This window comes from Strigops habroptila, chromosome W (genome assembly GCF_004027225.2).
Source record: "Strigops habroptila isolate Jane chromosome W, bStrHab1.2.pri, whole genome shotgun sequence".
NCBI classification, from domain to species: Eukaryota; Metazoa; Chordata; class Aves; order Psittaciformes; family Psittacidae; genus Strigops; species Strigops habroptila.
The window spans coordinates 5,146,826-5,208,814 of record NC_044301.2 but is presented as its reverse complement, the minus strand read 5'-3'; the positions used below and the strand labels follow the sequence as shown (position 1 = coordinate 5,208,814).

At 45.3% G+C, this 61,989-nt stretch overlaps 1 protein-coding gene across 2 annotated transcripts; it reads left to right on the top strand.

Moving 5' to 3' along the window:
• Positions 1-2,562: 2,562 nt before the first annotated feature.
• LOC115619158 (zinc finger protein 131-like) lies at positions 2,563-35,414 on the top strand. 2 transcript variants are annotated; one of them, XM_030511207.1, is made up of 5 exons: positions 2,563-2,849; positions 4,912-5,272; positions 5,375-5,597; positions 10,371-10,501; positions 34,294-35,414. In XM_030511207.1, the coding sequence occupies exons 1-5, from the start codon at positions 2,716-2,718 to the stop codon at positions 34,954-34,956; spliced, it is 1,512 nt and encodes a 503-aa protein (XP_030367067.1). In that variant the 5' UTR covers positions 2,563-2,715; the 3' UTR covers positions 34,957-35,414. The 2 variants fall into 2 exon arrangements, with proteins under 2 accessions (XP_030367067.1, XP_030367068.1); XM_030511208.1 differs by lacking the exon at positions 2,563-2,849 and having other exon boundaries at positions 5,065-5,150.
• The last annotated feature ends 26,575 nt before the right edge of the window (positions 35,415-61,989 follow it).

The following is a 61,989-nucleotide window of genomic DNA, read 5'->3' as shown; positions in this document are numbered from 1 at the left end:
GCAGAGCAACTGGCAACGCAGAAGTAAACCCATCTGGGCTGCTGCATTGTAGCAAGCTATCACTGCTCGGGTGCAGAACCTGGTGGTGAAGGTATGCCACGTAGATGCTCATGTACCCAAGAGTCGGGCCACTGAGGAACATCAGAACAACCAGCAATTGGATCAAGCTGTTAAGATTGAAGTGGCTAAGTGGTTTGAGACCTCACTTGGAGTACTGTTGAGACCTCACTTGGAGTACTGCGTACAGTTCTGGTGTCCTCAACATAAAAAGGACATGGAGCTGTTGGAGCGAGTCCAGAGGAGGGCCACGAGGATGATAAGGGGGCTGGAGCACCTCCCGTATGAAGACAGGCTGAGAAAGTTGGGGCTGTTCAGCCTGGAGAAGAGAAGGCTGCGTGGAGACCTCATAGCAGCCTTCCAGTATCTGAAGGGGGCCTACAAGGATGCTGGAGAGGGACTCTTCATTAGGGACTGTAGTGGTAGGACAAGGGGTAATGGCTTCAAACTTAAACAGGGGAAGTTTAGATTAGATATAAGGAAGAAGTTCTTTACAGTGAGGGTGGTGAAGCTCTGGAACAAGTTGCCCAGGGAGGTTGTGGATGCTCCATCCCTGGCGGTATTCAAGGCCAGGTTGGACAGAGCCTTTAGCCACGTGGTTTAGTGCGAGGTGTCCCTGCCCATGGCAGGGGGGTTGGAACTAGATGATCTTAAGGTCCTTTCCAACCCTTACTATTCTATGATTCTATGATTCTAAGATGGATTTAGAATAATATCATAAGGGTGAATTATTTTTAGCCCGGTGGGCCCATGACACCTCAGGCCATCAAGGCAGAGATGCAACATATAGATGGGCTCGTGATCGAGGGGTGGACTTAACAATGGACACTGTCGCCCTGGTTACTCATTAATGTGAAACATGTGCTGCAATTAAGCAAGCCAAGCAGTTAAAGCCTCTCTGGTATGGAGGACCATGGCTGAAGTACAAGTATGGGGAGGCCTGGCAGATTGACTATATCACACTCCCACCAACCTGCCTAGACAAGAGGCATGTAGTTACCATGGTGGAAGCAACCACCGGATGGCTGGAAACATACGCTGTGCCCCACGCCACTGCCCGGAACACTATCCTGGATCTTGAGAAACAAGTCTTGTGGTGATACGGCACCCCAGAGAGAATTGAGTCAGACAATGGGACTCATTTCCGGAACAATCTCATAGACACTTGGGCCAAAGAGTATGGCATCGAGTGGGTGTATCACATCCCCTACCATGCACCAGCCTCTGGGAAAATCGAGCGGTACACTCGTGGGGTTGCTTTTGCTCAGGGACCTGGATATACTTGGTGGGTAATGAGGGAAGATGGGGAAGTCCAATGTGTACCTGAAGGGGATTTAATTTTGGGGGAAAACAGCCAATGAACTCAATTGTATGCTGTTGCCTGCTCTATAACACTTTTATAGCCTATCACCTAGATGTCCGTCTCCACCACTCTGGGCTTTGAAGGTATGTGCTGTTATGATCATCACTGGAGAATAAAATCATGGGAAAAGAAGGCAGCAGCAGCAGAACTGTTCTCCGGTCAGCATCGACTGACCCTGACTTCTCTCTGATCATCACCCCAACAAAGAATGAATGTTGACAAAACCAGACGAGCTCAGCAGTGACCAGACGAGTTCGGCAGTGTCATCAGCAGGCAACAAACCAACACTACACACTGTTCCTCCTGCCCTGAAAGACTGTTACAAGAGATGGAGCTGATATCATGGACTGATGAATTCAGCAACTTTATAGGGATTGGTCCATGGACTAAGGAATATCTCTCTTTTTGTGTGTCTATATATGTGTGTATATATATATGAGAGAAAAAGCGATGGTACATTTTAAAATGTGGGATCTGAGCATGATGTGAATGGTATGGAATAAGGGGTGGATACTGTCCTGGGTTCAGCTGCAGCAGTCATTTTTCTCCTTCTTAGTAGCTGGTGCAGTGCTGTGTTTTCAACTTTCAGCCTGGGAACAATGATGATAACACACCGATGTTTTCAGTTGTTGCCAAGTAATGTTTACTCTGATCAAGGACTTTCTCAGTCTTATACTCTGCCAGCGAGGAGGGGCACAAGAAACTGGGAGGAGGCAGAGACAGGACACCTGATCCAAACTAGCCGAAGGGGTATTCCATACCACAGCACGTCATGCCCAGTATATAAACTGGGGGGAGTTACCTGGAAGGCCTAGATCGCTGCTCGGGTCGGGCTGGGTATCGGTTGGCGGGTGGTGAGCAATCGTATCCTCTCCCCTTGTTATTTCACTAATCATTATTATTATTGGTGGTAGCAGTAGTGGTTTTGTATTATACCTTAGTTTCTGGACTGTTCTTATCTCAGCCCATGGGTTTTACATTCTTTCGTTTCTCCTCCCCATTCCTCCAGGAGCAGGGGGAGGAAGAATGGGTGGGAATGAGTGAGTGAGCGGCTGCGTGGTTCTGAGTTACCAGCTGGGATTAATCCACGACAGTGTGACATGACCCTGTAGTTGTTCCAGTTTCACACGTTTCTATAGTAGACTTTTTATTCCAACCTGAGCCTTTTAAGAGCGTCATCTTCATGAAACTGGCTGTCAAAGTACTGTGAGCAAAATGGTAAGTAGGCAGGTGTGCAAGATGAAGTAATTGGTGAAAGAGGCTGTTTTTCTTGCTTGTAAATAGGTGTAAGTAACATGGCATTTCGTCACCTAATTGAGTTCACCTATACAGCAAAACTAATGGTCCAAGGTGAGGAAGAAGCAAATGACGTTTGGAAAGCAGCTGAGTATCTACAGATGTTAGAAGCAATGAAAGCACTTGAAATCAGGTAAACACATAAGCCTCTTTTTTTCCCAACATTGAAATCTAGAGTCTTAAGAATCCTTTTATGAGAGCTGGCTGCCACTATTTTGCAATGCTGTTCCTTATCTTGGAACCTCCTAAACTTGTGTGGGACCATATACTCTTTGACTGTAAAGTATGGATCAGAATTATAAAGGCTTATAAGTGAATGTCACATTCTTTGGGCTGGAACTTGATGACAAGTGACATGGCTGGTAAATGTTGCAGACATTGTAGGGCTGTGACTTTGTGTTAACTAATACCAGGTCTCTGTGCTGACTGCCCACACCTGATTGATAGTTGGGTGTACAGTGACAATTTTCCTCAGGTAATTAGACCACATTAACAAATTTGTGCTGGTGTTTTGATTTCATGTAGCTTTCTGCTTTCAAGAGAATAGGCAGTGATTTAAAAACTTGGTACAAAGTTAATCTCTTGAACAAATGTAATTGTTATCAGCTTTATATGGGATCAGTACTTAATCAAATGTTGCTGTGGCACCTTTTATCCAGTACAAGGAACTGTACTCCATTTCCAAACTCTAACCTGAGAAAAGCAGGTACATTCCCATCATGTTGTCTTTCTTCCCCTTCCTTCCCTTTCACAAATTGCTGCCATGTTTTCATTCATTCTGTATGCTGCTTTGTTCTATCAAGAATTGCAATACAGTGCCTCTGTCTGAGCTTTGACTGAAAGGGGTAAGCTTCAGAAATTTTAGCTAGAGATTATTATAGAACTAACCATTTGTGTAATGCATCAGTGTTCCACATCACATAATCTAGACTAGAAAGAAAACAACTAGCTGTTATTCCTTGAGGTACAGTGTGTTGTATGTGTGTATCCCCATCCAAACTTTCACACCTGAGCCACACAATGTGCTCAGGGATGGTAGTCTATCTCCTCTTTGCCAAGCAGATTATTATTTTGGTACGTGATCCTGGAGCTCCTTGCAGTAATGTGCAAAGTAACTGTCACCACCTAGACATCAGAAATCCAGGCTAGATGAAACTATAAGTTTAGGTGCTCTGTCTTTCTGTATCTGAATATTTAATAAGCAATTTAATAAGCTGTATCCTGTATTAGGTCATTAGCCACATATCTCTGCCATATGACATACAGATACTCTAGAAAAACCTTATCTCTCCTATTACTAGAAAACCTGAAAGTGGATAGAGAGTAGGTTACATAAAAGGATTCATCAGGCTGTAAAGGAAGGTAAAAGCCCAAATTACTCTTGTCAGTTTGATTTGAGGGGAAGATAGCCATTCATTTTTTCGAAACTGATACACAGCTGTCTGTGTTTAAGATGGCAATGCTCTCCCTGACATCTTGGAGGAAGGGGGTTGTGTGTTTATGGTGCAAGAAGAGGAGCAGAGCTGGGGGTTGTGTTTAAGGCCAGAAAATTAAACTAGAATACTCTATCCACATCCCAGTGGCTGCTTTAAAAAAAAAAAAAAATCCAAACAAACACACCCCCCCCAACAAAAAAACCTAACAAAACCCTTAGCTGTGTGCTTTCCTGAAGTATGAGATGTTATAATAATCACTGTGTGAAGTCACAGCTGTAGTGTTTTCTAACAATCTCTAAGTACTGCAGACAATTGCATTCACTACAGAGCTTAAGAGGTGAACAGCATAGGAAGGACTTGAATCTTATTTCTGAGTAGGCAGGCCAAAGAACTCCTTCCTTCAGGCAAGTTTTCTTACCAAGTACAGAATTTCGCACATTTCTTAGATAAACTTATGTCATTAGGCTAATTGGCCTTTCTTCTTGATAGGTAGTATGTATTGTTCAAGTGGAGCTATTTAAAACACTTCAATAACCTTATGTCAAAGTTTCCACAGCTTTAACCATGCTATTCTATAGCTCTAAGGAATATAGATTAAGGACAAGTTAGCTTCCAAAATGCATGCAGGTTATGTGGTAGTTCATCATTCAGCTGCTTTGAGAAGCAGCTAGTGAGTGTTTAATGTAGAAGCTCACTATTAGGCAGGAATTTTTATGTAAGTGCTTATGGATCTTAACTGTTTATGCAAATGCTTTGCAGGAACAAAGAAATTTCATCACCCTTAGAATCAAATCAAACACAAGGTAAAAATAAACCAAAGAAGAGGAAGATAGCTGAAACCTCTAATGTTATCACAGAAACACTGCCATCTGCAGAATCAGAGCCTGTTGAAATTGAGGTTGAGATTGCTGAAGGGATGATTGAAGTGGAAGATGACAGCATCGAAACACTTGAAGTAGCTTCTGCAGAGCAATCCATAAAGTACATACAGACAACAGGTACATCAGATGAATCTGCTTTGGCTCTTTTAGCAGATATCACCAGCAAGTATCGTCAGGGAGAGGGAAAATGCCAGATCCAGGAAGAAGATGATAGTGCATCTGATACCTTGTGCAAACAGGTAGAAGGTATTGAAATTGTGGAACTTCAGCTGTCACACATGAAGAATTTATTCTGCTGTGAGAAATGTAACCGTTCATTTAAATTGTTTTACCATTTTAAGGAACACATGAAAACACACTCTACTGAGAGGTACAAGTGTGACATATGCAATAAAAGGTACCTACGAGAGACTGCTTTGAAACAGCACCTCACCTGTTACCACCTTGATGAAGGTGGTGCCAGCAAGAAGCAAAGACCTGGCAAAAAACTACATATATGCCAGTACTGTGATAAGCAGTTTGACCATGTTGGACATTTTAAAGAGCACCTTCGGAAGCACACAGGTAAGAGCATTGTTATAGTTCTGTCCTTGTGGCCTTAGCTCTAACATTTTGGGGTTTTGCATGTTTTGGGGAAATAGAGAATATGCTGAAGAGAACATGTGAGTCCTGAGTGCTAGAAACACTTGGCTTCTAGTTACAACTAAAATGCTGATTTGGTTGGGGGGTGGGGTGGGGTGTTGTGTCTTGGTTTTCTTTGTTTGTTTTGCTATTTGTCCTGGTTTCAGCTGTAACAGTTTTTTGTTTGAGTTATTTTTTTTGTGTGTGTGTGGTGGTGTTTGTTTGTTTGTGTGTTTGGTTTGGGGGGTTTTTTTGTTCTTGTGTTTTTTGGTTTGGGTTTTGGTTGTGGGTTTGTTTGGTTTTTTTTTTTTTTTCCCCTTAGTAGCTGGTGCAGTGCTGTGTTTCGGCTTTAGTCCGAGAACAATGATGATAACAGACAGATGTTTTAGTTGTTGTTAAGTAGCACTTACCCTGATCAAGGACTTCTCAGTCTCTCATGCTCTGCCAGTGAGGATGGGCACAGGAAGCCAGGAGGGAGCAGAGACAGGACACGTGACGCAAAGTAGCCAAAGGGGTATTCCATACTACAGCACGTCATGCCCAGTATATAAACCAGGGGGAGTTACCTGGAGGGGACCAATTGCTGCTTGGGTCAGGCTGGGTATCAGTCAGCGGGTGGCGAGCAATTGTATTGTGCATCACTTGTGTTTATTGTTTTTTTTCCCTTTCCACTTTAAGCTTTATATTCTCTTCCCTTGTTATTTCACTTATTATTATTAATAATAATATAATATTATACCTTAGTTACTGGACTGTTCTTATCTCAACCCGTGGGATTTACATTCTCTTGATTCTCCTCCCCATCCTGCCCAGGGAGGGGAAGGGGGGGTGTGAGTGAACAGTTGCGTGGTGCTGAGTTACCAGCTGGGTCTAAACCATGACACTATTGATATAAGCTCTGAGGGAATGAGGTGGTTAAAAATAGGCACCTGAAACCAGAAAGCACTAATGAAGCTTCTCTCTCAAGTCTGTTAGATCTTAAAGGTTTTTTCAGAATCATTTCTTAAAGCATATTTTCTTCTCCAAAAGTATCAAACTGAGGAGCTACTCATTTTCACAATTCTACCAGTAGATGTTTCTGTTGAAATATGATCTGAACTGTGAGCTTCAGTGGAATACACAGTTTAAAGAAACCTTTTAACTAATAGAACTTCTGAACAAATGCCTATTAATGAATTAGGTGTAAAATAGCCCCTAACAACTCTCTTGTACCATCTTGTTTGAGTTTCATCATTGCTCTTGACATCTCACCTATGATTTAATTTTCTTTGTTAGTTAACACAGCAAATCATTTCTAGTGACTCTAACAAAAAAGTCTACTACTGTAAAATATGCCTCTGAAATCTGGATAGCATCTTTTGAGTACAAAATGACTTGTGCTCCTTTTATATAATATGGGAGGTTAAGATGCTACTTCATCTTACTGAAAAGTCTGTACTATCTGAATAGGTACTGAGCATTATATAGATATTTCTGAATGTAAAATATATGTTGTCCTGATATTTCAGATGTTTTTGTTTAATATGTCAGTCATGAGTCATCAGCAAGAATTTAATGGAGAGTAGCAGTCCTACTTCTTTCTCAGCTTGTTGTTGTTGCTAAAGCCTTTTAATTGGAACTTCTTTGTATCTGTGTATGGGACTGTTGAGTGTTGATATTGGGCAGTGTATGATTGGCCTAGGAAGGCCAATGTTATTCCTATCTACAAAAAGGGCAAGAAGGAGGACCCGGGAAACTGCCAGCCAGTCAGCCTCACCTCCATCCCTGGAAAGGTGATGGAACAGGTCATTCTGGAGGTCATCAAAAAGCATGTAGAAGAGAAGAAGGTCACCAAGAGTAGTCAGCATGGATTCAACAAGGGTAAATCTTGCTTGACCAATCTTATAGCCTTTGATGATGACATGGCAAAATGGGTCTATGAGGGGAGAGCAGTGGATGTTATCTACCTTGACTTCAGCAAGGCTATTGACACTGTCTCCCTCATAACATCCTCGTAGGTAAGCTTAGGAAATGGGAGTTAGATGAATGGGCAATGAGGTGGATCAAAAACTGGCTGAATGGCAGAGTTCAGAGGGTTGTCATCAGCAGAGTAGAATCCAGTTGGAGGCCTGTAGTCAGTGGTGTTCCCCAGGGATTAATACTGGGTTTGGTCTTATTCAACTTGTTTATCAGTGACCTGGGTGAAGGTCTAGAGTGTACCCTCAGCAAGTTTGCTGATGATATGAAGCTGTGGGGAGTGACTGATACACATGAAGGCTCTGCTGCCATTCAGCAGGCTGGAGAATTGGGGTGAGAAAAACCTAATGAGGTTCAACAAGGGCAAGTGTAGGGTACTGCACCTGGGGAGGAAGAACCTTAAGTACCAGTACAGGTTGGAGGCTGATCTACTAGAGAGCAGTTCAGCTGAGAAGGACCTGGGAGTATTGGTGCATTCTATGTTGATTATGAGCCAGCAGTGTGCCCTTGTGGCTAGGAGGGCCAATAGTATCCTGGAGTGCATCGGGAGGAGTGGGGCCAGCAGGTCGAGGGAGGTGATCCTCCCCCTCTACTTGACCCTGGTGAGGCCACATGTGGAGCACTGTGTCCAGTTCTGGGCTCCTCAGTACAAGACAAGGAGCTACTGGAGAGGGTCCTGCAGAGGGCCACAAGGATGATTGGGGTCTGGAGCATCTCTCTTATGAGGGGAGATTTTGGAGCTGGGCCTGTTTAGTCTAAAGAGAAGACTGAGAGAGGTGGGTGCCAGGAGGATGGTGCCAGACTCTTTTCAGTGGTGCCCAGTGACAGGACAAGGAGCAATGGCCAGAAAGTAAAACACAAGAATGCTGCCTTTGCGTTTGGGAGGGGGGGAATAGGCTTGCTCTTTCTCTCTAAGCCTAATCTAAATAATGATACAGCAGCTTTATTGTTATGGTTGAATTCCCTGGTAATTCTTACATATTATGCAAATAAGTCACTGTGTTGTTATGAATGTCTTTGGGTTAAGAAATATTTATTTTGGGCAGTCTCCTTCCTGTGGCTGTAGGATTATAAAGGACCAGCACAAAATTGGACTATTTTAGGTCAGAATTTCTGTCCTGTGAGTTACTTATGATTGGCAAGTGAAATCTCACCCATTCTCATAAATGGAAAAAAGATCAGGCCAGAACCCTGCCTCTTTCTAAAATCTCACTTAGATCAGACTAAATTCATAGTTGGATGACACCTGGGGATAGAGAAGCAGAACTCCACCTTTAGTGGAGTTTATCCCCCCAGCTTGACAGTGTGTTTCTCAAGCTAGAGGTAGGCTGACATGCTCTCCATCACTACTGTGACTGGTGCAGTAGAGGTCACAGTGTTGATTTGCACTATGCAAGAAGTCACACAATGTCTTTTGGCCTCTGGATATCACCATTGTTGTCTTTGAATTGTCACTTTCAGATACTTTTGGCAGAACACATTGAAGATGATTGAAGAATTTGAGCAAAAATAGAATAAACCTGTCCTTAACTGGGTGGTGCTTTGCTCCAAGTAACTCTTTAAATGTGACCAAATTGTAGGGCAGGCGAAGGTCTGTAGTGTGAGTTTTGTTCTGTAGTATCCTCTTGGCTCACCAATGTATTTAGTTGCTTGTGAAAAGTCTGTTATTTTTGATCTACAAGACTGATGGCAGTTCAGCATCCTCTGCATTACCTGTACAACACTCCTCGAAAACATAGCGTTTTGTAACCATTAAGGGGAATGTTCCCACCACTTAACGTTTTTCTGTGGCCTTTAGGTGTATAAGCGAGAATTATATGCTACTTGCGGATTTCTTTTAAAAGCTAGTTAGGCACTTCTGAATATTCTTATTTCTGAAAATACAGGTTTATTGGCTTTCTATCTCAGTAGTCAATAACTACTGCATTCCTGAAAAGGCTTTTAAACTTAATCTAGCTAGAATAGATTCTGATGTTACTCACTGAAATGTCTTGTCTTCTTTTGGAGTTCATTAAGTAGTTTTCTTTCAGTAGTTATGTTGGTATCGGTACCTCCACAGAAAAATAATTAGACTTTCAGAAGAAACACACTGTTTCTAATTTTTTGCTCTTTAATTTCCTTGAATTTCATTACATTTGTGTACGATGACATTAGTAAACAGGGACACCAGTTGTTCTTTGTTACTACTTGATGATGATAATATACTACTTTGGATGAAAGTTTTGGGGGTTTTGTTTGTTTTAATACTGATGCATTGTTACTTCATGGTCATTTTGTGCCAACTTCTTTTTCTGGAGCTCAGTTTCAGCTCTCGAGCATAAGCTGTTCTTGAAAATAAAACTTTTTCTTATTTAAATACTTCCTTCTTTAATGTGTCAGTATATACTAATGTCAAGTCTTTAACTGTTAATATTATCAGGTGAAAAGAGATAAATAGCTGCTATTTCTTTAAGATATTTCATCAGAATAGTAATCTAACTTCCATAAAAACCTAAATGCACCTTAAATGGCACTGGGAATCATGCTACGTTGTTGGTTTGGGTTTTGTTTGTTTGTTTGATAAATGAAAGTTATGAGTCCACCTTAGGTTTTTGCCCTTTTATGTACATAGAATGTCTTCTGTAGAATAATCCAGTTGGCCATGTCTTCACAGCATATTTATCAATCTACACAAATGGGAGAGGGGAAGAAGGGAAGGGAGAGCTGACCAAAAACTGTCTGGTTTTATACGCTTACAAATCCCTGTGTCTGTCTTAACAGGTGAAAAACCATTTGAATGTCCAAACTGCCATGAACGTTTTGCTAGGAATAGCACGCTCAAATGTCACCTCACAGCCTGTCAGTCTGGAGCTGGAGCTAAAAAGGGAAGAAAGAAGCTGTATGAATGTCAGGTGGGTAACAGAAGTAGCAGAGTCTGAGGCTAGATATTCCTTCCCATGCTGAGGGAGTGTGGGACTACTGAGCAGGAAACACGACGAGAGTGGGCTTACGTCTCCAAGAACTAATTTTAGTAAAGTAAAATATAAAGATGGCATTCAACCACAACATGAAGGTAAATTCTTATATCTAAGTAGTTCCATTTTAAAATATGGAATTAGTGATATGGAGCTTCATAATACTTTGTTAATCAGGGAGATTTTTGTGGATAGGTAAGTGTTAATCTGCATCTTACTGATCTTTCTGCTTCCTTTTCAAGGTTCTTGATGCACTGACCTAGGCCTTTCCTGCTTGTGAGCATGTTTCACTATAGTCCAAAATACAAATCATAGAATAGGTTAGGGTTGGAAAGGACCTTAAGATCATCTATTTCCAACCCCCCTGCCATGGGCAGGGACACCTCGCACTAAACCATGTCGCCCAAGACTCCTTCCAACCTGGCCTTGAACACTGCCAGGGATGGAGGATTCACAACTTCCTTGGGCAACCTTTTCCAGTGCCTCACCACCCTCACGGTAAAGAACTTCTTCCTTATATCCAACCTAAACTTCCCCTGGTTAAGTTTGAACCCATTACCCCTTGTCCTACCACTATAGTCCCTAAGGAAGAGTCCCTCCCCAGCATCCTTGTAAGCCCCCTTCAGATACTGGAAGGCTGCTATGAGGTCTCCATGCAGCCTTCTCTTCTCCAGGCTGAACAGCCCCAACTTTCTCAGTCTGTCTTCATACGGGAGGTGCTCCAGCCCTCTTATCATCCTCGTGGCCCTCCTCTGGACTTGCTCCAATGGTTCCATGTCCTTTTTATGTTGAGGACACCAGAACTGTACGCAGTACTCCAAGTGAGGTCTCACAAGAGCAGAGTAGAGGGGCAGGATCACCTCCTTCGACCTGCTGGTCACGCTTCATCTGTCGTAAGTCTTTCAGGGCAGGAGAGAAGGTGTGTAGTGTTGGATTGTTGCCTGCTGATGATGCCACTGATCTTGTCTGGTCTCATTAAAGTCGATTCTTTGTTGGGGTGATGATCGGAGTGAAGTCAGGTTCAGTCAATGGTGACCTGAGGACAGTACTGGGAGACTCCTGCTGCTGCTGACTTTATTCTCTGCTGACAATCATTGCAGCATATATTTTCTTTTCACAGCCCAGAGCGGCAGAGATGGGCATTTAACTGATGGGCTATGGGAGTGTTACATAGAAGGCAACAGAATATAATTGAGTTCACTGGCTGTTTTCACCCCAAATTAAATTCCACTGAGGTACACACCGGACTTCCCCATCTTCCCTCATTACCCACCAAGTACATCGAGGTCCCTGAGCAAAAGCTATCCCATGAGTGGGTTTGCCTTTACCTGAAGCAGGAATAACTCAGACTGTCTTCCCCAGTAAACTCTTTATGTGTACCACAGGAACTTTATCCCCCTCTACAGTACATAAAAGTTCTGTTTGGGCTGGGCCAGCCCTGTTGCCAGACCCCTAGTGTTGACTAACCAGGTGGCTTTTGCTAAATATGTATCCCAGTGTTTCAAAGTCCCACCACCCATTGCTCTCAGCATGGTCTTCACCAGTCCATTTTACTGTTTGATTTTCCCAGAAGCTGCTGCATGGTAGGGGATGTGATATTCTTGCTCTATGCTGTGCTCTTTGGCCCAAGTGTCTATGAGGTTGTTCTGGAAATGAGTCCTGTTGTCTGACTCCATTCTTTCTGGGGTGCTGAGTCACCACAAGATTTGAGTAACCAGGGTGATAGTGTCCATTGTTAAGTCCAGCCCTTGATCATGAGCCGATCTATATGTTTCATTTCTACCTTGATGGCCTGAGGTGTCATGGGCCAACAGGGCTAAAAACAATTCACCCTTATGATGTTAATCTAAATCCACCTGAGCCACTTCAATCTTAGCAGCTTGATCCACCTGTTGGTTGTTCTGATGTTCCTCAGTGGCCTGACTCTTGGGTACATGAGCATCTACGTGGCGTACCTTCACCACCAGGTTCTGCACCCGGGCAGTGATATCTTGCCACAATGCAGCAGCCCAGATGGGTTTACTTCTGCGTTGCCAGTTGCTCTGCTTCCATTGCTGCAACCACCCCCACAGGGCATTTGCCACCATCCATGAGTCAGTATAGAGATAAAGCACTGGCCATTTTTCTCGTTCAGCAATGTCCAAGGCCAGCTGGATGGATTTCACCTCTGCAAACTGACTCCATTCACCCTCTCCTTCAGCAGTTTCTGCAACTTGTCACAGGGGACTCCACACAGCTGCCTTCGATCTCCAATGCTTTCCCACAATAGGGCAGGACCCATCAGTAAACAAGGCATATTGCTTCTCACTCTCTGACAGTTCATTATATGGTGGGGCCTCTTCAGCATGCATCACCTCCTCTTCTGGTGACATCCCAAAATCTTTGCCCTCTGGCCAGTCCATGATGACTTCTAGGTTTCCTGGATGACTGGGATTTCCAATTCGAGCTCGTTGTGTGATTAGTGCAGCCCACTTACTCCATATTGTTGAAGAAACAATCCAGGAGGTTCTTAGAGGGTGTGGAAGATAACTTCCTGACCCAGCTGGTGAGTGAGCCTACTAGGGGAGATGCCCAGCTAGATTCACCATTCGCAAATAGAAAAGGGCTGGTGGGTGATGTGATGGTTGGAGGCCATCTTGGGTAAAGTGATCATGAAATGATTGAATTTTCGATCCTTGGAAAAGTCAGGAAGGTGATCAGAAAAACCACCATCTTAGACTTCCGGAGGGCTGACTTTGGCCTCTTTAGTACGCTAGTTGGGAGAATCCCTTTGGATACATTACTGAAGGACAAAGAGATCCAGGAGGGCTGGACACCCTTCAAGAATGAAATCCTTAAGGTGCAGGAGAAGGCGGTCCCTATGTGCCAAAAATGAAACCGGCGGGGAATAAGACCAGCCTGGCTGAACCGGGAGATACTGCTTGAACTCAGGAAAAAAAAAAAAGAGTTTATCACCTGTGGAAGAAGGGACAGTTATCCCATGGAAAGTATAAAGATCTTGTTAGCTTATATAGAAAGTTAGAAAGGCAAAGGCACAGATGGAACGAAATCTGGCCACTGCCATAAAAGATAATAAAAAGTACTTTTTCAAATATATTAGCAATAAAAGGAGGCCAAGGAGAACCTCCATCCTCTGCTGGATACTAGGGGAAACCTAGTGACCGAGGATGAGGAAAAGGCTGAGGTACTTAATGCTGCTTTTGCCTCAGTCCCTGAGTTGGATGGCAGAAATGGGGAGCTGATTCAAGTCCCCATAAACCAAGAAGAAATGCTTAGAGACCTGCTGCTCCACTTAGACATATACAAGTGTATAGGGCCGGATGGGTTACACCCAAGAGCGCTGAAGGAGCTGCCATCTATCTTGGAGTGTTGATCTGCTGAAACGCAGGAAGGCTCTGCAGAGGCATCTGGACAGGCTAGATCGATGAGTAGTGGCCAATGGTATGAGGTTCAACAAGGCAAAGTGCTGGGTCCTGCATTTGGGTCACAACAACCCCATGCAGCTCTACAGGCTTGGGGAATAGTAGCTGGAAAGCTGCTCAGCAGGAAAGGACCTGGGGGTGCTGATTGACGGATGGTTGAACATGAGCCTGCAGTGTGCCCAGGCAGCCAAGAAGGCCAATGGCATCCTGGCCTGTATCAGAAATAGCATAGTCAGCAGGGCCAGGGAAGTGAACATCCCCCTGTACTGGGCACTGGTGAGGCCGCACCTCGAGTACTGTGTTCAGTTCTGGGCCCCTCACTACAAGAAAAGCATTGAGGTGCTGGAGCGGGTCCAGAAAAGGGCAACAAAGCTGGTGAAGGGTCTGGAGAATAAATCTTAAGAGGAACGGCCGAGGGAACTGGGGGTGTGTAGATGTGTAGTCTGGAGAAGAGAAGGCTCGAGGGGGACCTTATTGCTCTCTACAACTACCTGAGAGGAGGTTGTAGTGAGGTAGGGGGTTGGTCTCTTCTCCCAAGTAACAAGTGATAGGACAAGAGGTAATGACCTCAAGCTGCACCAGGGGAGGTTTAGACTGAATATTAGGAAAAAATTCTTCACCGAGAGGGTGATGAGGTATTGGAACAGGCTTCCCAGGGAAGTGGTGGAATCAACATCCCTGGAAGTGTTCAAAAATCCTGTGGATGAGGCCCTTAGTGACATGATTTAGTGGTGGTCTTGGCAGCCCTGGGGTAATGGTTGGACTTGATGATCTTAAAGGTCTTTTCCAACCTAGTTCATTCTATGATTCTATAATTCCATGTAGCATCAGTTGCATGATGTGTAGAGGAGAACTTCCCTTTGAACATCCAGCCCAGCATGGGTAACCGGGATGCCAGCAGCAGCTGTTCTTCAGTGCCAATCATTTCTGAAGCAGCTCGAACCCCTTCATAGGCTGCCAGTATCTCTTTTTCAGTGGGAGTATAGCTGGCTTCAGATCCTCTGAATCCCTGACTCCAAAAGCCATGGGGTTGACCTCAAGTCTCCTCTGGAGCTTTCTGCCGAAGGCTCCAGGTAGGACCATTCTCCCCAGCTGTGGTGTAAAGCACATTTTTCACCTCTGGCCCGGTCTGGACTGGTCCAGGGGTTCCTGCATGAACTATCTCTTGTTTAATTTGTTCAAATACTTCCTGTTGCTCAGGGCCCCATTTGATATCATTCTGGAGGCAGGCCCCTCTAATAGCGATCATAAGATTCTCCACTTCTTGTACAAAGGGATTAGAATTCCTTTTCCTAGGAGTCGGAGTAAGATCAGCTCTTCCACTCAGTCTGGCAAATGGCTCACCAGAGACTGGAGCAGCAACTTTCTTGGGACGATCACCATTGACCATTGTTTTCCTTTTCAGTTCACATACCTGTTCCTCCAGAAGTGAGGTGGGTTTTCCATCCCATTTTCTCATGTCGTCTTCATGATCCCGCAGGTAAAACCATAGGGTGCCCCGTCGCGTGTACCTCCTATATCTTCCCTCTTGAGCAATAGGGCACCTTCTGTTAGTAGCTGACATGTGGGTCTGTACTCATGGGGAGCTGCATAGATCATCTCTCAGTTGTTTGAACTCCTGGGACACTTTTTCCACAGCTGAAATGATGGAAGGGGTGAGATTGTCTTCAAACTCTCAGACATGATGAGTCAGTTCATCCACTGTTGGTGCTGCTGCATCCCTCCTGCTCATTTATGCCAATGAGTGGGCATATGATGATGGCGCACTCCATGTAAATTTCCACCACATGGGTCGTGTACATTTGACTTCATCTGGATTTACAGGTGCATTCCCAGCATCTGGCTTACGATAGATCACCTCTGAAATGGCTAATTCCCTCAGGTACTGGAGGCCTTTCTCTGTCGTGGTCCACTTGCCTGGGTGACATAGAACATCATCTTTGTAGGGATACCTTTCCTTCACACCTGCCAAGATCCAACTCCAGAGGCTGAGGACCCGTTTCTCTTTCACAATTGCTTTGTCAATTCCCCCTTCCCTAGCAAGTGGTCCCAGCTGCTTTGCTTTCCTACCCTCTAGTTCATGACTGTCGGCCCCATTGTCCCAGCATCGGAGCATCCAGGTGATGATGAAATCTTTTTGCGTATTCCACAGCTCATTCAAGGACAGGGATTGAGAAGTTACTTCTTCCTCTGTTTCTTGTACCAGTTCCTCTCGTTCAGATGTCATCCCCTCTAATTCGTGCATTGAGTTTTCATTTTCTTCGCTACACGAGTTGCTTTTCATGCTTTTCCTTTGCTTTTCCTCTTGCTTATACTGGCTAATGATATTGGCACAGATTGGCCCTTTGGTTCAGCTGCAGTGCCTGCTACTGGGATTGGAGTGGCTGCAGTGTCTTTCCCTGGAGTTGGAGTGGTTGCTGTGCTCCTTGCTGGGGATGGAGCAGTCACGTTGTCTGTTGCTTTGCCATCAGATCCAGAGACATCTTTTTCCTGCTTCTTGCAGAACAGGGCTCTGTAGGCGTAGGCCAAACCCCAGCATGTTGTGGTGATTTGTCCCTCTCTGGTATTGCCAGGACGACAGCTCACCCTGCCTGAGAGTTCTGCTAATTTTTCTGGATTTTGCACTTGTTCAGGTGTGAAGTTCCAAAGCACTGGAGGGGCCCACTGGCCTAGGTACTTGCCCATACTATCCCACACACCCTGCCACTCATGACTGTCCAGTCTCGGGGAAGATCTCTTGGTGGTATTTTTAGACAGTTGTTTAACCTTAGACAAGACCCGAGGCTGATCCTGCTTTGCTTCCGAGATCAGCCAATATCGGGCGTTCTCGGGGTGGTATGGCCGTAGGTAAAATGTATGCAGTATATGCAGCAACATGCAGATTCCTAGCAAAAGGAGCAGGCTCGTTTCAAGGGCATTCAAAGGATATTTAAAATCTTTAAAATTCTCAAATGCTACTGTAAATAGCCTGGTGGGGGAGCGGAAGGTGCGGGAGGATGTATCCTTCATAGGTTGGCCCTCCAAGGGGGGGAAAAAAGAGGTGTAATTGTTAACAATTCCCATTACATGCCTCTAAAAGTATAGAGGTGATGGCCACACTGAGAACACATACCAGATTGGTTTTACAATAATTCTATTGTATTACAAGCCATTATCATAAAATACAACAAAACAAGAACCTTAGCCCAGGCCCCAAAACTGATAAACACTAAACCAGCAAATATTGGCTGCAAGTAAGGTGTGACATAATGAAACTCTGAGCCCAAGCACAACAATTCCAAGAGCAAATAAATCAATATTGTGATGAGTGACTATTTAATCCAAAACAATGAATGCTTATCACAAATATGTTTTGACACACTCTGGTCAGATCTGTTGTTATCTTAACCTTTTGTGTCTCAGCTTGGCTGCCACAATGGACTGTCATGGTTTAAGCCCAGACGGTAACTCAGAACCACGCAGCTTGCTTGCTCCCCCCCCTCCCCTTCTCCTCCCCTGCTCCTGGCAGGATGGGGAGGAGTATCAGAAAAAATGTAAATCCCACAGGTTGAGATAAGAACAGTCCAATAACTAAAGTATAATACAAAACTACTACTACTACCGCTAATAATAATAATGATAAGGGAAATAACGGGAGAGAGAATATAAAATGAAAAAGGGAAGGGAAAAAAACAATGAACACAAATGATTCACAATACAATTGTTCACCACCTGCCGACTGATACCCAGCCTGACCGGAGCAGTGATCTGGGTGTTCCGGGTAACTCCCCCCAGTTTATATACTGGGCATGATATGCTATGGTATGGAATACCCCTTCGGCTAGTTTGGGTCAGCTGTCCTGTGTCTGCTTCCTCCCAGCTTCTTGTGCCCCTTCCTCACTGGTAGAGCATGAGAGACTGAGAAGTCCTTGATCAGGGTAAGCATTATTTAGCAACAACTAAAACATCGGTGTGTTATCAGCATTGTTCTCAGACTAAAGCCGAAACACAGCACTGCACCAGCTAGTAAGAAGAAGAAAAATAACTGTTACAGCTGAACCCAGGACAGACCCCACCTGGAGTGTTGCATTCAGCTCTGGGGCCCCCAACACAAGAGGGGTGTAGACGCAGTTGAGCAAATCTGGAGGAGGACCACAAAAAAGATCAGAGGGCTGGTGCACCTCTCCTATGAAGACAGGCTGAGAGAGTTTGGCTTGTTCAGCCTGGAGAAGAGAAGGCTCTGGAGTGACCTTATAGCAGTCTTCCAGTACCTAAAGGGGGTCTACAAGGTATCTGGACTTTTTACAAGGGCATGTAGTGATAGAACAAGGAGGAATGGTTTTAAACTGAGTGTAGACTTAGATTAGATATTGGGGAGAAATTCTTTAGTACGAGAGTGAGGCACTGGCATAGGTTGCCCAGAGAAGTTGTGGCTGTGCCCCATCCCTGGAAGTGTTCATGGCTAGGTTGGATGGGGCTTTGAGCAACCTGGTCTACTGGAAGGTGTCCCTGTTCATGGGAGGGGGGAACTAGATGATCTTTAAGGTCCCTTCCAGCCCAAACCATTCTATGATCTTGTGTTTAAGTAGAAGTTTCACTAGTTCAGTTGCATCATTTATTCAGCCTGCAGCAACTACAGCAATTCTTGGATAAATTTTTCTTCTTTTTTTTTTTTCCTCTTTAGAAATATACATCAATAGCTTTCAATAAATAAAATACTGACTCACTGAAAGAACAGGATAAAACAAAATTGTGCTTCCTTGATGAGCACTTTTGGTGCTCTTCATTCTATGCCTTGATACCGAATTAGGCTCCACATGGCAAGAGCAGTAGTTATGTCCTTGGGCATTACTGATGGTCATAACATTTATGTATGACTGTTATCATGCAGCCACTTGCTCACTCCTTCTTCCCCCCACCCCAGGATGAGAGGAGAATTGAGGAAAAAAAAAAAGTTAAAACCCGGGGGTTAAGATGAGAATATTTAAGAGTATATAATAAGTTTAATAATTGAAATAAAGTAATATGAAATAATAATGGGAATTAGAGGAATAAAACAAACAAAAGAAACTTTGAAGTGATGCACAGTACAGTTGTCCACCACCTGCTGGTCTATGCCCAGCCCATCCCTGAGTAGTGATCCTTCCCTTCTGGCCAACTCCTCCCCAGTTTATATACTGAACATGATGTTCTATCTGTTGTGGTTTAAACCCAGCCGGTAACTATCACACAGATGCTTGCTCACACCCCCCCCTTCCCCCTCCCCAGGCAGGATGGGGAGGAGAATATAAAGAACGTAAAACCTGTGGGTTGAGATAAGAACAGTTTAATAACTAAAGTACAATATAATACTACTACTATTACTAAGGGAAATAACAAGGGGAAAACCAAAGCAAAACAAACAAGATCCTATGGTATTAGTATTGGAAAAAGATAATAAGAATTTGCTTTAAAAAATGATCATGACACTTGGAAAAAAATGTAAACTGTTAGATTCTGATTCAAACGTAATGATGACGATGGAAGATACAGATTTGCACTGTTGTTCAGCATGTAGTATTGGGAAAAGGTGTTTGATATTAAATGATGACAAGATCAGATGTTGGTAGCTCCAGATAGTGGGAATAGTCATAAAAATAACTACAGAGGGAGTGATAATTTTAGTCCTATAGCAGAGAGAACCCCAGCACAACAACATCCTGTAGTAGTGGCTCCTTTCTGGCAGGCTGTAAGTCCAGGAGGAAAGCCTGTATTTGTTAGAGTGCCTTTTAATACTTCTGACTTAATGAATTGGAAGGAATCAGCTGGATCATATAGAGAAAACCCAGAGAAAATGTACAGCTCTTTCAAGATAGTCATTGAAAATCATAATCCAGATTGGAACGATATACAGGTTTTATTAAGTCATTTGTTTAAACCAGAAGAAAAAAGAATGGTAATGGAAATACGATAAGACCCCTAGGAATCAATCAATGTGTCTTTTGCAAAGAGCAAGGACAGTGGAAAAATGAGTGCCCCCCCCAAAAATAAAGCATTAGCCAGCCTCAGGAAATACCTCCTGAAGCTGATTTACTTATAATGGGAACTGAATCTGAATGAAAGCTGGAGAATGTTTTTAGTAGATACAGGAGCAAAATGTTCTGTTATAAATACTTGTAAAGGACCCTTGAGTCAATTTTCTATTGTTGGAGCCAGAGGAAAGCAAGAAGTTAAGTCATTCTTAAAACCATTGAAATGTAAAATTGGAGGATTTTTTTTTGTACTTACTGGAGTGCCCAATGCCTCTTCTAGGATGGGATTTATTAAATAAACTAGGAGCACAAATTAACTTTGAAAATGGAAAGGTCCAAGTTCATTTACCTAAAGCTAATGCTTGGCAAGCTCAAGTATATTTGTTAGATGGAGACAGAAAACAAAGAAAAGGAATTTGAAAACATTCCAGAGGAAATCAAGAATGCAGTTACTCCTTTTGTATGGGCAACTGAAAACCTGGAAAAGTGAAAAATACTGAACTGGTGAAAATTGAACTGAAATCAGGAGTTTGCCTGGTAAGAAAGAAACAGTACCCTATCAGTAGGGAAGACAGAAAAGGTTTGGAGGCAATAGTGAATAATTTCCTTAAATATGGACTTTTGAGAGAATGTCAATCTGAATAGAATACTCCCATTCTTCCAGTGAAAAAGCATATACATTCTTAACAACTGTTCTTTTGCATGCCTTTGGAAGAAAACAGCTAAAAAAATTTTTGCCTTTGAATGGGAGGACCCACTGACTGGGAAGAGAACTTAGCTCTTCTGGTTTGTGTTACCACAAGGATTCAAAAATAGCCCAACCATCTTTAAACAATCCTGGCCAAGAAATTGGAGTAGTGGCCAGGTAAGGAAAGCCAAATAACCCTTCTTCAGTATGTGGATATTTTATTGAGGGCAGATACTGCTGAGATCTGTAAAGAAAAGACTGTTCTCCTAAATTTCTTAGGAAGGGCTGGGTATCGAGTATCAGAAAAGAAAGTACAAATTGTAAACCAGACTGTTGCGGATTTGAGATTTCCCAGAGACAATGAAAATTGGGAAATGACAGAAAAGAAGCCATTTGTAGAATGTGCCATCCTCCCCCCCGCAATCTAAAAGAAAAAAAATAAGTGATTCTAATCATGACTGCTTGCAAATTATTGAACAGGTATACGCTAGTAGGCCAAATTTGAAAGATGTTCCTCTTGAAGCTCCAGGCGAAGAACTATACACTGATGGAAGCAACTTTCTTGTGAGATGAGAGAGGAAGGCTGGCTATGCTGCAGTAACCCTAACTGAAGATTGAGAAATTAAAGCATTCAGAAATAATTGCCTTAACCAGAGCTCTAGAAGTGACTGATGGAAAAAGAGTTAATCATGACCATGGAGCTATTTGGAAAGAACAAGGGCTTGTATTGCCAGCGGTACACCTATAAAATATGGGACAGAGATCTTAAACTTATTAAAAACAATACAAAAACCAAAGGAAGTTGCTATAATCCATTGCAAGGCCCACCAGAAATGAAATTCTAATGTAATTTAAGGAAACCAGAGAGCAGATGAGGCTGAAAAACATATGGCACTGAGTGCCACAATTTATGTTCTAATTCCATCAAAAGAAATAGAACCCCTGGAATGTAAGGAAAAAGAAGATAAATTGGCCAATCTACTACAGTGCAAAAAGGACGATAAAGGATGGTGGATCACATCACATGGACAATCTATACTGACTGCTGAAATGATGAGAAAATGATGATTAAAACTCATGATGAGATGCTGTCATTTAAACCCAGCGGCAACTAAGTAACACGCAGCTGCTTGCTCACCCCCCCCTTCCTGGGTGGGACAGGGAGGATAATCAGAAGAATGTAAAAACCACAGGTTCAGATAAGAACATTTTAATAACTAAAATTAAGTACAGTATAATACTATTACTACTACTACTAATAATAATAATAGGGGAATAACAAGGAAAGAGATATAAAACTAAAAGGGGAAAGGGAAAAAAACCAACAATGATAACCAATAACAGTGATGCATAATACAATTACCACCTGCTGACCGATACCCAGTCCGACCTGAGCAGCGATCAGTCCCTTCTGGGTGACTCCCCCCAGTTTATATACTGGGCATGACATGCTGTGGTAAGGAATACTCCTTTGGCTAGTTTGGGTCAGGTGTCCTGTCTCTGCTCCCTCCTGGCTTCTTGTGCCCCTCCTCACTGGCAGAGCATGAGAAACTGAGAAGTCCTTGGTCGGGGTAAGTGCTAGTTAGCAAAAAATAAAACAATTGTGTGTTATCAGTATTATTCTCAGGCTAAAGCCAAAACACAGTACGGTACCAGCTACTAGGAAGAAAACTGGGACTCTATCCCAGCTGAAACCAGGACAGTATCCACCCCTTATTCCATACCATTCACGTCATGCCAGGTCTCACACTTCCCACCATCACCTTTCCTGTCTTTCGATAGAAAGATATATATATACACGAACACACAAATATCATTCCCTTAGTTTATGGAACATCCCTAGAAAATTTCGTTAAGTTAATTCAGTCCATGACTTGGGGCTCCATCTGTCATAGCAGTCTCTCAGGGCAGGAAAGATGAATGGTGTGTGGTGTTAGATTGTAGCATGTTGAAGCCAGTTGAGGTTGCATCATCTGCTGCACTTGTCCAGTTTTATGAAAATTCATTAATGTGGTGATCAAAAGGGACTCAGGTTCAGATCCTCAAATCCAGAGCGGAGGGGACAGGTGCCCCGAGGCGTCGAATGCAGTGATGGGTGTATAGCCTCCATGGAAGTTATCATATTCAATATTCTACAGCATCATACAGTTTAATTCATTGATTATTTTCACCCAAAAATCAAATCTATCTGTTGTGGTTTAAACCCAGCTGGTAACTAAGAACCACACAGATGCTTGCTCACACCCCCCTTCCCCCTCCCCAGGTGGGACAGGGAGGAGAATATAAAGAATGTGAAACCTGTGGGTTGAGATAAGAACAGTTTAATAACTAAAGTACAATATAATACTACTACTAATAATAAGGGAAATAACAAGGGGAGAGAATATTAAACTGAAAGTAGAAAGGGGAAAACCAAAACAAACCAACCAAACAAAAAACAACAAACATAAGCGATGCACAATAGAGTTGCTCACCACCCGCTGACTGATACCCAGCCCGACCTGAGCAGCGATTGGTCCTTTCTGGGTAACTCCCCCCAGTTTATATGCTGGGCATGACGTGCTGTGGTATGGAATATCCCTTTGGCTAGTTTGGGTCAAGTGTTCTGGCTCTGCTCCCTTCTGGCTTCTTGTGCCCCTCCTCACTGGCAGAGCATGAGAGATTGCAAATTCCTTGATCAGGGAAGGTTCTACTTAACACACTAATGTTTCAGTTGTTGCTATCAGCATTATTCCCAGACTAAAGCCACAATACAGCACTATACCAGCTACTAGAAAGAAAATTAACTCAATCTCAACTGAAACCAGGACACTATGGTATGGAATATCCATATGGAGTGTGGAGCTCTGCCTGGGGATGGACGAGGACCCAACTGAGAGCTTATAGGTCAGGATTAAAGGGAGGGTAGGGACAGGGGACATTACAGTGGGGGTCTGCTACAGGCCACCTGACCAGGAAGAATGAGTAGATCATGCCCTCTATAGGCAGATAGGTGCGGCCTCACGTTCACAAGCCCTGGGGCTCATGGGGGGGACTTCAACCACCCCTATATCTGTTGGAGGGACAACACAGCAGGGCACAAGCAATCCGGGAGGTTCCTGGAATGCATTGATAATAACCTCCTTCTCCAAATGATGGAGGAACCAACAAGGACAGGGGCTATGCTGGACCTTGTTCTCACCAATGAGGAGGGGCCGGTGGGGAATGTGCCCATTGCTTTCAGTGTAGTTTTTAACAGCCCGTTGTACTGTTGGATTTTCCCAGAGCCATGTGCATGGTAGGGCACCATGGTAGGTTGTTCCGGAAATGAGTCCCATTGTCTGACTCAATTCTCTCTGGGGTGCCGTGTCGCCACAAGACTTGTTTCTCAAGGCCAAGCATAGTGTTCCGGGCAGTGGCGTGGGGCACAGCGTATGTTTCCAGCCATCCGGTGGTTGTTTCCACCATGGTAAGCACATAGCGCTTGCCTTGGCGGGTCGGTGGGAGTGTGATATAGTCAATCTGCCAGGCCTCCCCATATTTATACTTCAGCCATCATCCTCCATACCAGAGAGGCTTTAACCACTTGGCTTGCTTAATTGCAGCGTGTCTCACATTCATGAATAACCTGGGTGATAGCGTCCATGGTCAAGTCCACCCCTCAATCATGAGCCCATCTATATGTTTCATCACTTCCTTGATGGCCTGAGGTGTCATGGGCCAACAGGGCTAAAAATAATTCACCCTTATGTTGCCAATCTAAGTTCATCTGAGCCACTTCAATCTTAGCAGCTTTATCCACTTGCTGGTTGTTCTGGTGTTCCTCAGTGGCCCGACTCTTGGGTACATGAGCATCTACGTGGCGTACCTTCACCACCAGGTTCTGCACCCGAGCAGCGATATCTTGCCACAATGCAGCAGCCCAGATGGGTTTACCTCTGCGTTGCCAGTTGCTCTGCTTCCACTGCTGCAACCACCCCCACAGGGCATTTGCCACCATCCATGAGTCAGTATAGAGATAAAGTACTGGCCATTTTTCTCGTTCAGCAATGTCCAAGGCCAGTTGGATGGCTTTCACCTCTGCAAACTGGTTAGATTCACCTTCTACTTCTTTATACAATGGGGTCTCCTCAACACGTCACCTCCTCCTCTGGTGACATGGACTGTGGTGACATTCCAAAATCTTTGCCCTCTGGCCCGTCCATGGTCACTTCCAACATTCCTGGACAACTGGGATTTCCTATTTGACCTCGTTGTGTGATCAGTGCAACCCATTTACTCCATGTAGCATCAGTTGCATGATGTGTAGAGGAGACCCTGCCTTTGAACATCCAGCCCAGCACGGGCAACTGGGGTGCCAGGAGGAGCTGTGCTTCAGTGCCAATCACTTCTGAAGCATCTCGAACCCCTTCATAAGCTGCCAGTATCTCTTTTTCAGATGTAGTGGGCCTAGGATCCTCTGTATCCCCGACTCCAAAAGCCATGGGGTCAGCCTGGTATTATACCTTTGTTACTGGACTGCTCTTATCTCAACGCGTGGGAGTTACATTCTTTCGATTCTCCTCCTCATCCCTCCGGGAGCGGGGGGAGGAAGAAGGGGGGAGGGAGTGAGCGAGCAGCTGTGTAGTTCTGAGTTACCGGCTGGGCTTAAACCACAACAAGTCTCCCCTGGAGCTTTCTGCCAGAGGCTCCAGGTAGGACCATTCTTCCTGGCTGCAGTGTAGAGCACGTTTTTCACAATTTACATACCCCTCCAAGTAAAAGCAAACTGTGGCCTGCACTCTGCTGTAAAGGCATTGGGAAAAATGCATTGTCAATATCAATTGTGGAATACCACTTGGCTACCTTTGGCTCCATATTGAAGTTCTAGCATGTCTGGTATGGCAGCACTCAGTGGCGGCGTGACTTTGTTCAGGCCACGATAGTGTACTGTTAATCTCCAGCCTCCATTAGACTTTTGTACTTGCCGCATTTGTCTATCAAAGGGTGAGCAGGTCCTGTTGAATCACTCCTTAGATCTCCAGGTGACAAATCAGCTTATGGATGAGAATGAGGGAGTCTCATTTGGTGTGATATTGCCACTGGTGCACTGTTGTGATAGCAATTGGCACCTGTTGTTCTTCAACCTTCAGCAACCCCACAGCAGAAGGATCCTCTGAGAGACCAGGCAAGGTGGACAGCTGCTTCATTTTCTCCGTCTCCAAGGCAGCTATACCAAAAGTCTGTCACTTCAGAAATACAAATGGGTTCTGCCCCTGGGTTGCTTGATGGCTTTAGGGTACACTGTACAAGGGTGTCTACTAGAGCTTTATATTCCTGTGGGTCTGACATGCTAAGCCATCTGATCCACTCAGTCCAGTAAACCCAGTTGTCCCTCTCCTGCACCTGGCTGGAGTCTGGGCTCCTCTGGTCTTGACCATAGGATTCTCCACTTCTTGCAGAAATGGGTTAGAATTCCTTTCCATAGGATCGGGAGTAAGATCAACCCTTCCACTCTGTCTGGGAAACTGCCCACTGGAGATTGGAGCAGCAACTCTCCTGGAAGAACCCCCATTTGTGGTTGGTTTTCCTTGCAAGTCATGTACTTGTGCCTCTAGGTTGAGGTAGGTTTTCCATCCCACTTCCTCATGTCCTCTCTATGGTCTTGCAGGTAAAACCACAGAATACCCCATTGTCGTGGTTCCTTTTATATTCTCTTTCTTGAGAGAAAGGGCGCAGAGTCTCCCCTGGTGCTTTCTGCCAGAGGCTCCAGGTAGGACCATTCTACCTGTCTGTGGTGTAGAGCACATTTTTTACATCTTGCCCTGTCTGGACTGGCCCAAGGGCTACTGCATGAACTATCTCCTTTATAATTTGTTTAAAGGCTTGTTGTTGCTCAGGGCCCCATTTGAAATTGTTCTTCTTCCAGGTCACTTGATAGAGAGGATTTACAATCAGACTGTAATTTGGGATGTGCATTTTCCAAAACCCCACAACACCTAAGAAAGCTTGTGTTTCTTTCTTGTTAGTTGGTGGAGACATTGCTGTTATTTTGTTGATCGCATCCATTGGGATCTGATGATGTCTGTCTTGCCATTTAATTCCTAAAAACTGGATCTCCTGTGCAGGTTCCTTGACCTTACATTGTTTTATGGAAAAAACAGCCTTCAGAAGGATTTGGATTATTTTCTTCCCTTTTTCAAAAGATTCCTCCACTGTATTGCCCCATACGATGATGTCATCAATGTATTGCAGGTCTTCTGGAGCATTGCCCTGTTCCCACACAGTCTGGATCAATCCATGGCAGATGGTAGAGCTGTGTTTCCACCCCTGGGGCAGTCGATTCCAAGTGTACTGGACGCCCCTCCAAGTGAAAGCAAACTCTGGTCTGCATACTTTTTTCAAATATTTTACTAGTTTTCCTGGATCCTGCACCTCTTCAGGGGTCATATCCCAAAACATTGTAGGTGCCTGCTGTCCTAGGTCCTTGATCATACTATCATCTCACACACCCTGCCGCTCATAACTGTCCAGCCTTGGGGAAGATTTCCTGGTGGTATTCTTAGATAGTTGTTTAACCTTAAACAGGATCTGAACCATATTCAGCAACATGCCAGTTCCTAGCAAAAGGACCAGGTTGGTTTCAAGGGTATTCAAAGGATATTCAAAAATTTTAAAATTCTCAAACACTACTGTAATCAACCTGGAGGAGAAGGAAGGAGGGAAGAAAGAAAGGAAGCAAGGTGTAGGAAGATATCTCCCCCATATATTGACTGAGAAAAAGCAAAAAGTGTAATTATTAATAATTCCTATTAGCTGACTCCTTAAGTACAGAGGTGACAGCACTGCTGATTACACATACCAGATTAGTTTCATGATCAGCATTTCTATCATTTCATAAGCCAGTGTTACAAAGTACAACAAAATTATAATCTTAGCCCAGGCCCCAAGGATGTTAACTATCACCACAGGTAACACCTACTGCAAGTAAGGTGTTACATAATGCAACTCTGAGACCAAGCACAACAACTCTGAGAGCAAATAAATCAAAATTGTGACCAGCGACTATTAAACCAATGCAGTGAATGCTTTAACAAATTTGGTTTAACTCGCTCTGATCAGATCTGTTATCTCAACCCTTCAAGCCTCATGTTGGGTGCCAAAAAGGACTGTTGTGGTTTAACCCCAGCTGGCCACTAAGTACCACACAGCCACTTGCTCACTCCCCCCCCTCCTCCGGTGGGATTGAGAGGAGAATCGAAAAAAGGTAAAATCTATGGGTTTAGGTAAGAACCGTTTAATAATTGAGATAAAGTAAAATATAATAAGAAGAATCATAGTAATAATAAGAAATAAACAGGGAGAGAGGAATCAAACAAACAAACAGAAACCAAGTGATGCACAATACAATTGCTCACCATCTGCTGACTGATGCCCAGCCCTTCCCCAAGCAGTGATCAGCCTCTTCTGGCCAATTCACCCCAGTTTATATACTGAGGATTACAGAATTACAGAATTGTTAGGGTTGGAAGGCAGGGCTACCTAGAGCAGGTTACACAGGAACATTTCCAGGAGGGTTTTGAATGTCTCCTGATAGGGAGACTCCACAACCCTCCTGAGCAGCCTGTTCCAGTGCTCTGCCACCCTCAACGTAAAGTTCTTCCTCACACTGAGGTGAAACTTCTTGTGTTTTAGTTTATGGCCATTGTTCCTCATCCTGTCACTGGGCACCATTGAAAAGAGACTGGCACCATCCTCTTGGCACACGCCTTTGAGATATTGATATGCATTAATGAGATCAATGAGATCCCCTCTCAGTCTTCTCTAGACTAAACAGGCCCAGCTCCTGCAATCTCTCCTCATAAGAGAGATGCTCCAGACCCCTGATCATCCTTGTGGCCCTCTGCTGGACCCTCTCCAGTAGCTCCTTGTCTTTCATAGAATCAACTAGGTTGGAAAAGACCTTTAAGATCATCAAGTCCAACCGTTTCCCCAGGACTGCCAAATCCACCACTAAACCATGTCACTAAGGGCCTCATCTACACATTTTTTTTTATCAATTCCATGGACAGTGATTCCACCACTTCCCTGGGAAGCCTGTTCCAATACCTGACTACCCTTTTTGGTGAAGAAATTTTTCCTAATATCCAGTCTAAATCTCCCCTGGTGCAGCTTGAGGCCATTACCTCTTGTCCTATCACTTGTTACTTGGGAAAAGAGAGCAGCCACCTCCTTTCTCCATACTCCTTTCAGGTAGTCGTAGAAAGCGATAAGGTCCCCCCTGAGCCTCCTTTTCTCCAGACTAAACAACCCCATTTCCCTCAGCTGTTCCTCATCAGACTTGTGCTCTAGGCCCTTCACCAGCTTTGTTGCCCTTTTCTGGACCCGCTCCAGCACCTCAATGCTTTTCTTGTAGTGAGGGGCCCAGAACTGAACACAGTACTCGAGGTGCGGCCTCACCAGTGCCCAGTACAGGGGGATGTTCACTTCCCTGGCCCTGCTGACTATGCTATTTCTGATACAGGCCAGGATGCCATTGGCCTTCTTGGCTGCCTGGGCACACTGCAGGCTCATGTTCAACCATCCGTCAATCAGCACCCCCAGGTCCTTTCCTGCTGAGCAGCTTTCCAGCTACTATTCCCCAAGCCTGTAGAGCTGCATGGGGTTGTTGTGACCCAAATGCAGGACCCAGCACTTTGCCTTGTTGAACCTCATGCAAGTGGCCACAGTCCATCGATCCAGCCTGTCCAGATCCCTCTACAGACCCTTGCTACCCTCCAGCAGATCAACACTCCCAGCCAACTTGGTGTTGTCTGCAAATTTATTAAGGGTGCACTCAATCCCCTCATCCATATCATCAATGAAGATATTAAACAACACTGGCCCTAATACCGAGCCCTGAGGGACACCGCTAGTGACCAGTCGCCAACTAGATGTGACGTCATTCACCACTGCTTTTTGGGCTCTGCCATCCAGCCAATATTTTACCCAGTGAAGAATATACCTCTCCAGGCCATGATCAGCCAGTTTCTCCAGGAGAATGCTGTGGGAGACAGTGTCAAATGCTTTACTGTCGTGGTTTAAGCCACGACATTTACTAAAGTTCAAATAGACAATGTCCACAGCCTTTCCCTCATCAACCAGGTCAGTCACCTTGTCATAGAAGGAGATAAGGTTGGTCAAGCAGGACCTGCCCTTCATGAAGCCATGCTGCCTGGGCCTGATCCCCCCATTTTCTCACACGTGCTGTGTGATCTCACTTAGGATGATCTGCTCCATGACCCTCCCTGGCACTGAGGTCAGGATGACAGGCCTGTAGTTTCTGGGGTCCTCCTTCCTGCCCTTTTTGTAGAGAGGTGTCATGTTGGCCAACCTCCAATCCTCAAGGACCTGCCCACTAGACCAGGACTGCTGATAAATGATGCAGAGTGGCTTGGTGAGCAAATCTGCCGGCTCCTTCAGCACTCTTGGGTGTAACCCATCCAGCCTCATAGACTTGTGTACATCTAAGTGGAGCAAGAGGTCACTAACCATTTCTTCCTGGATTATGTGGACTTCAATCAACTCCCCATGTCTGTAATCCAAGTCAGGGAACTGAATACCCTGATGATGGCTGGTGTAACTATTAAAGAGTGAGGCAAAGGCAGCATTAAGTACCTCAGCCTTTTCGTCATCCTCAGTCACTATGTTTCCCCTAGTATCCAGCAGAGGATGGAGGTTCTCCTTGGCCCTCCTTTTATTGCTAATATAGTTGTAAAAGTATTTTTTTATTATCTTTTATGGCAGTGGCCAGATTAAGTTCTAGCTGTGCCTTCGTCTTTCTAATTTTCTTCCTGCATAACCTAACAATATTCTTGTACTCCTCATGGGTCGACAGTCCCTTCTTCCACAGGAGATAAATTCTCTTTTTTTTCCTGAGTTCCACCAATATCTCCCTGTTCAGCCAGGCTGGTCTTCTTCCCTGCCAGTTCAATTTTCAGCACATGGGGACTGCCTGCTCCTGCACCTTGAAGATTTCATTCTTGAAGGGTGTCCAGCCTTCCTGGATCCCTTTGTCCTTCAGTAATGTATCCAAAGGGATTCTCCCAACTAGCATACTAAACAGGCCAAAGTCAGCCCTCCGGAAGTCTAAGGTGGAGGTTTTGCTAACCTTTTTCCTGACTTCTCCAAGGATTGAAAATTTAATCATTTCATGATCACTTTACCCAAGATGGCCTCCAACCATCACATCACCCACCAGTCCTTTTCTATTTGCGAATGGTGAATCTAGCTGGGCGTGTCCCCTAGTAGGCTCACTCACCAGCTGGGTCAGGAAATTATCTTCCACACCCTCTAAGAACCTCCTGGATTGTTTCCTCTCTGCTGTATTGTACTTCCAGCAGCCATCTGATAGGTTGAAGTCCCCCACGAGAACAAGGGCTAGCGATCGTGAAACTTCTCACAGTTGTTTGAAGAACACTTCATCTGTAGCTTTGTCCTGGTTGGGTGGTGTACAACAGACTCCTACCAAGATATCTGCATGATTGGCCTTCCCCCGATCTTCACCCACAAACTTTCAACCTTCTCACTCACAGCATTAAGTTCGAGGCAGTCAGTGCACTCCCTGGCATACAATGCAAACCCACCACCTCTTTTTTCTTGCCTATCCCTTCTGTAAAGCCTGTAACCATCCATTGTAGCACTCCAATCATGTGAATCATCCCTCCATGTTTCTGTGATGGCAACTATGTCATGGTTTTCCTGCTGCACAATGGCTTCCAGCTCCTCCTGTTTGTTGCCCATGCTGCGGGCATTGGCATAGATGCATTTAAGTTGCCCTGTGGATCTGGCCTCCAACAGTGGCATGATACCCCCTGGCTATAGTGAGCCTGGTTTTATCGCCTTCCCCCTTCAAACCTAGTTTAAAGCCCTCTCTATGAGCCCTGCTAGCTCCTTGGCTAGGATCCTTTTCCCCTTTTGGGACAGGCGTACCCCATCTGCTGCCAGCAGACCTGGTGCCATGTAAACCAAACCATGGTCAAAACCCCCAAAATTCTGATGTCGACACCAGTCAACAGTTTCTTATACTGAGGAGCCCAGAACTGGACACAGTACTCCAGATGTGGCCTCACTAGGGCCAAGTAGAGGGGGAGGATCCCCTCCCTTTGACCTGCTGGCCCCACTCCTCCTGATGTACCCCAGGATACTATTGGCCTTCCTAGTCACAAGGGCACACTGCCAGCTCATAGTCACCTTATCATCCACCAAAACTCCTAGGTCCTTCTCAGCTGAACTGCTCTTTAGTAGGTCAGCCCCCAACCTGTACTGGTACTTAGGGTTCTTCCTCCCCAGGTGCAGTACCCTACACTTGCTCTTGTTGAGCCTCATTAGGTTTTGTTAGGGTCTGTAGTCATCGTCCTCAGTAGTGGGAGTCCTCCAGGTTTTGTAGTTGGTATTGGAGCAAAGTGTCCCCAAGGGTCCGTAGTAGTCGTCGGAGATAGGTGTCCCCGTGGAGTTGTCCTCGTGGAGGTGTCCTTATGGAGGGTGTCCTCGTGGAGGTGTCCCCATGGAGGGTGTCCTATGATAGGGATTACCTTTTCCCTCTTTTATTATGAGTTGGGGGGAGTACCTCTGTTCTTAATGTCAAGTACTACACATTCCTGGTGGACCAGTTTCGCTGGTCTTGCAGCCAGCTCTTCAACTGCAGGTGTCTGCAGCAATTCTTGGGATAATGGGCAGCAATTCATCACACCAATCCTCAAGATAATGGACAGGAGAGTCTTAGCTCAGCTCCTCTCACCCATCTCTCAGACAATGGATGGTGGAATCCCATCTCAGCTTCCCATACCAATCTTTGAGACAATGGACAGTGGAGTCTGATTTCAGTTCAGTCTCTCACAGGTTTCTCTCCACCCAATTCTCCAACCTATCAAGGTCCTGCTGAATGGCAGCAGAGCCTTCATGTGTATCAGTCACTCCCCACAGCTTCATATCATCAGCAAACTTGCTGAGGGTACACTCTCTCCCTTCATCCACGTCACTGAGAAACAAGTTGAATAAGACCAGACCCAGTACTGATCCCTTGGGGAACACCACTGACTACAGGCCTCCAACTGGATTCTACTCCACTGATCAGGATCCTCTGAGCTCAGCAATTCAGCCAGTTTTTGATCCACCTCATTGCCCATTCATCTAACTCACATTTCCTAAGCTTACCTACGAGGATGTTATGGGAGACAGTGTCAAAAGCCTTGATGAAGTTGGGATATATAACATCCACTGCTCTCCCCTCATCGACCCATCTTGCCATGTCATCATAGAAGGCTATCGGATTGGTCAAGCATGACGTTCTGTGGTATGGAATATCCCTTTGGCTAGTTCTGGTCAGCTGTCCTGGCTATGCTCCCCCATGGCTTCTTGTGCCCCTCCTCACTTGCAGAGCATGAGACTGAAAAGTCCTTGATTGTAAGTGCTACTTAGCAACAACTAAAGCACGGGTGTGTTATCAGCATTGTTCTCAAACCAAAGCCAAAACACAGCACTGCATCAGCTATTAGGAAGAAAATTAACTCTATCCCAGCCGAAACCAGGGCAATGAATAAGTAATTTTGAGTGCTTATCTATAAGGTCAGTATTTTAAGAAGTGTGTGTGCAATTTCTTTCGGGGGGGGCAGGACAAAAAGCATGTCACTGGCATCAGAAACATGGTTTAAGACCTCAACAGCAAAATGGGTATATTCAGGTCCATTACACAGACCTGTTATTTGAGTTAATCCCTGTCCGATACTCCATCATCCTTCTGTGCTGTTGCTTTAAATTGAGGAGATGGAACATTGTTTCACAAATATTTGCCAATATTGAAGGGGTTCCGACAGTGAAATGCATGTTCAGCCACAAATACTTGCATGGACAAAAGACCTCTGAACCTGTTTCTTTGCTCCAAGCCTGATTCTACCCCCCTCTTCTCTCTACCCTGGCACCTCATTCATTTATGCAGTCACTGTGTGTTTTTCAGACTACTTACCTCAGTGCCAGCTGAAGGGAAGGAAGTGTGTTCCAGTGCTTTTTGAAACTAGTATGTTTGCATTCAAAGCAGTACTTTTAGACTTAAAGGAATGAAGTTTTAAGAGATTTTTATCTGCTGAAATCATTCAAGTATTTTTTTGAAATGGCAAAATGGGAGAGTTTAGTCTAGCCAGGTAAATCTTACAATGCCATGAACAAATAAAAGCTGATAAGGAAGTTTGTTAGTAGTACTGCATCTAGAACTTCAGTAAAATAACAGTTTGTATTACACTTTCATCATCTGATATTATTATATAAATAGCTTTCCACCCAAAATTCTAGCACCAGACATTTATTGGGGCATGAATCTGTATGTGAATTTCACATAAGGTTAAAATAAGAAAACTTTCAAATGCTGTACTGAGTCATAAATTTTGTAGGTATCCTGTGTATGCACAACTCAAAATGGCATACCATTTCTTAAAAAGAAATAAATACCAGGTCTTCTGTTCATCTGAAGCTGACTTCTCAGCTTTTATCTCTAATGTACATGGCAGGTTTGTTTTATTTTGTTTTTTAATCCAAGTAGCAAGAAACTACACTATGTGAAGCTATAATCTGAAATAGGCACTATACTTTGTCATATTTCTGTTGGCACCGTTTAACATACTGTATCTTTTGTTTCAGGTTTGTAACAGTGTGTTTAACAGCTGGGATCAATTCAAAGATCACTTGGTAATACATACTGGTGACAAACCCAACCACTGTACCTTATGTGATTTGTGGTTTATGCAAGGCAGTGAGCTGAGAAGGCATCTCAAAGACATGCACAATATTTCAGAACAAATAGTGACAGAAGAGGTTTTTCCAGTGGAAGCTGTAGAAGCTGAACCAGTAACATCAATGACTATAATAGAACAAGTGGAGCAAGTCCATGTCCTACCAGTAATTCAGGTGCAAGTGGATCCTGCACAGGTAACTGTGGAACAGATGCACCAGGATGTCATACAGGACAATCAAATAAAAGGCACACAGGTGGATGAACTGCAAGAACAGGTGCAAATTAGTTACTTAGAAGTTGAACATATTCAGACTGAACAAGGTGCTGAAGTTCATGTAGAGCAGTTACATGTTGAGCATGTAAATCAAATACAGGTGGAAGATGTACAGGCAGAACTTATAAGTGGAACAGACCTGGAACAAGTAGAATATGGAAGTGTTGATCAAGGAGAAGCAGAAGAAAAGGAAACTAGTCAAGTAGATGATGTAGATAAGGAAGATCATGAACAAGCTGAAGACTTAAAAACTCGACAATTAGCGGACACACAGAATGAAAAGGTGAATTACTAGGACAACCACACTGTGCAGGTTTAGGAATGAAATGCCCAATTATTTTTGTTAGCTTTTACATTGATTTTTGAACTGTCAGTGGTCACATTTCCAATATGCTGTCCTTTGGAAGCTGGACAAGTGGACCAAAGTTATCTTTCTTTATGTACAACTAAACTTCTCTTGCATGTGAAAAATAACTTACCCATTCATGTTATACCATGGAACAAAAACTACCAGAGACACGGACAGCTTTGTGAGGATTTTAATAATGAATAGCTTGTATCACTGTTACATCATCTCTAGGTATGGTTGGACTCAAATAACTGTGGTCAGCAGCTTGATGTCCAAGTGGAGATCAGTGACGAGTGGCATTCCTCAGGGGTTGGTATTGTGACCAGAGCTGTTCAACATCTTTGTCGGCAACATGTGGGGAAAAAGCATTGTTGCTGGAGGTCTCAGAGCACAAAAATCCTGTGCTTTTTCAACACTGGTTAAATTTCCACAAAACTCCTAGGGTGTTCAAGAGCCTAGTTCAGTAAAAGGCAATGTAGGTAATGTTATAGTGCTTTATATTTTTGCTTAAAATTGTCAGCTACTGATTTTTTATTTTTTTTTCATTAAATTTGGGGGGGGTGAAGGAGGAAACAGATTCCGTGTGGAGGCAGCAGGACACTTTAAAAGGAACACTTTAAATTAGGAAAAGCCCAGCAGAATCTGTGGTAAACATGAGCTGGAAGAAAGCTACCAGCAGACTCTTCTTTTATAAATTGTCATTTTTGAAAATTAGTATTTTTAAACATAAATATAGAGAAGACTTGTCTATATGGTATCGGGTTCCTGGGTTTTTTTAATTAAATTCTGACATTTGACACAATGACAGCTTGCAAATTTGGTAGGAGAGAAACAATGCTCTGCTGTTGCGCCCAGTGCTGCCTCCATTTAGACTCCTGCTGAGCCTGAGTGGGAGTGTGGTGTATGGGAAAATCACTTGGGGGGGGATGTTAGAGAAAACTGGGGCCTAACAGAAGTTGTAGTATTGCAAGAAACCTTTTTAGGGTGAAATACAGTTGCCACTTTCAGGACGGTTGGCATGCATGAAATCTACTCCACTACAGTTCCCCAGGCAACACAACCTGCTATCTTAGAGGAGCAATGGAGGGTGGAGTGGAGTGGAGACACTGTGGCCAGGCTCTGTTGTACTCCCTGCAGGATTGGGAATTTGATGGTACCATGCAGCTGACAAGCCACATAGCAGCTGTCAAATGGAAAATACAAGAGATGTCCGTTGCTGGGCCAGCAACTGTGGCAAAATCACTTTCCTTAGGTGAACCTTGTTCATTATAATCTCACTGCAATACTAATGCACACCTCCATCCCAAAGTTACCCGCCTCCAAGGTATGACCACTCCTCACTGAGCATGTGCTATTTTATCAGCTATATCTTTAAGAGAAAAGTGAGAGAATTTTACACCAATCAATAATAAAAGAATGTATGACTATATGACTAGAGTCACTCAAGCTCCACCTGAGAGTAAAGAAAAGTATAAAAGTGAATGAAAGAGGGGAGGAGTTAGAGAAGACTCCATCATAACTTCTGGGATCAGTTGATGGGCTGAACTTGTCTTCTCCCCCATAGGGACACCTATTGGGTAAGAACTTTTTATTATGCGTGTCAAGTGACTAATGCTAGCTGTTATTAGTGATTATAGTTTGGTTGTGTATCACTTCAAGCTTGTTTTTGCAGACAGTATCTTATCACCGGCAATCTCTGAACTTTATCCTGTCACAAACTTGTATTTTGTATAATAAAAATCTTCAGCTGAAGTCTGTTTTGTGTAAGTCTCCAGAGACTTGAATAATCGAAATAAGGGATTTGACTCGGTGACACTGTCGGTGAAGGTCCCTGAATAGGTTAGACAAATCACCCTCCGATTCAGTGGGCTGTCATAGAGTCGAGTACCGGGATGCAGACAGACTGGTCAAGCACAAGGGTCTCATCTTTCTTGGGAAACTGGCAGGCTGGTCAAATATAAAGGGTTCGAGGAAACCCCCCTTGTAATGTGACAGTATTGGTGTGCAGGGAAAATTTGGACAAGAAGGTGACACAACCCTTTAGACATAAACTGTTGACCAAGTCTGAGACTAGGATTGGTTCCAGCCACACCCAGCCCCTCTAAATATCTGAGGATCAGCTGGAAAGCAAGAGGGTCTTTTCTGAACCTCGTGACTCAGTGGGAGGGTCTTCCTAACACATCTTGTCCACTGGCCTAAGGCAACCACCCGTTCCATGACACAGTGGGAGCATGAGCAATCCTGGATGCCAGCCCCCTCAGCTGGGGCATCAGTGACCATGCAGGCCCCCCACCTCCGGGAGGTCATCCCTGCCACATGAGGGGAAGAGCGAGACAGGCAAATGGCAGGCTGCCTGACAGCAGCAAATAACAGGCAGTTGGCAGGAGCTGCAGTGACAATGAGGCGCGGGCTTGGTCTCCTGGGAGGTGGGAAGGGGCGGCAGGTGGAACCAGGGCTGGAGGGAGCTGTTTTTCAGGTACAGCAGTGGGAGCTCCAATGGCAGCTGGCTGTGTCCTCCTGCCCAGGCAGAGATCCGGCCTCCAGAGATGGCACTGCCTCAGCCGAGCACCCCAGGGTGGTCCTTGCTGGACTCTGCCGGCCGATCGCAGTGGGAAGTGGAGGTTGAGCCACTGAGTGTCGATTTGGATTGTTTTTTTCCTTTTCTCAAAAACTTCTCCTGTATTGCCCCACACGATAATGTCATCAATGTATTGCAGGTGTTCTGGAGCTTGACCATGTTCCAGTGCAGTCTGGATCAGTCTATGGCAGATGGTAAGGCTGTGTTTCCACTACTGGGCCAGTCGTCACAGAATCATAGAACAGTTAGGGTTGGAAAGGACCTTAAACATTTATTTCCAAACCCCTGCCACAGGCAGGGACACCTTCCACTAGACCACCTTGCTCAAAGCTCCATCCAACCTGGCTTTGGCCACTGCCAGGGAAGAGGTTCTTTACTGTGAGGGTGGTGAGGCACTGGAAAAGGTTGCCAAAGAAGTTGTGAATGCTCCATCCCTGGCAGTGTTCAAGGCCAGGTTGGACAGAACCTTGGGCGACATGGTTTAGTGTGAGGTGTCCCTGCCCATGGCAGGGGGGTTGGAACTAGATGATCTTAAGGTCCTTTCCAACCCTTACTATTCTATGATTCTAATGCATATCTGCATAAATACACAGTCATTTTCTCTAAACAAGGAAAGACATATTTCCTCAGTGATTTGAATGGGACTCAAAGAATTGTCTATTTCTTACTTCTTGTACTATAGCTTTCTTTTTCCAAAGAATTCCCCCCCCTCTTGAAAGCATGAGTCAAATTCAGTTTTAGTCAAGTAAATGAATCAGATGTAAATTTTGTCCTGTTTTTTAAAAGGCGAATAAAGACTTCGTTGCATCTCTGTTGCCTTAGAATACATGTTTAATGGAAGCTCTTTTTATCTTGGAAGAACAATTCTATGGCAAATAATTGACCAATTTGCATTATACCTCAGGGAAGGAAATAAAAGAGAGTGTCCAGGTTAAAGTTTTGAGATGGCAAATTTTATTTCAAAATACAGTCAGACTTCAAATTAAACTCTCCCATGTATTTCAAAGACCTGGGAAATCAATGGATGCTACTGATAAGTTCCTTTTTTGTCTTTGCTTTTAATTCAAGTTTCTGTGCAATTCAAAGACTAATTCTATTTCTATCTGTTTTTATCATGCAATATTGCAAAAAGGTAAAAGGGATTTTTTGTCCCCGTATTTAATTTCTACTTCACAGGTCAATGTATTAGCTTAGTATAGCTTGTATTATGTTGATTGTTGTGCATTTATTTTCTTTTCAATAATCATCTCCATGCAGTCTGCAGACTGTGGATTTGATGTTAGACTCCACCAGCTGGGCTGTACCTGACCTGTGTCAGCATCAGCTCAGCTGGGACTGAGGGGTTACATCTCAATGCTGAGGGCTCTGTGTAGCCTGTCTTCCTTGGTGCTCTCATCCAGGAGCTTATTCCAGCCCATCAGCAGATAACACTTGGGGAGGTGGAAAGGTGAGTCTATGCTGCACTCTGTCAGTAGCCCTGTAAGACTTCTGAACTTCTGCTGTCATGCAAATGCTGGTACAGGTATTGCCTGGCAGATGAGCGTGCTTATGCCAACTTAGCCTGATGGTCCACCTGCTGGGTGGCTCTCTGTGAGTCAACTTGTAGCACTCCCTGGATACAGCTAGTGACTGCCTATTAGAGGTCCTGGTAAGATCTTTTAGGGGTGTATCACAGATTAGGGCACACACCTGTGGGTTTTTCCTCTATTTCTTCTCTCTGATCTTGCAGAGAAAGAAGTTGGACTAAATGAATGTGGGAGCTTGCTTGGATCTATAATCTTCTGCCATCGTGATCTGTGCTGAGTGGTGCTCTCCATGCCCCCACTTGTCTCCAGTCAGTGGCTCTGGGAGTGGGCTGGTTGAGTAAGCTCCTCTGATCAAGGAAATACCCATGTTTGTCTTTAGGGGTCCATCCCAGAATGAATGTGGGATCAACCCAAAAAGATGAGGATTTCAGTCTTTCTCATGAGCTTGGGGGGTGTGTGTGTAATAACTACTGAACATGATTTAGAAATTAAACTTATATTTGAAAATGTAGCATTGTTCACACATAAAGGAAAAGATATAAAATTAAATGGACTTTCAGGGTAAAGTGTGACTGTACCTGGTATGCAAGGAATTCATAGAATCATAGAATCATAGAATCATAAGGGTTGGAAAGGACCTTAAGATCATCTAGTTCCAACCCCCCTGCCATGGGCAGGGACACCTTGCCCTAAACCACGTGGTTCAAGGCTCTGTCCAACCTGGCCTTGAACACCGCCAGGGATGGAGCATCCACAACCTCCCTGGGCAACCCATTCCAGTGCTTCACCACCCTCACTGTAAAGAACTTCTTCCTTATATCTAGTCTAAACTTCCCCTGTTTAAGTTTGAACCCATTACCCCTTGTCCTACCACTACAGTCCCTAATGAAGAGTCCCTCCCCAGCATCCTTGTAGACCCCCTTCAGATACTGGAAGGCTGCTATGAGGTCTCCATGAAGCCTTCTCTTCTCCAGGCTGAACAGCCCCAACTCTCTCAGCCTGTCTTCATACGGGAGGTGCTCCAGCCCTCTTATCATCCTCGTGGCCCTCCTCTGGACTTGCTCCAACAGCTCCATGTCCTTTTTATGTTGAGGACACCAGAACTGTATGCAGTACTCCAAGTGAGGTCTCATGAGAGCAGAGTAGAGGGGCAGGATCACCTCCTTCGACCTGCTGGTCACGCTTCTTTTGATGCAGCCCAGGATATGGTTGGCTTTCTGGGCTGCAAGCGCACACTGCTGGCTCATGTTAAGCTTCTCATCAACCAACACCCCCAAGTCCTTTTCTGCAGGGCTGCTCTGAATCTCTTCTCTGGCCAACCTGTAGCTGTGCCTGGGATTGCCCAGACCCAGGTGTAGGACCTTACACTTGGCTTGGTTAAACTTCATAAGGTTGGCATCAGCCCACCTCACAAGCTTGTCGAGGTCCCTCTGGATGGCATCCCTTCCCTCCAGCGTATCAACCGAACCACACAGCTTGGTGTTGTCGGCAAACTTGCTGAGGGCGCACTCAATCCCACTGTCCATGTCGCCGACAAAGATGTTGAACAGGACCGGTCCCAACACCGATCTCTGAGGGACACCACTCGTTACAGGTTTCCAACTGGACATCGAGCCATTTACCACAACTCTTTGCGTGCGGCCATCGAGCCAGTTTTTTATCCACTGAGTGGTCCATCTATCAAATTGATGTCTCTCCAATTTAGAGACAAGGATGTCGTGTGGGACAGTGTCGAATTCACTCCACAGCAGTTCCTGTGGCAACATTGCTTGACGGAGGATGGGGCAGAGTGGAGATTCTGTGGCCAATCTCTGTCATAGCACAAGTGGAGATGGGAACTAGGTGGTACTAAAAACTAACAAGCTGCATACTTGCTACCCTGAGCCAACAGTCTGTCGTCTTTTGACAAAATGCTGTCCTTTGTGCAAACTTTGATTCATTTTAATACATTTTAATACCAAAACACACCTCCATCTCCAATGCTACCCACCTCCAAAGTGAGACCACCCCTCCTCGAGCATGCTCTTTGAATTCTTTTTGGTATATACCTTTAAAAGCGAAGTGAGAGAATTTTACACCAATAACAATAAAGGTATGTATGACTAGAGTCACTCAAGCTCCACCTTGAAAGTGAAAAATAGTATAAAAATAGCCCAAGGAAGGGGGAATATCAGGGAAGACATCATTGTGGACAAGTCGAGGAAGATTCCATCAGCAGATTACCCTTGACTCCTGGGACCGGTTGACGAGCTGGACCTTTCTTCCCCCACCATAGGGATGCCTTTGGGTAAGACTTGCAGTGTATCCAGTGCTTCCCTGGGAAAATTAGGAATCTCTATATAGAGTTACTTTCTACTTTTATATTTTGAAGCCAGGCTGTATTATTCATAACTTTGTCACATGTTTGTACAATTCACAACCCTATTATTTGCACATGCTTTTTGCAGACAGTGTATTTATCACTGGCAATCCATAAGAACCTGTATCTGTTGCTTCAATAAACTGCACTGTTTAAGCAGCTAATCATAATAGTTTTCTCATTGAACATGACCAAATCCTTTAAGTGTGGCCATGTTAGTTCATGAGCACGATTAGGCTGAAGGTGCAGTGCGCTATTAGTGCATCCGGAATCGTGATTATTCAATGTATTGAATGCGACCGGACTGATAGTGGCAAATTGGGCATCACTCAGAATCTAAGCCTGGCCTCACCCAGCCCCTCTAATATCTGAGGACCAGCTGGAATGCAAGGGGGTTTATTTTCTGCCAAATTGTTTTGTCTCTTAACACAACACAGCACAGGGGGCACATGATCAAACACAAGATGCCTACAAGGCATGAAGGAATGGGGAGAATGGTGGAGGTTCCTCTGATGGAGAGAGACTGCAGAGATTGCATGAGCCTTTGCACCTATTTCTGCCTGCAGGATTGGATGTATATATATGGAAATAGATGGTTTATAAAGCAATTGTATAACAATAAATGCTTATGTTGGTCTTAAACTGGCTTATTTTATAAAATGAAACCCCACATAAGTAAAAAAGAAAAGAAAGGCTTGCACACTGATGTTTTCACAGCAATGACAATTTATAACAAGGACCTGTTTTTTATTGCTCAGGTCCCCTTCTGCTTGCTGTCTTTCTGACTATGACTCTTGCCCACATCCCCAACTCTCACATTCGTTACCCTGAAAACTTCAGGCCAGACTGGGGGCACCATTTGTAAGCAGCGTTATATGTTGGGTTGTACTGAAGCAGGCACTGTTGTCCTGAATTTTTGGCTCCAGTGTCACGGTTTAAGCCCAGCCAGTAACTCAGAACCACGCAGCCGCTCGCTCACTCCCACCCTTCCTCCTCCCCCCACTCCCGGAGGGATGGGGAGGAGAATCGGAAGAATGTAACTCCCACAGGTTGAGATAGGAGCAGTCCAGTAATTAAGGTATAATACAAAACCACTACTGCTACCACTAATAATAATAATGATAAGGGAAATAACAAGGGGAGAGGATACAATTGCTCACCACCCGCCAACCGATACCCAGCCCGACCCAAGCAGTGATCTGGGCCTTCCGGGTAACAACCCCCGGTTTATATACTGGGCATGACGTGCTGTGGTATGGAATACCCCTTTGGCTAGTTTGGGTCAGGTGTCCTGTCTCTGTTTCCTCCCAGCTTCCCCTCCTCCCTGGCAGAGCATGAGACTGAGAAAGTCCTTGGTCGGAGTAAGCATTACTTAGCAACAACTAAATCATCAGTGTTATCAGCGTTGTTCCCAGGCTGAAAGTCAAAACCACAGCACTGCACCAGCTACTAAGAAGGAGAAAAATGACTGCTATAGCTGAACCCAGGACACTCAGGTGTAGGGGAAGTGTTAGTACGAGATTTTGTTATGGTAATGATTGATAACTGAAGAAACAGGAAAAAATGCAAAGTCTTTTCAAATCTTGTACTGCTAGTGAGCTGCTGTGTCAGAGAGATAATCTCTTCAGTGCACTGTTTGTATAACTCTCTTGGCTTTTATAGAATCATTGAATGGTTAGGGTTGGAAAGGACCTTAAGATCATCTAGTTCCAACCCCACTGCCATGGGCAGGGACACTTCACCTTAGACCATGTCACCCAAGGCTCTGTCCAGCCTGGCCTTGAACACTACCAAGGATGGAGCATTTACCACTTCTTTGGGCAACCTTTTCCAGTGCCTCACCACCCTCACAGTAAAGAACTTCTTCCTTGTATCCAACCTAAACTTCCTCTGTTTTAGTTTAAACACATCACCCCTTGTCCTATCACTACAGTCCCTGATGAAGAGACCCTCCCCAGCATCCTTGTAGGCCCCCTTCAGATACTGGAAGGATACTAGCAGGTCTTGACACAGCCTTCTCTTCTCCAGGCTGAACAGCCCCAACTTTTTCAGCCTGTCTTTGTATGGGAGGTGCTCTAGCCCCCTTATCAATCATCCTTATGGCCCTCCTCTGGACTTGTTCCAACAGCTCCATGTTCTACTTATGCCGAGGACACCAGAAATGCACACAGTACTCCAAGTGGGGTCTCAAGAGAGCAGAGCAGAGGGGCAGGATCACCTCCTTCGACCTGCTGGAAAGAGCCCGTAACCTTCCATTCCAACACTCTAGTCATAGGAGCCGTAGACTGGAGAGCCAAGGAGTGATCAGCAGGACCCGCTCACCCTTTAATAGCCCCATATGGCCAGTGCAAAAGTCTAATGGAGAGTGGAGATTAACAGTAGACTATCGTGGCCTTCATGAAGTCACACCACCATTGAGTGCTGCCATACTGGACATGCTAGAACTTCAATATGAACTGGAGTCAAAGGCAGCCAAGTGGTATGCCACAAGTGATAGTGCCAATGCATTTTTCTCAATCCCTTTGGCAGCAGAATGCAGGCCACAGTTTGCTTTCACTTGGAGGGGCGTCCAGTACACTTGGAACCGACTGCCCCAGGGGCGGAAACACAGCCTTACCATCTGCCATCCAGACTGCACTGGAACAGGGGCAAGCTCCAGAACATCTGCAATACATTGATGACATCATCGTGTGGGGTGATACAGCGGAAGAAGTTTTTGAGAAAGGGAGGAAGATAATCCAAATCCTGCTGAAGGCTGGTTTTGCCATAAAACGGAGTAAGGTCAAGGGACCTGCACAGGAGATTTAATCTTTGGGAATAAAATGGCAAGATGGACATCGCCAGATCCCCACAGACGTGATCAACAAGATAACAGCAATGTCTCCACCAACTAACAAGAAAGAAACACAAGCTTTCTTAGGTTCTGGAGAATGCACATCCCAAATTACAGTCTGATTGTAAGCCCGCTCTATCACGTGACCCGGAAGAAGAATGATTTCAAATGGGGCCCTGAGCAACAACAAGCCTTTGAACAAATTAAACGAGAAATAGTTCATGCAGTAGCCCTTGGACCAGTCCGGGCCGGGCCAGATGTTAAGAATGTGCTCTGTGCTGCAGCCGGGGAGAATGGTCCTACCTGGAGCCTCTGGCCCACACACCCTGCCACTCATGACTGTCCAGCCTCAGGGAAAATCTCTTGTTGGTCCTCCTATATTGTCGTCTAACCCTAGACCAGATTTGAACCCGATACTGCTTAACTTTCAAGATCAGACGAAATAGGGTGTTCCCAGGGCGGGATGGCCGTGGGTAAAACACACTCCGTATGTTTGCCAACATGCTGATCCCCAGCACAATCAGCAGGCAGGTCTCAAGGGTATTCAAAGGCCATCCAAAACCTTCAGAACTCTCAACTGCTGTTGTAAATAGGCTGGTGGGGGAACGGGGGGTGAAAGGGAATGCCTGCTTTGTAAGTTGACCCCCCGAGGAGAAAAAAAAAGATATGCAATTGCTAAAATATTTCATTATATACCTCCCAACGTATAGAGGTGATGGCCACGCTGGAAGCACAAACCAGACCAGTTTCATGATCAATGAGTTTATTGCATTACAAGTCATTACCATGAAGTACAGTGAAACAAGAACCTTAGCCCAGGCCCCCCAGCCGATAAACACTAAAACAGCAAATACTGGCTCTAAGTAAGGTACGACATGCTGAAACTCTGAGATCAAGCGCAGCAACTGGTAAAAAAAAAAGTGTACTTTGCTTCTTCTTTAACTCTTTCTTCTCCAGCCAAGTAGTTACTTCTCTTTGGCAGCGATCAAATAGTTTCTATCCTCTTCCACATAGCGCATTGTCATTATCAAACGAAACAACGTTTTAAAATCATTTGGGGTAAATACACAAGTATCACAGAGAGACTGTATCAAATGAGTTGTATATGGAGCCCCAAGTCCATGGTCCATCACTGTTCGTCTGATATCTTTGATAAGAGCATATGAGAGACCTTCCCATTGCGGATCTTGATCAGGCATATACATCACACGGGAAACACGCAATACATCTGCATCCCCTGCTCGTCTCACTTCTCCCTTTACAGCTGCCCATTTATCATGAGGGTCTGGGGGGTATAAATCCAGTTCTTGTTCTGGATCGATCGGTCCTGGGTCAAATGAATCATCGGGGTCATCACAGGAATTATCAGAAGGCAGAACCGCAGGAGCAGCAGCAGCAGGCTGAGTTTTTGGTCTTACGGCAGAGTCCGCCAAAGGAGGGGGCGAAGGGGGAGCCGAAAGTGCCTCTTCTACTTCCTTTGATTGTGAGCCAACATGAGTTTTCAAAGTTTCAAAAATAGTTCGCCAAGGGGTCAGTAAAGTGGTGGCAACCTTATCATTTTTCGTGGCACGGTCCCACAGATAAACACCAATTTTGTCCCAAATCTCTGGGGTATAAATATTAGTGGAATTAATAAATGGGTCAGCTTTTGATGCCCATAGAAGAACACGTTTCAATTCTTCCTCATCTATTTTCTTCCCATACTTCTTAAGAATATTAGTAAAGACTTGTAAAGCACTTCTTTGTTCTTTTGTTAAAGCAGTCCCCATAGTTCTCAGCTGCTTACCTTCATCCAGTGATAGGTAATAGAGCGCTCTGGATACACTTCCTTTCAGCATTTAATCCTGTAGTTCGGCTGAGCTACCCCACCGGCTCGACAGCTAGTCTTCGTGCCCCACATTGGGCACCATTTGTGACGTATTGAAAGCACGGACTCAGGTCAGTGAGGATACTGAGACAAACTTTATTACAATCAAGCCCCTTTTATTCCCTCATTCGGTACCTTCTCAACACGCCCAGGCATGCCACTCTTTTCCTGTTTCCCAACATCCTGGCTTATCTATCTCTCAACATCCTGGCCCATCAGCCCAAGGCTTGTTCCGTATCAGGGCCTCATAGCTTGCATTCAGAGTGTTGCTCAAGCCCATCATGCAGATCCTGTCGCCTTTACCTCCCACATTATATAACTAATATATTACAACAGTAAAAAGTCTGGGGAAAGACCCTAAGAACAGGCAGAGCACTAGAGTTTTCTTTAAAAACAAAACCCTATGCAAACCCACAGAGCGGCGAAGCTGCTTTCTGCAGCCTGATGTGGCCTTTAGGACTACTCTGCATCCAGCCTGTAGTTTGAGCCTCCCTATTCCTCTTACCCTCAGGCTTATGGAGGGCAAGCCACAGACCAAATGGCAGGAACAGGTTAATCCTGATCATTCCTGTTGCTGCCAAACCCACATAGAGCTACCACCAGGCTTGCTTACAATGTGCCATGGAATGCGCAGGCATTGATAAATCCTTCTGTTTCCCCAGGGAAATAGCATTGGCAGTGCTTCTGGCCACATTTCAGGTGGTCACCAGGAAAGTACAAATTCCAGGAAGCTACAGGATCAACTGCAGCCTGCTCATCATCACCTTCTGATAAAAACACCCCCAAAAAACAAGCTACAAAACCAAAGGCAGCCAAAGGAGTTGCCCTTTAGGGCACTGTAAGGGGTATGTGAACAGTCCTAACCACAATATACCCTTGGTTTTTTTCCTTGTTAACTGTGATCAAAGGAAGAGGTGAGAGGACCCTTCAAACTTTTTAACTAAGGGGAGGCACTTGGGATACAGGGGATGGCAGCACCATGAGGGAGCAGGAAGGGGAAACTCCCTTGACATGGCTGTCCTGGGTTCAACAGTAACAGTCATTTTTCTCCTTCTTAGTAGCTAGTGCAGTGCTGGTTTTTTGACAGGAAACAAACCTGATAAAACACTGATGTTTTTAGTTGTTGCTAAGTAATGTTTATTCCGAACAAGTACTTTTTCAGTGCCATGCTCTGCCAGTGAGGAGGGGCATGGGATCGCTGCTCAGGTCGGTCTGGGTATCGATCAGCAGGTGGTGAGAAATTGTATTCTCTCCCCTTATTTCCCTTGTCATTATTATTATTGGTGGTAGTAGAAGTGGTTTTTGTATTATACCTTAGTTACTGGACTGCTCTTATCTCAACCCGTGGGAGTTACATTCTTCCGATTCTCCTCCCCATCCCTCTGGGAGCGGGGGGAGGAAGAAGGGTGGGAGTGAGTGAGCAGCTGCATGGTTCTGAGTTACCAGTTGGGCTTAAACCACAACAGTTCTTTGTGGTGCCCAATGTGGGGCTCAAAGGGTTGAGATAATGACAGGTCTGACCCGAGTGTGTCTAATCGTGTTTGTGATAAGCATTCATTGCTCTCAGAGTTGTTGCACTTGGTCTCAGAGTCATCAGCATGTCATAACTTACGTGCAGCCAGTATTTGCTGTTTTAACGTTTATCGGTTTTGGGGCCTGGGCTAAGGTTACTGGTTTGCTGTACTTCATAGTAATGACTTGTAATACAATAGACTCGTTCATCATGAAACTGGGTTGGTATGTGTCCTCAGCATGGTCATCACCTCTATACTATGGGAGGCATGTAAGGAATTTTTAACAATTGCACATCTTTCTTTTTCCTTCCCTCAGGGGGTCAACCTATGAAGGAGATATTCCCTTACACCCTCTGCTCCCCCACCAGGCTATTTACAGTAGGAGTAGATTCTGGAAATGTTAAAGATCTTGAATATCATTTCAATGCCCTTGAAAACACTCTGCTCCTTTGGTTAGGAACCAGCTTGTTGCTGCATATGCTCTCTATATTGTGCCTACGGCGTGACCACCCTGAGAACACCTGATCTTGTCTGATCTCGAAAGCTAAGCAGGGTCTGGCTTGGGTCTTGTCTAAGGTTAAATGGCTATTTAAGAATACTACCATGAGATCTTCCCCAAGGCTGGACAGTCATGAGTGGCAGGGTGTGTGGGATTCTATGGGCAAGCTCCTAGGCCAGTTGGCCCCTCCAGTGCTTTGGAATTTCACTCCTGAACAAATGCGGAATCAGGAAATATTAGCAGAACACTTAGACAAGGTGTGCTGTTGTCCTGGCAATACCAAAGAGAGACTTGCTGCAATGTGCTGGGGCTTGGCCTATGCCTATAGGGCCCCGTTCTGTAAGGAGCAGGAAAAAGATGTTGCTGAATCTGATGGCAAAACAACAGACAACGCAGCTACTCAAACCCCAAGCACAGCAGCTACCCCAACTCCAGCGACAAGCACAGCAGCTACTCAAACCCTGACCTGTCCTGGGTTCAGCTATAGCAGTCATTTTTCTCCTTCTTAGTAGCTGGTGCAGTGCTGTGGTTTTGACTTTCAGCCTGGGAACAGTACTGATAACACCGATGTTTTCAGTTGTTGCTAAGTAATGTTTACTCCGACCAAGGACTTTCTCAGTCTCATGCTCTGCCAGGGAGGAGGGGAAGCCGGGAGGAAGCAGAGACAGGACACCTGAACCAAACTGGCCAAAGGGGTATTCCATACCACAGCATGTCATGCCCAGTATATAAAGTGGGGGGAGTTACTTAGAAGGCCCAGATCACTGCTCGGGTCGGGCTGGGTATCGGTTGGCGGGTGGTGAGCAATTGTATCCTCTCCCCTTGCTATTTCCCTTATTATTATTATTAGTGGTAGCAGTAGTGGTTTTATATTATACCTTAGTTACTGGACTGTTCTTATCTCAACCCGTGGGAGTTACATTCTTCCGATTCTCCTCCCCATCCCTCCGGGAGCGGGGGGAGGAAGAAGGGGGGGAGTGAGCGAGCGGCTGTGTGGTTCTGAGTTACCGGCTGGGCTCAAACCACGACAGTTCTTTTTGGCGCCCAACGTGGGGCACGAAAGGTTGAGATAACGACAGATCTGACCAGAGTGTGGTTAATCATATTTGTGATAAGCATTCATTGTTACTACTCGTCACAATGGTGATTATTTGGCTCTCAGACTTGTTGCGCTTGATCTCAGAGTTTCAGCATGTTGTACCTTACTTACAGCCACTATTTGCTGTTTTAGCGTTTATCGGCTGGGGGGCCTGGGCTAAGGTTCTTGTTTCACTGTACTTCATGGTAATGACTTGTAATACAATAGACTCATTGATCATGAAACTGGTCTGGTTTGTGCTTCCAGTGTGGCCATCACCTCTATACATTGGGAGGTATATAATGAAATATTTTAGCAATTGCATATCTTCTTTTTTCTCCTCGGGGGGTAAACTTACGAAGGAAGCATTCTCTTTCACCCCCCGTTCCCCCACCAGCCTATTTGCAACAGCAGTTGAGAGTTCTGAAGGTTTCAGATGGCCTTTGAATACCCTTGAAACCTGCCTGCTGATTGTGCTGGGGATCAGCACGTTGGCAAACATACGGAGTGTGTTTTACCCACGGCCATCCCGTCATAGGAACATCCTATTTCGTTTAATCTCAAAAGTTCGGCAGTATCAGGTTCGAATCTGGTCTAGGATTAGACGATGATATAGGAGGACCACCAAGAGATTTTCCCTGAGGCTGGACAGTCATGAGTGGCAGGGTGTGTGGAATAGTATGGGCAAGTATCTAGGCCAGTGGGCCCCTCCAGTGCTTTGGAACTTCACCACTGAACAAGTGCAACATCCGGAAAAACTAGTAAAACACTTAAACGAGGTGTGCTGTCGTCCTGGTTATACCAGAGAGGGACAAATCATGGCAATGTGCTGGGGCTTGGCCTACGCCTACAGAGCCCTGCTCAACACTATCCAGCACCTTCAAAGGGAAAACAATGTCTCTGGATCTGATGGCAAAGCAACAGACAACGCAGCTATGCCAACTACAAGCACAGCAGCTACTCAGACCCTGACCACAACAGACAACACAGCTACTCCAAGTACAGCAGCTACATCAACCCCAGTGACAAGCACAACAGCTACTCAAACCCTGACCACAACAGACAACGCAACTACTCCAACTTCAAATACAGCAGCTACACCAACCCCAGTGACAAGCACAACAGCTACTCAAACCCCGACAGCAACAATGTGGCTACTCGAAGCACCGCAGACACACCAACCCCAGTGACAAGCACAGTAGCTACTCAAACCCCGACAGCAACAGACAATATGGCTACTTCAAGCACCGCAGCTACACCAACCCCAGTGACAAGCACAACAGCTACTCAAACCCCGACAGCAACAATGTGGCTACTCGAAGCACCGCAGACACACCAACCCCAGTGACAAGCACAGTAGCTACTCAAACCCCGACAGCAACAGACAATATGGCTACTTCAAGCACCGCAGCTACACCAACCCCAGTGACAAGCACAGTAGCTACTCAAACCCCGACAGCAACAGACAATGCAGCTGTTGGTGTTACTCAACTCCCAAGCACAACAGCTGCACCAACCCCAGCAATAGACATTGCAACCACTCCAATCCTAGTGGCAGACACTGCAGCCACTCCAACCACAGTGACAGACACTGCAGCTAAACCAAATGGCCAGTTTGTGACAATGTCTGTTGCCCCTGTAAGCAAAAGCAGACGAGAGGCACAAAGAGCAACCCACAAAGCGAAGAAAGATGAAGACCCAATGCACTTACTACAGGGGACAGCATCTGAACAAGAGTTACTACTACGTGGGTCAGAGGAAGAGGAAGAAGAAGAAGAAGAGGTCACTTCTCGACCCCGGACCTCAACCGAGCTCTGGAATATGCGAAAAGATTTCACCCGTCTTCCAGGGGAGCACATTGTCACCTGGTTGCTCCGATGCTGGGACAATGGGGCCGACGGTCACGATCTAGAGGGTAGGGAAGCCAAGCAGCCGGGATCACTTGCTAGGGAAGGAGGAATTGACAAAGCGATTGCAAGAGAGAAGCGAGCCCTCAGTCTTTGGAGGCGGCTCCTGGCAGCTGTGAAAGAAAGGTTTCCCTACAAAGACGATATTACGAGTCGCTCAGCCAACTGGACCACGATAGAGAAAGGCATCCAGTCTCTGAGGGAATCAGCCATTCTAGAGATGATCTATCGTAGGCCGGATGCCAGGAACACATCCGTAGATCCAGATGAAGTCGAATGTACACGACCCATGTGGCGGAAACTTACACGGAGAGCACCATCATCATACGCCCGCTCATTAGCATCAGTGACCTGGAATGATGGAATATCACCAACAGTGGATTGCCTGATTCGTCAACTCCGAGAGTTCAAAAACAATCTCACCCCTTCCATCATTTCAGCTGTGGAAAAACTGTCCCAGGTGTTCAAACAATTGAGAGACGATTTATCCGATCTATCCAGCTCCCCACGCGTACCAACCCATGTCTCAGCTATTAACAGAAGGCGCCCTACTGCTCGAGAAAGAAAATATAGGAGGTACACGCCACGGGCCACCCTATGGTTTTACCTGCGGGATCACGGAGAAGACATGAGAAAGTGGGATGGAAAACCTACCTCAGTTCTGGAGGAGAGGGTGCGTGAACTGAAGAGGAGAACAATGGTCAAGGATGATCCTCCCAGGAAAGCTGCTGCTCCAGTCTCTGGTGAGCAGTTTCCCAGATGGAGTGAAAGAGCTGATTTTACTCCAGCTGCTGTGATAAGGGATACTAATCCCTTTCTACAAGACATAAGCGGTGAATTTTGTGATCACTATTAGAGGGGCCCTGCCTCCAGCCAGGTGGAGGAGAGGGATAATCGGGTTTACTGGACTGTGTGGATCAGATGGCCTGGCACATCAGTCCCACAGGAGTATAAGGCTCTAGTAGATACCGGTGCACAGTGTACCCTGATGCCATCAAGGTATCAAGGGGTGAAACCCATTTCTATTTCTGGAGTGACAGGAGGATCCCAAGCGTTAACTATGCTGGAAGCTGAAATCAGCCTGACTGGGAGGAAGTGGCAAAAGCACCCCATTGTGACTGGTCCAGGGGCTCCATGCATCCTTGGCATAGACTGTCTCAGGAGAGGGTACTTCAATGACCCAAAAGGGTATAGATGGGCTTTTGGTATCGCTGCCTTGGAGACAGAGGAAATGAAGCAGCTGTCCACCTTACCCGGTCTTTCAGAGGATCCTTCTGTTGTGGGGTTGCTGAAGGTCGAAGAACAACAAGTGCCAATTGCGACCACAACAGTGCACCGGCGGCAATACCGCACCAACCGAGACTCCTTGATTCCCATCCATAAGCTGATCCGCAGACTGGAGAGCCAAGGAGTGATCAGCAGGACCCGCTCACCCTTTAATAGCCCCATATGGCCAGTGCAAAAGTCTAATGGAGAGTGGAGATTAACAGTAGACTATCGTGGCCTGAACGAAGTCACACCACCATTGAGTGCTGCCGTACCGGACATGTTAGAACTTCAATATGAACTGGAGTCAAAGGCAGCCAAGTGGGATGCCACAATTGACATTGCCAATGCATTTTTCTCAATCCCTTTGGCAGCAGAATGCAGGCCACAGTTTGCTTTCACTTGGAGGGGTGTCCAGTACACTTGGAACTGACTGCCCCAGGGGTGGAAACACAGCCCTACCATCTGCCATGGGCTGATCCAGACTGCACTGGAACAGGGGCAAGCTCCAGAACACCTGCAATACATTGATGACATCATCGTGTGGGGTGATACAGCGGAAGAAGTTTTTGAGAAAGGGAGGAAAATAATCCAAATCCTGCTGAAGGCCGGTTTTGCCATAAAACGGAATAAGGTCAAGGGACCTGCACAGGAGATGCAATTTTTGGGAATAAAATGGCAAGATGGACGCCGCCAGATCCCCACAGACGTGATCAACAAGATAACAGCAATGTCTCCACCAACTAACAAGAAAGAAACACAAGCTTTCTTAGGCGTTGTGGGGTTCTGGAGAATGCACATCCCAAATTAGAGTCTGATTGTAAGCCCTCTCTATCACGTGACCCAGAAGAAGAATGATTTCAAATGGGGCCCTGAGCAACAACAAGCCTTTGAACAAATTAAACGAGAAATAGTTCATGCAGTAGCCCTTGGACCTGTCCGGGCCGGGCCAGATGTGAAAAATGTGCTCTATACCGCAGCTGGGGAGAATGGTCCTACCTGGAGCCTCTGGCAGAAAGCTCCAGGGGAGACTCGAGGTCGACCCCTCAGCTTTTGGAGTCGGGGATATAAAGGATCCGAGGCCAGCTACACTCCCACTGAAAAAGAGATACTGGCAGCCTATGAAGGGGTTCGAGCTGCCTCAGAAGTAATCGGAACTGAAGCGCAGCTCCTCCTGGCACCCCAGTTGCCTGTGCAGGGCTGGATGTTCAAAGGCAGGGTCTCCTCTACACATCATGCAACTGATGCTACATGGAGTAAGTGGGCCGCACTAATTACACAACGAGCTCGAATAGGAAATCCCAGTCATCCAGGAAACCTAGAAGTCATCATGGACTGGCCAGAGGGCAAAGATTTTGGGATGTCACCAGAAGAGGAGGTGACGCGTGCCGAAGAGGCCCCACCATATAATGAACTGTCAGAGAGTGAAAAGCAATATGCCTTGTTTACTGATGGGTCCTGCCCTATTGTGGGAAAGCATTGGAGATGGAAGGCAGCTGTGTGGAGTCCCCTGTGACAAGTTGCAGAAACTGCTGAAGGAGAGGGTGAATCGAGTCAGTTTGCAGAGGTGAAAGCCATCCAGCTGGCCTTGGACATTGCTGAACGAGAAAAATGGCCAGTACTTTATCTCTAGACTGACTCATGGATGGTGGCAAATGCCCTGTGGGGGCGGTTGCAGCAATGGAAGCAGAGCAACTGGCAACGCAGAAGTAAACCCATCTGGGCTGCTGCATTGTGGCAAGATATCGCTGCTCGGGTGCAGAACCTGGTGGTGAAGGTACGCCACGTAGATGCTCATGTACCCAAGGGTCGGGCCACTGAGGAACACCGGAACAACCAGCAAGTGGATAAAGCTGCTAAGATTGAAGTGGCTCAAATGGACTTAGATTGGCAACATAAGGGTGAATTATTTTTAGCCTGGTGGGCCCATGACACCTCAGGCCATCAAGGCAGAGATGCAACGTATAGATGGGCTCGTGATCGAGGGGTGGACTTAACGATGGACATTATTGCCCAGGTTATTCACGAATGTGAAACATGTGCTGCAATTAAGCAAGCCAAACGATTAAAGCCTCTCTGGTATGGAGGACGATGGCTGAAGTACAAGTATGGGGAGGCCTGGCAGATTGACTATATCACACTCCCACCAACCCGCCAAGGCAAGCGCTATATGCTTACCATGGTGGAAGCAACCACCGGATGGCTGGAAACATATGCTGTGCCCCACGCCACTGCCCGGAACACTATCCTGGGCCTTGAGAAAACAAGTTTTGTGGCGACACGGCACCCCAGAGAGAATTGAGTCAGACAATGGGACTCATTTCCGGAACAACCTCATAGACACTTGGGCCAAAGAGCATGGCATTGAGTGGGTATATCACATCCCCTACCATGCACCAGCCTCTGAGAAAATCGAACGGTACAAGGGGCTGTTAAAAACTACCCTGAGAGCAATGGGTGGTGGGACTTTCAAACACTGGGATACACATTTGCCAAAAGCCACCTGGTTGGTCAACAGTAGGGGATCTGCCAACAGGGCTGGCCCAGCCCAATCAGAACTTTTACGTACTGTAGAGGGGGATAAAGTTCCTGTGGTGCACATAAAGAATTTGTTGGGGAAGACAGTCTGGGTTATTCCTGCTTCAGGTAAAGGCAAACCCCCTCGTGGGGTTGCTTTAGCTCAGGGACCTGGATATACTTGGTGGGTAATGCGGGAAGATGGGGAAGTCCGATGTGTACCTCAAGGGGATTTGATTTTGGGGGAAAACAGCCAATGAACTCAATTGTACGCTGTTGCCTGCTCTATAACACTTTGATAGCCCACCAGCTAGATATCTTCAGGTCGCCAGCAACTGACCCTGACTTCCCTCCGATCATCACCTCAACAAAGAATGAATTTTGAGGAAACCAGACGAGCTCAGCAGTGACCAGACGAGTTTGGCGGTGTCATCAGCAGGCAACAACCCAACACTACACACCGTCCCTCCTGCCCTGAAAGACTATTACAAGAGATGGAGCCTGACATCATGGACTGGATGAATTCATCAATTTTACAGGGATTGGTCCATGGACTAGGGAATGATATCTTTCTCTGTGTGTGGGTGTGGGTGTATATATATGTGTATATATGGGACAGGGGCGATGGTGTGTTGAGAGATGTGGGATCTGAGCATGACGTGAATGGTATGGAATAAGGGGTGGATGCTGTCCTGGGTTCAGCTATAGCAGTCATTTTTCTCCTTCTTAGTAGCTGGTGCAGTGCTGTGTTTTTTAACTTTCAGCCTGGGAACAACGCTGATAACACCGATGTTTTCAGTTGTTGCTAAGTAATGTTTATTCCGACCAAGGACTTTCTCAGTCTCATGCTTTGCCAGGGAGGAGGGGAAGCCGGGAGGAAGCAGAGACAGGACACCTGACCCAAACTGGCCAAAGGGGTATTCCATACCACAGCGCGTCACGCCCAGTATATAAACCGGGGGGGAGTTACCCGGAAGGCCCAGATCACTGCTCGGGTCGGGCTGGGTATCGGTCGGCAGGTGGTGAGCAATTGTATCCTCTCCCCTTGTTATTTCACTAATCATTGTCATCATTGGTGGTAGCAGTAGTGGTTTTGTATTATACCTTAGTTGCGGGACTGCTCTTATCTCAACCCGTGGGAGTTACATTCTTCCGATTCTCCTCCCCATCCCTCCGGGAGCGGGGGGAGGAAGAAGGGGGGGGAGTGAGCGAGCGGCTGTGTGGTTCTGAGTTACCGGCTGGGCTCAAACCACGACAGTATGGTATTGTTTAGTTAAAGTTCAACTTGGTGGTTTGCTTCAGCTAACAATCACTAAAACGAGTCCTCTCCTATCAACTGTCCGAAGTACTCCATCAGTTAAATAATCAGTATGGGCCTTCTGGAAGACCTATTAGCTGAGCATTTGTTGCAAAAATTAAATCTAATACTCCCCCTTATTACAAAAGGCAATGTCCAGCAACCTTACAACCAGGACAACCAGTTATGGTAAATTTACCAAAAATCTGAACTGTGCCTATGACTCTTACAAAACTGTGAGGCCCACTTGTGTGAGAAGCTACTGACAGTAGTGGTGCAACACACAGAATCACCACTAGACGGATTTATCCTGCATCATAAAAGGGGTAACCCGTTCAGTCTTCCCCACCAAGACCTTTTTTTCCTTTTTTTTCTTTTCAGGAAGAATAAATGAATCTGTATAGACAGCAACAAGGGCAACAACAGTGTACCCTCGACCTAATTCCACTGGTTTTCTTATTTGGGATAAGTATAATCCTCACAGTTCAGACACAACACCCTTGGGACCACATGCTATTAAATTATAGTACCAGTATCGGAATTCTACCAAAAGATAAAGCAACTCTGAACCTTGCCATTTTAGTTATACATGGAGATGAGGCATATTTCATAGAATCACAGAATCATAGAATGGTTAGGCTCTGTTCAACCTGGCCTTGAAAAATATATATTCCATATTTAATGAATGAGTGGCAATGGGGGATATTGACTGACAAAGGAATTTAAATATCTCACAATGCTGATAACATTCATCAGATGCTATCACTTCAGGCCACACCAGGGGAAGAAATAAAAATAGGGTGCCAAGTAATCAAGGGGGGATCAACCCATGAAACTCCCTCCAAAATTAAAATAGATTACACTGATTTACTAAACCTAAAGACAATGAAAATTCTTGCTATAAAGATACCTGAACCAGATTGCTGGTACAATTTTACTTTTACACAACCCATACTTGTAATTCTGCCTCTGGGATAGCTGTGGCATAGAACTATCATTTGAATTCATGGTCATCAAGCGTAAATTGTGGAACCCATGCATAACAGGATGGCCATGGGCTGATGCATACACGCTTTTCAATATAAATACACCTAATCTAAAATTATCTGCAGTAACACTACACAATAATTTCACCTTTCATAAAAGAGAATGGATCATTAAAAAGGAAAACAAACACCAACAAATTCCATCTTTAGAGGAGACACTATTTCAATAGGATGCCGAATTGAGAATTACACTGAGTGTGTGACAGCAGCTTGGCACATTATCATAAACTACATTGAAGGAAAATACCACACACATGCCTGTCCTTTCAAACATGAATGCTGGTATACTTTTGTCATACCATATTCAGCAATTGTAGTGAGTATTTGGACAGACCTCTAATCTCATTACAACATAGGTCTTCAATTTGAAATTGATAATGGACCAACCCAACCCTATCAAACTGTCCCCTCACATTTATAACACTGGTCCCATACATAATTAAAACTATAGGACAACAACAAGTGCTACTTAATCCATCGTGATCTTTCAAACAAGTAGAGCTGTCGATGCAGGTTAACATCTCTGCAATTAAACCTACCTGCTCACCATTCCTGCATACATCCTATACAGGATGGTTAGCATGGCTACATGAGAGAACTCTTGTCTCTCCAAAACAACCAAAAAGAGATGTAACTGGAATTCTGGGAACAGGACTGGGAGTATTAAATAGCATAGATGCTGAAATTTTAACAAAAACTAAATTCAGTAACAAGCAATTTGGCTAGTTCTGCTCATCTGTCCTGCCTGTGCTCCCTTCCGGATTCTTGTGCCCATCCTCACTGGCAGAGCATGAGAAACTGAAAAGTCCTTGATCAGGGTAAGCATTACTTAGCAACAACTAAAACATGGTGTGTTGTTATCAATATTCTAAGCAGATAGGAGCAGCCTTATGCTCACAAGCCCTGATCCTCATGAGGGACTTCAACCATCCTGATATCTGGTTGGAGGGACAGCATGGCAGGGCACAAGCAATTCAGTAGGTTTTACGAATGTGTTGATGACAACTTCCTCATGCAAGTGATAGAGGAGCCAACAAAGAGAGGTGCCATGCTTGATCTCGTGCTCACCAACAGGGAGGGGTTGGTTGGGAATGCGATGCTCCAAGGCAGCCTTGGCCGCAGTGATCACGAGATGTTGGAGTTCAAGATAATCAGGGCAGTGAGAAGGGCACGCAGCAAGCTCACTGCCCTGGACTTCAAAAGAACAGACTTCAGCCTCTCCAGGGACCTGCTTGGGAAAGTCCCGTGGGATAGAGCCCTGGAGGCAGGGGAGCCCAAGAATGCTGACTGATATTCAAGGATCACCTATACTGCGTATAGAGGCTAGAGATAGAGACTGTGTATAGAGGATATAGAGATAAGGAAGGCATGCACCAAGAGAACCAGATGTTTTCTCTCAAACCAACACAGGCCTTCCTCCTGTTGATAAGGCCTAAGAAATATGCGAATGGCTGTGAAAGAGAACAACTCTAGGAGCCTCTCGGGGTCGTAAATTAGACCAAACAAGAACATGCAGTTAACTGGAAAGACTAAACACACATTCCAATGTCCTTAACTAACGTATTTTCATAAAAGGATAAAATGAGTAGGGGTATTTCTCCCCAAACAACCATCACAACTCCCAGAGACCACTCCTCAAAATTCACAGCACCTGCACCATGGCCTTATCTGCCTAAATTACCCTATAAATGAGTAACAGGAATTGGGTGGGCATTTCATGGAATTATAATGAATATGTATATAACAAAGATATATAAGCTGCAAACTATCTCTTCTTGGTGTCCATGATAGGTGGAGTGATCCCCCATGCACCCGGTACTGTAATAAAGTAATGTTGGCTTTCTAACCTGTCATTCTGGTTAGAGAGTTTATTTCCTGGATTTCGATGACACAAGCACAGGAGTGATACATCCTGACAAGAAGGAAATGGGGCAAAAATGTCAGGAGGCCTCCATGGATGGATAAGGAGCTGCTGAGCAAACTCAGAATAAAAAAAAGAAGCTTACAGAAAAGTGGAAGAAAGGGCAGGTGGCCTGGGAGGAATATAGGGATATTGTCCAGGAAGCTAGGGATCAGGTCAGGAAAGCTAAGGCCCGGTTAGAATTGAGTCTGGCCAGGGATGTCAAGGGTAACAGGAAGGGCTTCTATAGGTATGTTGCCGCCAAAAGTCAGACTAGGGATAATGTGGGCCCTCTCTGGATGGAAATGAGACACCTGGCTACCCTGGATTTGGAGAAGGCTGAGGTTCTCAATGACTTCTTTGCCTCAGTCTTCACTGGCAAGTGCTCTAGCCATGCTGCTCAAGTCACAAAGGACATATGCAGGGACTGGTAGAATGAAGGCCTTTAAGCCCACTGTAGGAGAGGATCAGGTTCGAGACCATCTAAGGAAACTTATGCACAAGTCCATGGGACCTGATGAAATTCATCTGCGGGTCCTGAGGGAACTAGTGGATGAAGTTGCCAAGCCACTATCCATCATATTTAAAAAGTCAGGCAAAGTTCCTGATGACTGGAAAAAGGGAAATATAACCTCTGTTTTTAAAAAGGGGAAAATGGAAGACCCAGGGAACCACAAACCAGTCAGTCTCACTTCTGTGCCTGGCAAAATCTTGGAGCAGATCCTCCTGGAAAGCATGCTAAGGCACATGAAAAACAACGAGGTGGTTGGTGACAGCCAACATGGCTTCACTAAGGGGAAATCCTGTCTGACCAATTTGGTGGCCTTCTATGATGGGGCTACGGAACTCATGGATAGGGGCAGAGGAACTGATGTCGTCTACCTGGACTTGTGCAAAGTGTTCGACACTGTCCCGCATGACATCCTTGTCTCTAAACTGGAGAGACATGGGTTGAAACTAGATGATCTTAAGGTCCTTTCCAACCCTAACCATTCTATGAGTTCATCGAGGGAAAAGATTCAGAATCATAGAATCATAGGATCAGAAGCAAAAGGAAGATAACGGAAAATGTGGGGCCGCTGCTGAATCAGATGGGTGTCCTAGTAACAGAAGACACAGGGAAGGCAGAATTACTGAATGCCTTCTTTGCATCAGCCTTTACCGCTAAGAACGGCCCTCAGGAGTCCCAGACCTTGGAGGTAAGAGAAAGCAGATGGAGAAAGGAAGACTTCCCCCTGGTCATAGAGAATTTGGTTAGGGATAGGCTAGACAGACTTAACACCCGTAAATCCATGGGCCCTGATGGGATGCACCCAAGGGTACTGAGAGAGCTGGCAGATGTTGCTCTGCCACTCTCCATCATCTTTGAAAAATCTTGGAGAATGGGTGAAGTGCCCAATGACTGGAGGAAGGCTGATGTTTCTCCCATCTTCAAGAAGGGCAAGAAGGAGGACCTGGGAAACTACCGGCCAGTCAGCCTCACCTCCATCCCTGGAAAGGTGATGGAACAGGTCATTCTGGAGGTCATCAAAAAGCACGTAGAAGAGAAGAAGGTCACCAAGAGTAGTCAGCATGGATTCAACAAGGGTAAATCTTGCTTGACCAATCTTATAGCCTTTGATGATGACATGGCAAAATGGGTCTATGAGGGGAGAGCAGTGGATGTTATCTACCTTGACTTCAGCAAGGCTTTTGACACTGTCTCCCTCATAACATCCTCATAGGTAAGCTTAGGAAATGTGGGTTAGATGAATGGACAGTGTGGTGGATTGAGAACTGGCTGAAAGGCAGAGTTCGGAGGGTCGTGATCAGCAGAGTAGAATCCAGTTGGAGGCCTGTAGTCAGTGGTGTTCTTCAGAGATCTATAATGGGTCCTGTCTTATTCAACTTGTTTATCAATGACCTCTATGAAGGTCTAGAGTGTACTCTCAGCAGGTTTGCTGATGATCTGGATAAGGGGATTGAGTGCATCCTCAGTAAATTTGCATACTACACCAAGTTGGGTGGGAGTGTTGATCTGCTGGAGGATAGGAAGGCTCTGCAGAGGGATCTGGACAGGCTGGATCAATGGGCTGTGGCAAATGGTATGAGAGGGTGATCAGGTATTGGAACAGAATTTCCAGGAAAATGGTAGAATCGCCATCCCTGGAAGTGTTCAAAAACCGCATAGATGAGGCCCTTAGTGACATGGTTTAGTGGTGGATTTGGCAATCCTGGGGAAACAGTTGGACTTGATGGTCTTAAAGGTTTTTTCCAACCTAGTTGATTCTATGATTCTATGATATGAAGCTGGGGGGAGTGACTGATACACATGAAGGCTGTGCTGCCATTCAGCAGAACCTTGATAGGCTGGAGAATTGGCCAGAGAGAAACCTAATGAAGTTCAACAAGGGCAAGTGTAGGGTACTGCACCTGGGGAGGAAGAATCCCAAATACCAGTAGAGGTTTGGGGCTGACCTACTAGAGAGCAGTTCAGCTGAGAAGGACCTGGGAGTATTCATAGATGACAAGTTGACTATGAGCCGGCAGTGTGCCCTTGCAGCCAGGAGGTCCAATAGTATCCTGGGGCGCCTCAGGAGGAGTGTGGCCAACAGGGCGAGGGAGGTTATCCTCCCCCTTTTCTCGGTCCTAGTGAGGCCACATCTGGAGTACTGTGTCCAGCTCTAGGTTCCTCAGTACAAGACAGACAAGGAGCTACTGGAGAGGGTCCAGCAGAGGGCCACAAAGATGATCAGGGGTTTGGAGTATGTGTCTTATGAGGAGAGATTTTGGAGCTGGGCCTGTTTTGAGAA

What these genes read in the sequence shown, in the direction of transcription:
- LOC115619158 (XM_030511207.1), top strand. Translation starts at nt 2,716, where the DNA reads ATGGCATTTCGTCACCTAATTGAGTTCACCTATACAGCAAAACTAATG. An exon ending in ATGAAAGCACTTGAAATCAG is followed by an intron (nt 2,850 to 4,911) that starts GTAAACACATAA and finishes AATGCTTTGCAG; the next exon opens with GAACAAAGAAATTTCATCAC. An exon ending in CTGATACCTTGTGCAAACAG is followed by an intron (nt 5,273 to 5,374) that starts GTAGAAGGTATT and finishes TACCATTTTAAG; the next exon opens with GAACACATGAAAACACACTC.